Below are 72,089 nucleotides of genomic sequence, written 5' to 3' on the forward strand. Positions count from 1 at the left end.
GAAAATGACATCTTATACTTTGTGTTTGAGTACATGGTATGAAGAACAGAAGAAGATTTCTTGTTATATCTTTTGTTGACTTTTCAACTCTTATATAATAATATAATTTTATTTATTTATCTCTTTGTAGGAATGCAGTCTTTATCAACTTATGAAAGATAGACTGAAGCTTTTTTCAGAAACTGATATTAGAAATTGGTGCTTCCAAGTTTTTCAAGGTCTTGCTTATATGCATCAACGTGGTTTCTTCCATCGTGATCTTAAGCCTGGTGAGATTTTTTCATTCTTTTTTTTGGGAAAATGACATAAAAGCCCTTAAGTTTTCACAAAAATGTTGGTTTTACCCTTGGACGTGTTTTAGGTCCAGTAAGTCCGAAGTTTTGTTTAATTTGTTCATTTTTATCCTTGTAGCCGGTTTCCAGGTAACCTACCGGTTACCTAATGCCAGTAAAGCCCTTGAATTGTCAAAATGTTCAGATTTACCCTTAAGTTTTTCAAAAATGTTCGGATTTACCCTTACTGTGATTTTTATTTTGATTATTATTATTATTATTATTACGTATTTTTAATACATTTTAATATATAAAAATATTTTATACATACATTTTTAAATGTATACAAATATTTTTATTAATATAAATATATTTTTAATAATATATATACTTGTATTTGGTATTTATATACATTTGAATTACCATGTATTCCATTAAAAACGTATTTATATATTAAAAAAGTATTTATTTATACAAATATTTTTATTAATATAAATATATTTTTAATAATATATATACTTGTATTTGGTATTTATATACATTTGAATTACCATGTTTTCCATTAAAAATGTATTTATATATTAAAAAAGTATTTATTTATACAAATATTTTTATTAATATAAATATATTTTTAATAATATATAAACTTGTATTTTGGTATTTATATACATTTGAATTACCATGTATTCCATTAAAAATGTATTTATATATTAAAAAAGTATTTATTTGTATATAGTAGGTATAAATATATATTTATTTCATATAAAAATATATTTATATTAGTAAAAATATTTACATACATTTAAAAATGTATGTATAAAATATTTTTATACATTTAAAAATGTATTAAAAATAATAATAATAATAATAATAATAATAATAATAATAAATGTAAGGGTAAATCCGAACATTTTTGAAAATTCAAGGGCTTTACTGGGATTAGGTAACCGGTAGGTTACCTGGAAACCGGCTATAAGGGTAAAAATGAACAAATTAAACAAAACTTCGGGCTTTACTGGACCTAAAACACGTTCAAGGGTAAAACCGACATTTTTGTGAAAACTTAAGTGCTTTTATGTCATTTTCCTTTTTTTTTTTTTTTTTTTTTTTAAAGTTTAGCTAAAATTACAATAGTGCCCCTGAATTGAAAGTTAATTTTTTTTATGTTGTAGAAAACTTTCTTGTTTCTAAGGATGTAATAAAGATAGCTGATTTTGGTCTTGCTCGTGAGATTGTCTCCCAACCACCATACACCGAGTATGTTTCAACCCGCTGGTGAGTCGAGAGGGTATTTTGGTCTTTTTGCATCAAACATGGAATTTGGTTTTTAGTTTTCACATTTTGCTGAAATGTGGATGTTACAGGTATCGTGCCCCTGAGGTTCTTCTTCAGTCACCAACATATGGTTCTGCAGTTGGTGAGTAAAAACTTTATATAAAATACGAAAGTTTAAATTTTATAAAAGTTTTCATAAAACTTATATAAAAAATACATTCTTGGAAATCATAATAATAGATATGTGGGCGATGGGAGCAATCATGGCTGAACTATTTACTCTCAGACCACTTTTCCCAGGTTCAAGGTCTGTGGTGTCCACTTCTCTCATATTAAATAAAATTATTTTTTTTGCATAATGAGTTTATGAAATTTATAAAAAATGTAAAATTTTCAGTGAAGCAGATGAGATTTATAAAATTTGCAAAGTGATAGGAAGCCCAACAGAAAGCTCATGGGCTGAAGGGCTTGAGCTTGCAACTACTGTCAATTATCAATTTCCAGAGGTTAGTTACTTTTTTTTTTAATACTTTTTATATTTTTTTTAATAAAAAAGTTAACTTTTTTATTTTTGTTAGCAGCTTGCAGGCGTAAATCTCTCTGCACTCGTACCATCTGCAAGCAAAGATGGAGTCAATCTGATTTCAGTAAGATTTGTTCCCATATTTTTTTTAAATTTTAAATTTTTAAAAAAATGTGAATTAAAATTTATTTTTCCCTTATTGTTATGCTATTCAGTCACTATGTTCTTGGGATCCATGTAAGAGGCCAACAGCCATGGAAGCTCTTCAGCATCCTTTCTTTCAGGTAAAAACTCCCATTTTTTTAAAAAAAAAAATATCAAGAAAAATTATATTATTATTATTATGGGCAAAATTGTAATTTCTTAAAAATCTGCAGAATTGTTACTATGTTCCTCCTTCTCTTCGCCCTAAATCCACCATTGCTAAAACACCTCCATCTGGTTTGTTCTCCCCTCGCAACTCACAATTCTTGAAGTTTAATGAGATTTTATTACTTTTGAGTAAATAAAAGAAGGGCAAATTTGTAATTAGTCAAGTATTTTTTTTTTGCAGCTGGCTTAACTACAAAAAGAGCTGTGGAACAGAAATGTGCCAAGAAATATCCTCTACCCAATTCAAAGCCAAATATCACTCCATCCGCCAAAATGCATTCATCTCTAAATTCAGGTAATAATAATAATATATTATTTAATTAATCTAATTTGTTTTTGTACATATTTTTTTTATGTTGTGATTAATTTAAAAGAAAAAACAGGTGTGCAACGAAGACTGGAATTGAATCGACAAGATGGAGTAAATGAAAAGACAAATAAGATCTCATCTTCCACCAAGCAACAACCAAAATATCAGCCACCCATTAAAAACAATATTAATAATCCAAGTAAGAAACCTATTTATTTACTTACATCTTTTTGCTATATAAGATTAATTAATTGATAATAATTTCAGGAGTAGGGGGGGTATATATGGGAAAAGGAAGAGTTGGTGAAACAGGTGAAAAATTTGGAAATATGACGATTGGAAGTGGAAGAGGGAAACCTTCACCACCAGCAATGAAGGCTGGAATGGCAAATGGTAGTAGATCCGATTTGTTTTCTGGAAGGTCACAGGGGTATAGTAGCAAGGTGGCAGGATAGCCATATTGACATATTTACCCCTTTGGTCTTGTAATGTGTTTGGGGTTCAAAGGTCATCTCTGGAAATAAGTGGTTTGGTTTTTATGTTTTAGAACTGTCGTGTCGTGTGTCTTGTTGGTTCTGTATTTTCTATATGAAATTATGTTTGAATATGGTTTCAAAACAAGAGAATTTAAAGGTTTAGAAAATATTATTATATGAAGGGAATAATAATAATTAATCTTCACTCTTTACCAAATAAGTGAAGAAAGAGATTTATATGTTTGTCTACATTTCCTCCTATACAATGTTCTAATAATTTTCATGGTCTCTCTTACTATTTTGCCACTATATTTGGTCAACCATCCTTTGCTCCTCACAACAGACCTGTGTTTGCTGTGTATACATGTCAGACATGAATTTGACAAACACGAACACTATATGAATTATAAAATGTGTCTTTGGCATCAAACATAGACATGAATTTGACAGAAACGAACACAATGAATTGTAAAATGTGTCTATGGCATCAAACATGTAATTAATTAATCCAATATGATATATGACATGACATAAATAAACCTGTATTTTAAACATAAACTTACATGAATTTAATGTCTATATTTTTTTACTTACAAATTTAATTTGTGTCTATATGTGTTTAAATTGATAAATTTGTGTTTTGACACACATACAAATTTAATTTATGTCTATATGTGTTTAAATTGATAAATTTGTGTTTTGACACACGTAAAACACGAACCATGAATTTAAAATTTGTGTTGATAGACACGAATTTTTAAATCCCATACATAAAACTTGTGTTTGTCATATCAATTGTGATGTGTATCAAATTATTGGGTCTATCTCATTATAAAACTTGTGCATCAACTACTTACATAGTTGTGGGTTGACTTGCTTGACATCTCCAATCTATACCAATCTCTTTTCTAGTATTTTTTTTTTTAATGATCGACATAACCTCTAATATATTATTAAATATCATTTTTGATATCATATCCAGCGATGTTCTATGCAGGTCTAATGTAACATAATCTTAATACCACCTTCCACCTTCCTCTTAGGCTTCACGGAGAAGGGCTGGGTGCAAACGAGTCAAACTACTCATGAGTTACTCGTTCAAAACTTGACTCGAGATCGATTTTAAACAAGCTGAGCTCGAGCTTAATATTAGACTTGTTTATTAAATGAGCTCAAATTGATGGGGTTGGTAGTAACCATTTTCAACCCACACATCTTTTCTCTCAACTTGTACTACATGCATTAGTACCTGTATATTAGGATTTAAGTTATTGTTTTACGATTTCAGCTATCGATTTAGTAAATGTTTTAATAGTAAAAAAAAAAAATACTTTGTAGGTGGGTGGTTTAAAAAAGATAGATTCCTTATATTACTGTTTGATGGTTGGTAAAGATGGAAGTGAAAGGATATAAAAATGTTCATGTGGCGCATAAGTGGCAAGAGGGATGGAAAAGATGCACTCCTCCCACCACTAAACGACTACGACTGCTATTAGTTAGTTTAGACTAATCTTTTGTATTTATAATTGATTGTGGTAAGTCTGTTTGAACTAATCATTAGGCTTTAGTCGGTTTTAGCATTTGGTTAGCTTGTAGTATGTTTGACTTAAATATATATATTTTTTGAATTTAATAAAATAAAATAGACTTGCATGGATATCCAATGCTTCATGGATTCACTTGATATTATCCATATTGGGTCAATCGTTCGGTTGGAAACTAATACACTGAAGTGCAACTTCTTTAAACGTATGTAAAGAACAGCTATCAATGTTAGTTCATATATATATATATATATATATATATATATATATATATATATATATATATATATATATATATATATATATATATATATATATATATATATATATATATATATATATATATATATATATAAAATGTGCATATATGTGAATTTGAATATTCACAAATGTACGTATATACAGAGTGTACATTTATAGTTTTCATCATATATTTTTTACCTACAACTAGATTAACGTTATTTGTTAAGTTATTTTTGGACAAATCAATGTTTCTTAATACACTTGAATTGTTGATTTTTGTTATTCATATTTAACTGAGAAGCAAACAAAATAATCTAAAAACCGATTTACGTAAACCTTATTTGGTGTGGTATTGTGTTTATTTATACATTAGTTTTTTATTTATAAAGTTCTATATAATCTCAATTAGTCTTAAATATAAATACACAGTGTACCTAGTCTTGAAATAAGAATGGTTTAGATCAAATAATTCAAATGTTAATTAATAATAGAAAAGTAAAAGGTGGTTTTGTGTAAACAAAATTAAACTAACTTTAACGCTTAATTAAACAACGAAACTAAAGAACTAATTGGAAACAATAAATAAGAAGTACTTCCACTAGAATACGAATCCACCATGTTTTTATGTTTTATTTATTAGAAGTATAATGAATTAATGAATTGATTACCGAATTGTATATGACTTGTTATCTTGATCGGATTTCCTTGTACTAATAATTAATGAACAATTAACACAATGATCATGCAATTAGTAAACACATAATTACTTAACTATATTCGACCTATGAACGATATGATCTAGTGATTTCGTGTCAATGATCATGACAATCAATCTAAGCATAGCATGAATACCTAATGCTCTCTAACACAATCAAAGTCACCGATTAATATTATCTAACCCTAGGCTTATGATTAAAGTCCTAGTCATACAAACCTAATCATCATAGATTCATATGATTCAAGTACATCAAGATAAAATAATCATCTAATCGTAATAATACTTAGTAATAAACAATAAAATCATAACTTTAACATGCTAGGTAAAGCAATCAATCTAACACAAGTAATAACCAAATTCAATTAATCCTATTAAAGAAATCAAAGCATATCAACAAGGGTTCATCAATATCTAGTGAAAGATAAGTTTTATACCATATTCAGTAAACTAAAGCAGAAAAACATCACCAGAAGAATGCAAGACGTGATCATCAAGCAAAGCCGAAGTGCAATATTGATATAATGGCGCTTGAATCTTCAAATCCTTGCTCCAATTGAATCTCTAACTTTAAAATCGACCCTTGGAGGGTTCTTCCTCACGAATAATCACAACTATAAGGTCTCCACCTCCTGGACATGACCTAATGTACGAAATATATACTTGCCAAATTCTGGCCACCACAACGTGGTTAAGAGGCACCACGTCGCGGTCTTCATGGATATCCAGTATTCTCCAAGTCAGCTTAACGATCTCGAAGTTTCCATTTACCACGTCGTGGTAGTTGGATTTCACATTTTCGCACAAACACAAAAGTCGTCCAAAATTTTGTCTAATTTTCAGATCATTTTGAATTGCCTTAATTGGAGTTATGATTCATGCGATATGGACAAAAATACTGACGAGAGGGCAAACTATCCAACAACATCCTTTCTTTGTTTTTTCTTTTAGCTTCGTGTTCCTCATTTTGCATTCTAGCTTCCATTTTAATTGTAATTGAACATTATCAAACATATTAAATATCATATCTAAAAATATAACATTTTAATCAAATATATTAATATAATGGCCTAAAGTATATAATTACATAAGATCATCTCAAAATATCCCTCAATTATCTTTTGGCTGTTCTGAAGCAAACTAGATTGTTATGATGCTATATCAAAACTTTGCCCACCAACATCACATAGAATAATCCAATTTGAATTCGCAAATTATGTCTCACCTCAATGCATATATTTATGTCTAGACCCTAATTACTTCCCATGTCCTAAATACTCACAATCCTCATAAACTTTCCCCACTTATTTTGAACAACATTCATTTTGCATCCCTCTCAATACATCCTCATAAAACTTTCTTAACCTCAAGGTAATTTGCCTTATTCTTCACTTTTCAAGATCTTCATATTTTGCAAACTTTTATTTACTCAACAACTTTTGACAACTTTTTTTTTCTTTTCTTTTTGCACAACTATTTTCACCTTTTTTTTTTTTTTTTTTTTTTTTTTTCATATCTCATTTTTTTTCTCTCAAACTAAAACCTAAAAGAAAAACATATGCTTACGAAAGGGAACTTAATCTCAACCCTTATTAGGTAAAGGTATTAGTCTAAATTGAAATGATCACATAAGCTTTCCTGGATACATGTCAAGTACACGATGCAAAACATATTATGTCCCTCAAACTACACAAATTCATGTTTTTGTCTCATGATTTCACTAGAACTAGAAAGCCACAAATATATTATAACATATTTGTTATAGAAAACCTTTAAATTCACATCAAATTATCCCACACAATACTAACAAACTTAGTTATAACACAAGCATGATTTTAAATAGTCTTTATTTTTCAAATTTAGATATATTTTTTTCAAGTCTATGTTTTGTCAGTTTTATTAAATCTAGCATATATATTTTTATTTTAATCTAGCATGCTATTTTCCTTTAATTCGATCCCCTACCCCACACTTACATTATACAAATCCATCATTGTATAAAGACAATTAAAACATATAAAATAAAAGAGGGAGAAAACGAACTAACTCGCCTTGGTTATGTAGTCGCGATATCGGATGACTGTTATTTATCGATACTAAACTTGACTTCGTCTATAGGAACACTTCTGAACATCCTTGTTGAAATTGGTGGACTCTTGGAAACAAAATAAGAAGTGTACATCTAAACTTCTCAACTCGAAAATCTGCCTGGGGCGTTGCCGGGTCGTGGAAAGTTGTTGGATAGGGTGTGGTCACTATAAAATCTAGAACTTGTGTGAAAATCATTGACACGACGTGCAGTAAGAATTGGCACGTTGCGGTCTTCAAATGTCAGGAACTTAGTCGCGATGCAATAAAATGTCGAGTCTCGAGGTAGCTAGAATCATGCAACGTCTTCATGAAAATCTAAAATTTTCATCGCTAAATAAATCGACCAATCTGAAAGTAGCTAATTTGTCGACCGGTCCCTCGTATCTATTTATTCCCATATATAGCATTAATAGCATGAAAGACTCCTTGGTTTTATCTCCATATCGATTGTATACCCTACACTTGTTTGTGTGTCACGCTTCTTGCCTTCTTCTCGTAATACTCCACCTACTCATGAACTTTTGCCCATCATCAATTTCTAAGCTGAATATCTCTTCCAATAAAAATAAGAATCATCAAAAGCACTTTTATTCAAAATAAAATTAAAAATGAAAACTAAAAGGAAAAGAAAATGAAAACTAATTTAAAAGTCGGGTTACCTCCCGATAAGCGCTTAATTTCGTGCGAGTATTGAGCTGGACTCTCAACTTAATAAAATTCTAATAAAATCGATGCCAGTCCATCCGTTGCAATTAATTTTCTTTTGGTCCGATTTGTAAGATTTGAATTTTTGTTTTGAAAATCCACTGGCCAAGCTTGAATCCATAAAATCCAAGAATGTTGACAAGGGTTGGAATTGGTTGGACACTCATCAGAAATGGATCGTACATTAGAACTTTCTATAAGTTGGAATTGTCACCCCATGCTTTAAAACACAAACCGGAAAAGCAGCGGTCGATGTCGTGGTAACGATCACACCACAATGTGGTTCCTGCTTTCCAACTTGTTCTTAGTACCGGTCTTTAGCTAGCAACCTCTCTACCTCCTCCAAATCTTTTTCTGGATCGAATAGATCATCAGTTGCTTGCAACTCACGCTCAAGAATAGCAACGATCATATACATTTAAATAAAAACTAAAAACGAAACTATAAACAAAATTTAATCAACAAATAAATAATACAAAATAAACGCATCCGTTCCCCGACATCGATGCCAAAAACTTGATGTGTTTATTTAAATACTTGTTTTCTATTTATAAAGTCATGTCTAATCTCAACTAGTTTTAAACAAAAATAGGCAATGTACTTAGTCGTGAAGTAACATAGTTTAAGATAAGAAAGAGTGTCGCACACAAGGAACGAGAATGATTTAGATCAAATAATTCAAATGTTAATTAAATTAACAACAAAAAAGTAATGTTGGTTTTGTGTAAACTAAATTAAACTAACTTTAACGCTTAATTAATTAACAAACTAAAGAACTACATGGAAACACTTAATAAGAAATACTTCCACTAGAATACAAATCCCCCAAGTTTTTATGTTTGATTTATTAGAAGTGCAATGGATTAAGGAATTTATTACAAAATTGTAATATGGCTAGTTATCTTGATTGTATTCCCTAGCACTAATAGTTAATGAACAATTAACACAATGATCATGCAATTAGTGAACACATAATTAATTAAATATATTCGAACTATAACGATATGATCTAGTGATTTCGTGCCAATGATCATGACAATCAATCTAAGCATAGCATGGATACATATTGCTCTCTAACACAATCAAAGTCACCGATTAATATTATCTAACCCTAGGCTTATGATCAAAGTCCCAGTCATACAAAACTAATGATCATAGATTCATATGATTCAAGTATATCAAGATAGAATGATCATCTAATCATAATAATACTCAGTAATAAACAATAAAAATCATAACTTTAACATTCTAGGTAAAACAATCAAATGAACACAAGTAAAAACCAAATTCAATTAATCCTACTAATGAAATCAAAGCATATCAACAATGGTCATTAATATCTAGTGAAAATAAAGGTTTTTACACCATTTTCAATAAATTAAAGTAGAATAACATCACCAAAAAAAATGCAAGATGCGATCATCAAGCAAACCCGAAGTTAAATCTTGATATAATATTGCTTGAATCTTTAAATCCTTGCTCCAATTGAATCTCTAACTTTAAAATCGACTCTTGGAGGGCTTTTCCTCGTAAATAATAGCAACCGTAAGGTCTCCACCTCCTAAAAGCGACCTAATGTCCGGAATATATATACTTGCATAATTTTGGCCACCACGACGTGGTTAAGAGGTAGGACGTTGCGGTATTCATGGATATCCTGTATTCTCCAAGTCAGCTCAATGATCACGAAGTTTTCATTTACCATGTCGTGGTGGTGATCACCATGTGGTGGTGGTTGGATTTCACATTTTGGAACAAACACAAAAGTCGTCCGAAATTTTGTATAATTTTCAGATTATTTTGAATTGCCTTAATCGGAGTTACGATTCATGAGATATGACCAAAATACTGATGAGGGGTCAAGCTATCCAATAACATATTTTCTTTGTTTTTTTCAACTCTATTTTCCTCATTCTGCATTCCAGCTATAAATGAACGTTTTCAAGCATATTAAGTATCATATATATTCAAATATAACATTTTAATCAAATATATTAAGACAATGGCCTAAAATATATAGTTAAATAATGATATATCAACGATTTAGTTAATATTTTAGAAGTAAAAGAATTGATTAAGGGCATGTTTGAGTTAGCTTTTTTAACACAAAAGTGATTATTAAGAAAAATGCTTATTAGCTTATGGCTTTTAGGAAAAGCTGATTTTAAAAAGTGTTTGGATAAGAAAAACTGTTTTTAGAAGTAAAATGGCTTAAAAAGCTAAAAAGCTAGGATTTCCAGCTTTTTGAAAGTTTTACTTTTTTCTATCCAAAAAGCTGTTTTAAAAAACGCTTTTTAAATACAAAAACACTTTTTTAGCTTATTAGCTTTTTGAAAAGCTAAAAAACTAATAAGCTATTTTAAAAAGTTATCCCAAACACCCACTAAATCGAATTCAATAAACGGCTACAGATTAACATTGATAACCTAGTCTGTCTAACAGTATGAAAATGAGCCCCAACTATAAATATACATATATACAAATTACAAAAAACGAATGCCATTTTTTTTATTATGGTGCAACTTGTTTAGACGATGCACTCAAGATGGTATGGTCGTCTTGGTTTTGAAAAAATTTGGTGGAAAAAAATCTCAAGTTCTCATGCAAATATTGATTCCCAAAAGACCTTTAAATTTTGGTAAATTTAGTCTTTTTTTTATATACACCACATACCAACTAACTTATTGTAACGGTTTATATTTTTACTGTTGGTAACCTACAACAACATGTTATAATGGTAAAATGTGAGTAATTTCATCAAGTTTGATGTTATATGATATACAAAAAAAGAATATAAATGTAAACAAAATCAATAGTTTGTTATGCCATGAATCATTTTTTTAGTTTCAATTTTGTCTGATAATTTAATAAATGGTAGATATCCCTTTATCAAAACTTGAATGAAAGAGCACAAATGTATGGTTCACAATACCTACACGACTATAGCAACTTCTCAATTAAATGGATACAACTTCTTAACAATCTATGTCGACATTTTTTTTTTGGAAACGGCAAATGATTCTGCGGTAACCTACTCGCATATTTCAACGAGCACCCTGAGTTCGAGCTTATTTACAAGACAAACCTAGCCTCGACAGGGGTTTCTAAGGAAAATTTCCCCAAATGAGGCACAAGTTTAAGAGGCACCGATTTTTGGGTTTTGTAGGGATTGCTTCTTGACAATCTACGTCGCCAATTTTTTTTTTGGAATCGACAATGATTCTACTCGCATATTTCAACGAGCACCGCGAGTTCAAGCTCATTTACAAGACAAACCCAACCATCATAGGGGTCTAAAAGAAAATTTCCCCACATTTGGCACAAGTTTAAGAAGCACCCATTTTTGGGTTTCATAGGGATTGAACTCCACACATCTAACCTTATGTGGGTATTAATTATTAAACCCGGTACCTCTTCCTAGCTAGGCTGGAAGTCATTGATATGTCGACAATTAAATGGATATAGAATTTGTCCCCTTCTTTCACCGAAAGATGGCTTCCAAACTCGTTCATCCATCTCTTAGTTTCTTTAATTTCTACCCAACCACGCATAAAGAAATCAAAAGTAAACTATCTTGTTAATTTTGAGATGAGCTTGACTTTCCTGATGAATACTTATCAAACAAATCATCTGATTTGTATATTTTTATTATTGAGTCTAAAGATAATTATTTTGTATAATACATATCATGAAATAATATTAGAGGAAGTTATCCCGTTTTATAATCCATCCTGCTTTTCATTCTTTTGTTTGAAAGCATAAGATTGATACCTTTAAAATATTTAAATAAGATGACTTACTTGAACATCGATTGCATCCTCAATCCTCTCGATGACGGTTTCCATCGTAGGGCGTTCCTTGAAATTGTAGCTAATGCATTGGAATGCAAGTTCTTTAAATATATGAAAACACCGACTATCAATTTGATCTCTAATAAGGGGATCAATTAATTCCTCAAGTCCGTTGTTATAATAGCGTCGTACAAGATTTATGAGAGGTTGTGGGTTACCATCTCCAAAACTCCTTCGATGGTAAGCCAACATCCCACTCAAGATTTCGAACAATACCACGCCAAACGAGTACACATCTGACTCTTTATGGAGGATTCCGCTTTCTTGGTAAATGGGATCCAAGTAAAAAACAGTACCAGCAGCTTTTGTATAGATTTCCGTACCTTGTGTATCTCTAGGGGATTGTTTCGATAAACCAAAATCACAAATTTTGGCTTCCATATTTTCATCAAGCAATATGTTTCCACTCTTGATGTCTCTGTGAATGACTCTAATTTCTTCACCTAGACTTGAGTGGATGTAGTTGAGTCCTCTTGCTACCCCTAAACAAATCTTGAGGCGTTGTGACCATGTTAGACGACCCCTCTTCTTTGAGTCTTGGAGATGATGATCAAGGCTATGATTGCTTGCATACTCGTAAACTAAGATCATCTCATTGTCTTCATCACAGTAACCAACAAAAGAGATGATGTTGTCATGATGAAAACTGGAAATGAACTTTAGCTCGGTAAGGAATTCATCTTTTCCTTGGTGACTTTTGAGATCAAGGCGTTTGATAGCCACTACGCAATTTTTCCAGAGTTCAGAGAGCTGTCCTCTATAGACCACACCAAATCCACCATCTCCAATCTGAGTTTCAGCACTAAAGTCTCTGGTTGCCAATTTGATTTCCTCCAGTGGAATTAGAAAACTTTCTAGGTTTTGACATTGGTGGCTTGGTGTAGCAATGGTGGAAGGTACTCCAAGGTTCTGTTAAGATAAATCCGTTACTAAGATGTTACATTTATTGTTTATATTTTTTTAAATAGGCGTCAACGTGATGCAAGAATAGAAATTCATTTCACACTTTTCATTTTTAAATAACAAAATAACAACTTACTTGAATATATTGTGCTTCTTCAATCCTCTTGATGATCCTGTTCATAGTAGGGCGATCTCTTAACTTCAAACTAATGCATTGATATGCAAGTTCCTTGAATGCATGGAAAGAGTGAGTATTAATTTGATCTCTTATATGAGGATCAATTAAGTTTTCCAATCCGTCATGATAGTAACGTCGTACCAAATTTATGAGTGTTTGTGGCTCATCTTCACCAATGGTCCTTTGATCAGAAGCCAACATACCACCCAACATCTCAAATAATACCACCCCAAATGAGTAAATGTCTGATTCTGTGCTAACGATGCCACTTTCATTGTAAATTGGATCCATGTAAAATGGGGTACCCACAGCAGGTTCATAGACTTCTCGCTGATTTCCGTCGACTAATATTGCCAAAACAAAACAACAAAATTTTGCTTCAAGATTTCCATCTAACAATATGTTTGAACTTGAGACACCTCTATGTATTACTTTGTTCTGCTCCCCTAAACCCGAGTGAAGGTACTTGAGTCCTCTTGCTGCTCCTAGGCAAATCTTAAGGCGTTGTTCCCATGTTAAGCATCGGATTTTATTAGGGTCTTTTAGATGTTGATCAAGACTTCCATTGATAGCATATTCAGAAACTATAATCCTCTCATTGCCCTCATCACAATAGCCAATAAAAGGGATGATATTTTCATGGTTGAAGCTTGACATCATCTCAACTTCATTTCGGAACTCTTGCTCTCTTCGTGAACGAGTGGGATATATGCATTTGAATGCAGCTGTGCGATTCTGCCAATGTTCAGAGAGTTGACCTTTGTAGACCACACCAGATCCACCGACTCCTACACAAGTTTCTTGACTCTTGTATCCTGTGGCCAAGTTGACCTCCTTCAGTGGGATTAGACACCTCTCCAGGTTTTCATATCGGTTCATTCCTATGGTAATGCTTAAAGCAGCTCCATGTTTCTGTGACTATATATACACACAAAAGAGTTTGCTTAGAAGCGCCAAACTATTATAGGCTTATAGCATTCAACTACAAAAATCCCTAAGAAATGAAATTTACTATTTAATGTTTATGTGGTTGACAATCAACTTAGCAAGTAAGAATTCATTTGAACTAAGTGGCCATAGATATGAGGCATTTATATCCCGTTCAAGGAAACAATACCTCTCGTCAAACTTAGTAACCGGAGAAATAGAATTAAGAGAAATTAAATTGCTTCCTACTTTTTATGTCTACAAATATTTCTACCCAATAGAATTATGACAAGTGTCAACATTCTAAATTTTTTTAACTCACTCATTAAAGCTATCTACCCTAATAAATGAAAATGTTATTGCCACTTGTCATTCTCTCATTTATTTGGCCACATGTCATTTTGTCATAATTTTGAAATATATTTATTTTCCACTTGTCAATTACTTCATTATTCATTTCCACTATATCATTAATTTAGTTTTCATAAATTAAACCTACTATAATAACTATTAATTTCAAATTTCAAATTTCAAATTTGAAATTTCAATTTCAATTTCAAATAAATTTACACTTTAAACATTTGTATTTAACATTTTATTATAATAAATCGTTTAGTACACAGGTCTAACAATTAAACACATAATTTTAATTAATTTATTTTTTGCATGTTTTTTATTTTCATAATTTTCACTTATTTCATATTTCAAATTCAAATAAACTCTTCATTTAATCGCTCCTGTTTAACATTATGTTTTAATTAACCCGTATAATATACGGGTTTCACAACTAGTATTATGAATATATCAAATAAAATTAAATTGAATGGTGATTTTTCATAATTTTAGTGGGTAGAATTAATTGTAAGCATAAAAGGTAGGGATGTCAAAAAGTCCCGTGGGGGCCCCGTCCCGTTTGGGAGATTTTTTTAAAAAAAATCGAGGGCGGGGACGGGGGCGGGGGCAAGGTTAACCCCCGTTTTAATTTCGGGGGCGGGGCGGGGGTAGGCAATCCCGTCCCCGAATCCCCATGGGGACCCCGTTAATAAATTACACATCTATTTACATATATTAATTATATAAATATAATAAACTATAACATGATTTTGAGTTTCCAAAATTCATCAAAAAACATGTTTTTAAGCTGTTAGTATAATTTTTTAAAATGCCATAAATTTTTTATTTTTAACATGTAAAATTTTGCTATAAATAATTATTTGTTACCTAAAAATAGCTTATTTTAGCCTAAATAACAACTTCTTTTAGCCCAAAAAAAAGTAGCCCAAAATCAATCGGGGGCGGGGGAACGGGGGCAGGGGTGGGGGTAATAAAGGGGATTCAGGGGTGGGGGCGGGGGTAGGAACATTGAACATTCCGGGGGCGGGGACGGGGGCGGGGAGACGGGGAAATTTCGGGGGCGGGGCGGGATATGCACTCCCCACCCCGTTTGCCCCCGTTGACATCCCTAATAAAAGGTAGGCGGTAATTTAATTTGTCATTAATTAATTAAAAAGACTTACTTGGATATCCAATGCTTCCTTGATCCTCTCGATGATGGTATCCATCTTAGGTCGATCCTTTGATTTGAAACTAATGCATTGATATGCAATTTTCTTAAACGTATTGAAAGAACGACTATCAATTTGACTTCTTATAAATGGATCAATTATCTGGTCCAACCCATCCTCATAGTGGCGCCGGACCAAATTCATGAGAGTTTGTGGCTTACGATCTTCAATGCTCCTTCTATCATTAGCCAGCATCCCACTCAGTGTTTCAAAAAGCAGCACGCCAAACGAGTATACGTCTGATTCTTTCGTGAGGTTTCCAATTTCAAAATAATTGGGGTCCATGTAAAAGCTGTTACCGACATAAGTTGTATGTACGGTAATTAGCCTTGATCTAAAACCAAAATCACATATTTTGGCTTCCAAATTATCATCCAACAATATGTTTGTTGCTTTGATGTTTTTGTGTATTATTCTTCGGCTCTCTCCAGCACCCGAGTGCAGGTACTCGAGCCCTTTTGCTGCCCCTATGCAGATCTTTAGGCGTTGTTCCCATGTTAGGCAACGTCTTTTATTGGGGTCTTGGAGATGATCTTGAAGGCTTCCATTAATAGCGTATCCAAAAGCTATAATCATCTCGTTATCTTCAACACAGTAGCCAATGAAAGGGATGATATTTTCATGGTTGAAGCTCGAAATCATCTCAAGGTCATTACGGAATCCATCATGTCCTTTGAAATTACTTGGATATAAGCGTCTGAAGGCAGCTGTTTGGTTTTGCCAGCGTTTAGAAAGTTGTCCTCTATAGACACTAGCAAATTCACCACGTCCGATCCGAGTTTCTGAACTAAAGTCTTGGGTGGCCAAGCGGATCTCCTTCAGTGGAATAAGTGACTTTGCTAGGTTTACACGTGAAGAAGACATTCTCTTCTGATAATGGTGAGTATGTTTATTGATTATGGTTTGAGAATATAAGAAGAAACGAGTTGCTTAGAGATAATTATATCCGCCCCTTGCGCGTCTTCATTTATATTGGTCTTTGGCGTAAAAAAAAATATATAAATAGTTGATTTATAGCTGGAATCAAGTTCATATGCTATCAATAGTTAGACTTCTTTTAATATGACAATATACATCCACCTAACCTCGAAAATAACAGGAAACCCACCTAATATGACAATAGTTGACTAGAAATCAGAGGCGTGCAATACCCTACCATGTTTCAATCTATGGAAAGGTCTACTATTTTGACCATTTCAATTTTTTTTTTTTTTGAGAAAATTACAAAAATGGTCTAACATAATAGCCACTATAATCTCACTTCATTAAAATGGACAAACTTGTTCCTTGTGTTATTTGGATATTATAAGGATCGTGATAGAGCCTATTAACTACAGTAAATTACCTTTTTACCCTTATTTCTTTATTTTTCATATATTTTTTTTACTAAAATGTACTATAGTTACATAAATGACCCTTCTCACCCACATCCACCCCACCCCACCGTGTATAGTTCAAATATTCGGCAACCACCATCATCACCGACACTCTAGCAACCACCATCATCTTGACCGGCTTAACTCATCTATTTATTGTTTATTATCATCTTGACCGGCTTAACTCGTCTGTTTATTGTTAATTATCAAATCTAAATCAAGCCCTTCTAATTCGAATTTTCAACATCTCTTTCTCTCTTGTAATCATGTCGACGATTAGAAACGGCAGGGTACGGGAAAGGGAAAAGGTAACATGGAACATGGCGACGATGGGGAGGATACATGAAGATGAATGCAGAGAGGGAGAACAAGTGTTAGATAAGACTTTCGGGTACCAGAGGAATTTTGAGTCAATATATGAGTTGGGGAAGGAGATCAGAAGAGGGCATTTTGGCCATACTTATTAGGCAAAAGGATAAAGGGATCTTTTACAAGGATTATCCTAGATTCTCCGAGGCAGCTTTTGTCACCATTGATTCTAAATTTGTCGTTGAATATGTTGATAGGATCTATACCCTCTTCTTGTTCATCTCTTGCCAATCTCATAACTCTTGATTTATCATTAAATTTCTTATTTGGCCCGATCCCCATGAACTTTGGTTCATTTTCTCGTTTGCAATCATTACATCTTTTTAACAATAGTCTCGCTTCTTTTCTCCCTTTACAACTTGGAAACCTTTCTCAGTAAGTTGGCTTTGATCTTGGATCCAGTTCATTCAATCATTTCCAAGTGAACTAGCTCATTTAACCAATTTGAGGAGATTACTGGTTAAAAACACTAATTTGGGCGGTAATCTTTCTTCCAACTTCACATCGAATATCGTCCTTCTTGATGTATCAAGCAAAAACTTAATTGACAATCTCCCAGACCTTTCAACATTTCCAAACACTTTTGGTGTCAACTAAAACTTCTCAAACAATCAATTCTATGAAATCCTAAATTGCAATGTCTAAAATGTGGATTCCATCGATATATCTAACAACTATCTCCAAGGTTTAAATGTCAATGTAGAAAACACAACTTCCATATCAAGAAACTTCTTCTTTCGAATCCTAAACTAAAGAAGCTTAGATGATTACAGGACATTCTATCTTCTGAGAAGTCATTTCAAAAGCTAAGGCGCCTTTGATTCACATTCTTTAGTTCTTCACTCAATTCAATAATATGCACTTCTGTTTGTGTCTTTTCGGAGTGTCGTAGATGATGGTGGTTTCTGGACCGTTGGATATGATGGTGGATGTCAGATCTTAGAATTAGAGATGGTGGGGTGGATATGGGTAAGGGGACTGTTTATGTAACCATAGGACATTTTAATAAAAAAATATATGAAAAACAAGTTAAGGGTGAAAATGTAATTTTATTGTAGCTAATGAGCTCTTTTGTTAGATTTAATGACTTAGGGATGAACCTTATAATATTCAAATAACACACTGACCAAGTTTGTCCTGTAACATCCCAATTTTCAAGACCAAAAATTTATTTTTAATTAACTTATAAAGCAATTTACTTAAAAACATCATCGATATCATAACAAACCATAATCCCATAAGTCAAATATCATAAACACATTGTGGAATAATAATAATGTCAGAGTATAATCCCAAGAACATCATAGTGCGTAAATCATTTGTGTGCGATGTGCTGCTACCATGTCGGCTCCTTCCCCCTCGCTGAAGAGGTACCTGAAACAAAATTGAAAACTGTAAGCACAAAGCTTAGTGAGTTCCCCCATCATACCATATACCATACAATTTCTAGCCAGGCATATCTTGGTGCCGGCCTCCCCATTGGTCTATTTCAACCGGATAAGTGCCTAGCATATCTGGGTGCTGGCCTCCCTTTCAGTCTATTCCAACCGGATAACTGCCTAGCATATCTCGGTGTTGGCCTCTCCTTCGGCCTATTTCAACCGGATATCGGGGACTATTTCACCCCTACCACTACCACATAGAATCATAACATACTGACACTTAGAGCATACCAGATAGTGGCATACCAGAAAATTATCACACAGAAAATCATCTAACTACAAGCTCCTACTAGTGGGCCGACATTGTAGCCTTAGACCCACTTCTACTGGAAGGTAACTCACCTTAGTGTCGAGAGGTGTCTGAACTGTCCTCGCTGCCTAGATCAACTCCTCTCGATTCATACACATAACAATCTTCCTTAATTACCATTTCATGGTCAACTCATGTTGAAGTCAAAGTCAAGGTCAACACCTTGGTCAAAGTCAACTCTAGGTCAAAGTCAACATCTGGTTCACTCAACTCGTCGGGTTGACCCATCAACTTGCCGAGTTCTCCTTCATACAAGGGCGAGACTTTCTACCACTGACTTGCCGAGTTCATCCTTGAACTCTTTGAGTCTTTCCTCATACAAGGTCGGGACATTCTACCATTGACTCATCGAGTTCATCCTTGAACTCGTCGAGTCCTTCTTCATGCAAGAAGACACGTCTAGTCCTGGACTCGCCGAGTTCCTTATGAACTCATCGAGTTCGTCTTCATGCAGTTGGGATTTAGTCTTGAACTCGCCGAGTTCCACGATCTTCAGGTCCGTATTTACATCCATCTTGTTGAGTCCTCTTCTAGACTCAACCAGTTCGATCAGAAAAAGAAAAGTTTGGGGAACCATAGCCCGACTCGCCAAGTCCTATGAGCGACACGTCGAGTCCCCCAAAGTCCAAGTCTACCAAGTCGATTTTAGTCGGGCTCAATGCATCCAGAACATAGATCTGACCTCCTAGGATCGATATAGCACGTAAAGTTACAAACTTTACGTGCATGCATGGGTTAACTAGCTCATAAGGACCTAAAATGAAATCTACAAGATGCATGGGATTCTTGTAACAATAAAGTTGGCACCTTTATGCCATGAGAACCCTCCAAGGTTCAAGATCTGAAGTCAACACTCTATATTACTCTCTAAACCCGAAGGTGACTTAGAAATGCCCCAAAAATGACAAGATTCAAGCCCTAAAGGAGATCTAACAAATGGGAAGTCAAGTTTGAAGCTTTTTACCTCAAACAAGCTAGAAATGTAACCAAGACTCTGGATCTACGACCTTCTTCTTGAACCACCAAACCTTTCCTTCCTTTTCTATCTTCAAGTCACAAAACTGGCACCAAAATAGCTGAAGAACACTCAACTGATTAGGGTTTCGAGAATGGGGTCTGAGGGTGATGGAGGCTGGAGTGGAGGCCACTTAATGTGTTTAAATAGGGTGCAAACCCTCAAATTTAGGGTTTCCATCCAGACTGGTCTACTCGTCGAGTCGGGGCTTCGAACACGGCAAGCAGATTCTTCCACCTGCATCCAAATTTAGCCTCCACTCAATGAGTTGGGGCCTCTAACTCGCCGAGTCCCAAAGTAAATGTGCAAAAATTCTTATTTAAAATACATGCCAGGAACCGGGCATTACAAATCTCCCCCGCTTATTTTAGACTTCGTCCTCGAAGTCTACTGCTGCATCTGGAAAAAGCTCGGGGTAGTGCTCTATCATCTCGTCCTTCGGATCCCAAGTCCATTCTGAGCCCTTGAGGTGCTGCCATTGCACCATCACCAACTTGACCCTCTTGCTCCTCAGATCCTTCGACTTCCTGTCGAGGATAGCTACTGGTTGCTTAATGTTGTTCAGGATGTCATCCACCTGAATATCGTCTAGAGGAACCACTGCAGAGTCGTCTACCAGACACTTCCGCAGCTGGGAGACATAAAAGGTACTGTGAATCTGGCTAAGCTTGGCTAGCAGATCTAGCCTATACGCCACCCTTCCCACCTGGGCTTCAACCCTGAAAGGTCCAATGTACCTGGGGCCTAACTTGCCCCGCTTCCTGAATCGGATGACACCTTTCCAAGGTGACACCTTCAGGAGGACCATACTCCCGACCTGGAACTCCAAGTCCGAACGGCGATTCTCGGCATAACTTTTTTGCCGACCCGTCCGGGGTTATCTCTGCTCGGTTCTTTGAGCAGTCTGAAGTCTGCTCTGAACCTGTTGGATCCTCTCTGTCGTCTTGAGTACTACCTCAGTACTCCCCATGACCCTCTATCCAACCTCTCCCCAACATATCGGGGTCTTGCACTTCCTCCCGTATAACATATCGAAGGGAGGACGGTCAATACTCGTAGGATAACTCATCCAATGTAAGATAGGTATCCCAGCTACGACCAAAGTCTAAGACACATGCCCACAACATATCCTCCAAGGTCTAGATGGTTCGCTTGCTCTGACCATCCGTCTGTGGGTGAAAAGCGGTACTGAAATGCAGACGGGTAGCCAACTCGTCGTGAAACTTTTTCCAGAACCTGGAAGTGAACTGCACGTCTCTGCCAAAAATCACAAAGACTGTCACTCCATGTCGAGCTACTACCTCTCAGATGTAGATATCAACCAACTTATCGGCCGAGATGCTCTCTTGGATCGTTATGAAATGGGCACTCTTGGTCATCGATCCACGATGACCCAAATCGAATCTACTCCCCACGCGGTCCTGGGAAGCTTGGTCATGAAATCCATAGTAATATCTTCCCATTTCCACATGGGGATGTCTAACGGTTGCGTCTTGTCGTGAGGCCGCTGGTGCTCCGCCTTGACCTTCCTGCAGGTCAGGCACCTCTCAACGTACCAGGCTACATCCCGCTTCATGCAGGGCCACTAGTAATCAGGACGAAGGTCTTTGTACATCTTCGTCGCCCCGGGATGAATAGAAAAGTTGGATTTGTGTGCCTCCTCCATCAGTACCTGACACATACCTCCATGATACGGAACCCACACCCTACGGTGTAGTATCAACAACCCACGACTATCATAGTCGAAGGAGGAAACCTGCCCCACAATACGCTCGCTCTTCTGATGTTCCTCCTTCATAGCCTCCTGTTAGGCCTCTCGGATCTGCTCTAACAGTGGAGTCACTACTGTCATCTATAAGCAAATGTCTCTGATCGGGGCAGCCTTGCGGCTAAGAGCATCGACCAAAACATTGGCCTTCCCCGGGTGGTAGATGATCTCACAATCGTAATCCTTCACCACATCTAGCCACCGACGCTGCCTCATGTTTAGATTTGGATGATCCATGAGGTACCTCAAACTCTTGTGGTCCGTGTAAATGATACAGCGAACCCTATAGAGGTAGTTTTGCCAAATATTGAGGGTGAAGACAACCGCCCCCAACTCCAAATCGTGCGTTGGGTAGTTCACCTCATGAGGCTTCAGTTGCCTCGAGGCGTAGGCGATAACATGCCCTCTCTGCATCAATACCGTGCCCAACCCAGAGATGGACGCATCACAGTATACCACAAAATCCTATATGCCCTCTGGCAGGGCTAGAATCGGTGCCTCACATAATCCCTGTCTCAATGTCTCGAACACTGCCTGCTGCTCAGGCCCCCGGTGAAAGACCACAACTTTCTTCGTCAACTGGGTCAAGGGTATGACTATCTTGGAGAAGTCCTAAATGAATCTCCGGTAATAGCCTGCCAATCCTAGGAAACTCCGAATCTCAGATGGAGACTTTAGAACCTCCCATCTCATCACGACCTCTACTTTGGTCGGGTCGACCAGAATACCATTCTGGTTGACAAGGTGCCCAAGAAACTGCATCTTGCGCAACTAGAACTCACGCTTGGAGAACTTGTCGTGCAATCTCTCCCTCTTCAGGGTATCCAAAACCTCCCGCAAGTGCTCCTCATGCTGCTCCTGCGTCTTGGATTAAACTAAGATATCATCAATGAAAACTATCACAGACCGATCCAACATCGGTCTGCATACATGGTTTATGAGGTCCATGAACGCGGCTGTAACACCCATAAAATTTGAGCCAATTTAAAACATTTGATTTCATTCAAAAACCTTTAAGTTGATACATCTTGTTTTCAAAATAGTTTAAATATCAGAGTATCTACTAGAACCATATTACATAAATCATAAAACATGAGGAGCACTACGATCACGCCTTCGCCTTGCCACGATCTCCTGAATTACCTGAAACAATACACTGAACTGTAAGCCTGAAAGCTTAGTGAGTTACCCCTAAAATACCAACCACACATAAACATACTCATAACATACCACAAATATAACAGCCATGCACATCGGGTCTACTGTGTGACTGGTCCGCCTGCACCGGGCCTTCAGTCCACCTAGTCCACCCTCCGAGTCTATCCATATACATCGAGTCTACAATGTGATTGGTCCGCCCGCACCGGGCCTTCAATCTACCTGGTCCACTCTCTGAGTCCACAGTATGATTGGTCCGCCCACACCGGGCCTTCAGTCGGCCTGGTCCACTCTCTAAGCCTCGACATGTCTGGTCCGCCCTCTTGGGGCCTTCAGCCTATCTGGACCGCTCACTGGGCTTTCAGAATATCCTGTCCGCCCTGGGTATGTTGGCCTACAGCACAAAGCAGGACCTGCCTCAACCCAACCCCCGTCAAACAACCATGTGCACATAAAACAATTAATCACATAACAAATCCTTAACAAGACAAACAGTCTAACAGATCGCATAGCATATCAACATCCTAACTAGGATTCCGACCTAACCGGTTACTAGCATGACATTACCCCATATACGGGTACCGACCTTAACCAGGTCGCTAACATAACATTACCCTAAATACCGAGTACCGACCTTAACCAGGTCACTAACATAACACCATCCTAAATACCAGGATGCACATCTAGCAAAACAATAATATAACAAACAATACCCGGATTCCCATCCGATAAAGGGCCGACCTTGGTGCCGTAGACCTTGTCGATATAGTGAGGATAACTCACCTGCAATTGCCAACCGAAGAGATAAGACCAAGCTGCTCCGACCACTGACACGAACTACACTACAGAACACTACCAAAGAACCAATTCCAAAAATACCAAAATTACCAAAATACCCTTGGAAGTCAAACTGGTCAACTCTTGGTCAAAGTCAAAGTCCTCAGTTAAAGTCAACCTTCCTGGTTGACTCTACTCACTAAGTCAACCCATCGACTCGTCGTGTTCTTATACTCAGCAAACTCCCATAACACGACTTAACTCGTCGAGTCGCCCCAAGACTCGTCGTGTTCAACGATCTCGGAATTCCATCCTGTCCAACTCACTGAGTCGCCAACCGACTCACTAATCCAAAGCTTTAACCAAAAGAGGTTGGGTTCTGCGACCAGACTCGCCGAGTCCAAGGCAATCTTCAACAGACTCGCCGAGTTGTTCTTCCAACTCGCCGAGTCCATGCACATGTTCATACACCTCGTCGAGTACACCCATGTGACTCGCCGAGTCTCTCTAGTTCTCAATCCGTACAGAGGCTTTTCGAGCCATGCAGGGGCTCCAATCCATAGATCCACCCTTCTACAATCTAATCCTCACATAAAGTTGCAAACTGTACGTGAAATCAAGGAGATATAGGCCCAAGACACACTAGGGCTTGGGTTTTAGACAAAGGGGCTTCACCAACAACTCAATGACTGAAACTTTATGACATTTTGGACCATCACAAGTCTAGATCTGAAGTAGCAACCTCAGATCTAAGCCTCTAACTCGAAATAGCTCTCAATCATACCAAAAATGCCCCAAATCTCAAATGATAATAGATCTAGATACAAAAGATAGAAGGTAACAGCTTATTACCTCCAAGATGTGCCCAAACTGAAGTAGATCCTAGATCTACACAAGCCCCTTGATGCTAGCCTCTAATTTCTCAAGCTCCTTCCACCAAATTCCTCTTCCAAGCTTCAATCTCCTCAACAATGGAGTCTCACACAAAAATTAGGGTTTTTGGAACTCTCAGGGGGATTAGGCTTCGTCCTCGAAGACTACTACAATATTCGCTTCAGAACAAACCCCTTGCACTGCAGACTCCGATTTCTCAATCAACTGATGCTCTTACAAACCCTACTTCCACATCTCTCTTAAAATGGGTTATTCTCACGTGGCATCCTTGCCACTATTCCAAGCCGAACATCGGCCTTTCAACTCAATAGCACTACATATTAACCACGTATTACCCGATGATACCATCCCTTCAAATCAGGAGCACACCTTCACGCCCTGCGAACGGTAGATACCACAACACCCACTGAGCTCCGCCAAGACACTAATCCATTTTCCTTCGCCCAAGATTGGCGATAACCCTCATAACTTGCAACCTAGAATGAATCCTGTTCCACCCTCTAGTTGTATCCCTAATGCGATGACAGGATACCGCATCCCTCGGCTCCCATAACCCATCAACCAAACATATTACGTAACCACTCGTACCTGGCCCAAACAGCCTTGGACTGGAATACCAAACACACCAGGTCCAATCAATCATAGGGTCCGGTCATCCTCATGATGGAATACCTCAGATGGGAAATACCTCCACATACATAACACAAACCTACAACCATACTTGGAACTAAGGACCTTGTCCTTACGTCACCCTCGAACCCTTCGGTTCGACACAACGGAATGCAACCCACTCACACCTCCCTATCACGATCTCTAGGTCCTTGACCTTTGACTGTAATATCCTTATACAGTCCTCAGCACCGGTCCAGACTACTTCCGAGTCTGTTAACCTGTTGTCTCACCTTCCTCTGTCCCAATCTCCGATATGAAACCACTATCCTCTTCCTCTTCCAAGGAGACTAAAAACATGCCTGCGCACCATCCAACATTGCCACAACCTCAAAGGGCATCCAACTCGTATGTGCTTCCATATATCTGGTACAACCCCAGTGCTTACTACCAATAACTAAAGCAATTTCGATCATCCATTTATTCTGCCGCCTTCCTTTCAGAGGACCGACACTCCTTCCAGAGCTACATACTTTTCCTTTCTAGGAAGTCTACTCAACAACCCTTATGTACACCCATAAATTTTACGCCAAATTTAAACTTTTCAATCATAAATAAAAATCAAATAGTATTGTTTACAAAAACGTTTTCAAATCAATATCCATCAGAGTGTCCCAAAATCATATCATAAAGATGAGGAGTGCTACGGTCATGCCTTCGCCTTGCCATGAACTCTTGAAGTACCTGAAACAATAAACTGAAAACTGTAAGCCCGAGGGCTTAGTGAGCTACCCCCAAAATACCAATACCACACTGACAATGCCATATCAGTAGCAACCAATCAATCAATCAATCAATCCACATGCATACTGGGCCATCGACCTGACTGGGCCGCCCTACTATCTGAATCTATCCCGAGCCTTCGGCATGACTGGTCCGCCACATGGGCCTACAGTCTCCCTGGACCGCTCATAGGGTATGTTGGCCTCAGCACAAAGCATGACCGCCTCAACCCAACTAACAAGCAAATAACCATGTGCACATAACTATCATATACTGGCATATACAATCGTCAAAGCATATCTATCTCATTGATCATAAATCATAGAATTCTCCCATAACTAGAGTACCGACCTAACAGGTCACTAACATACCAATCCTTACGGATCATAAGAGCATAACATATTGTCTACCCTGATTCCGATCAAATAGATCATAACCACATGTAGCATACCATAATAATAACAACTAAAGGGTCGGCCTTGGTTTCGTAGACCCTATCGATATAGTGAGTATAACTCACCTTGCAGATGTCGGCTCGGAAGATAAACTCCAACTCTCGGATCACTTGACACAGGCTCCACCGCCTATGATCATAGTACAATATACTCATAAGTCCTTAACCTTATAAGGTACTCCATAAGCCACTAACCAACCCCTGGTCAAGGTCAAAGTCCTCAGTCAAGGTCAACAGTCCATGTTGACCCCAACTCGCCGAGTTCCTTGAAGCACATTCCAACTCGCCGAGTCATCGGGTGACTCGTCGAGTTGCTTCGATTCTCGTTCAAACTTTAAGGCCACCCGTCGATTCCCCTCCTTGTAACTCGATGGATACACACGCATACATATCCTAGGGAAAACTCATCTGACTCGCCGAGTTGTTCTTCAACTCGTCGAGTCTTATGGTAATCTTCATCGGACTCGCCGAGTTGTTCATCCAACTCGTCGAGTTCACGACCATCTTTATGTGACTCGCTGAGTCAACCTTGTGACTCGTCGAGTCCATTCAGTCCTTTTCCCATACAGACTTATTTTGAGTCATGCAACGGCTCCAAATCACAGATCCAAGCTCCAAGGGCATGCTTTTCACGTAAAGTTGCAAACTTTACGTGCATGCATAGCTACAAAGGTTCCAAATGCCAAATCTAAGATCTTAATGGGGCTTCATGCCCAAGAGGGACCTCAATCACGACCAATACAACAACTTTATGCTTCTAAAACTTAAGGAGGGTCCAAATCTGAAGATACAACTTCAGATCTAGCCCATAGCCCACCTTATCAACCTCCAAAATCCATGGAAACCCCCAAAACTCAACAAAAAGGAAAAAGGGAAGTAAGGATGGAAACTTGATACCTCCAAGGGATGCTAGCTGAGGTAATTTCCTTTTCCCCCACCTTCCTTGCTTCAATTCCTTTGCATTTCTAGCTTTTCTCTCTTAGCCAACCTTCTTTCCAAGCTTAAGACACACCAAAATGGAATACCACACAAATTAGGGTTTTAAGGAGCTCTCTAGAACTGTAAAGAGGCCCAAGGGAGGCTAAGGCTCCTTTAAATACGGGTGCAAACCCCGGGATTTAGGGTTTCATCTTCCAGCTCCTACTCGCCGAGTCCTAAAATGGACTCGTCCAGTAGGTCACTTAACACGCGATCCCACCCCGCTGCTACTCGACGAGTAGGTCACTTAACTCGTCGAGTAGAGCTTAACCCAATAAATCTTATTTAAACAATACCTGAGAATCGGGGCGTTACACCTTACCGCACCTATAAGTGCCATCGAGCTAAACTCCACTCTACACTAACCATGCAGAGAAACTGCTATTCTCGAACTCCCATATACTCCGAATCCGATCCACATAACGAACTAGGCCCACGCACGGCCTCCAGCCAACTCCATCATCATGATCAATACTTCGGGCAACACAATATCGATTACTATTGCATGGCGACATATTTACTCATTCTCCTCATATCGATCCACTAACACATACAGAGTCTTCAGCATGACTGGACCGCCTTTCCAGACATTCAGCCTATCTGGACCACTCTCAGAACCTTCAGCATGTCTGGGCGACCCTCCTGGGCCTTCTGCCTGTCTGGACCGTTCCCCGAGCCTTCGGTCTGACTGGTACGCCTTTCGGTCTTCAGTCTATCCGGATCGCTCAAAACTGTCGTATGTCGCCCTGAACCATCCTTCTCGGGAATCTCTCCCATGCAGTCTGTTCTAGCCCTATAGGGGTTTTGAACTCCCATTTCGTTCCCGGAATCCTTTCCATGGCCTAAACCCAAGCCTCACATCAGCCAACTACCTTCCCTGAGACCATGGTCTGTTCCCTGCCCCACTTGTCTATCACTTGTTCCAATCATGCCACACTCTCGGCTAACAACAACGATAAATCTAAACAGCTAACCAACCCTGGATACTTGCTGTTTTACGGGAAATTTTCCAATTCTTCCCACCTGGTGTACCAACTACTAACTTCCACTAACAAACTGGCATCACTCGACCGACCTTACTTGAATAAGTTTCTCCCTCTTCTCCCGGAACTAAATCCCTCCGGAGTGAGCAATCTCCACAGAACACTCTCTCGACATCGCACATCCCGAATTCCAAGGAAGTTCGAATTCCAACTGAACATTTCTAGCATCGCAGTTGCTATTCCTAGCAAAGAGATCGTATATCCTATCTTCAGATCACCTATCCTCTTGGATGCTAACCGACTACAACCCCTAACTTCTAAGATCCTCAATCATACCATGAATCATGCAAAAAAGGCGAACAGATTTACAATACCACATAATCAACAAGATAACAAGATATCAAAATGGAAACATACCTGCAGCTGCATCCGGCTCTGCCCTGACCTCCTCTGCTGTAAGCTGGAAAGCGCGTCCCTGAGCCCTTGGAGGTGGCCGGTGCTGGAGCCTGCACCGGTCTTGCAACAAGCTGTGGACAGTTGACCCTTAAGTATCCAACCTGATGACAATGATAACAGATCCTCATATCTTGAGCCGGGACCGACTGACGACAATCCCTCGCATAATGCCCCTCTTTCCCACTATCGTGACACGCACCACCGGACCTACAAACTCCAACACGACCCTTCCCACACTTCTCACAAGTGCGACTACTCTGACCTCCAAACCTAGAGTCAACAGTGTTGGACCGTTTCGGCGCCGGCAACGACTGCACCAGGGCTTGCCTCTGCTCTCGTAATTGCAACTCCATCTCTAACTCCTGCCGCCTGGCGGCCTCCTGTAGCTCTAACAAGGTATCACACCTCTACGTGGACACAAACTGCCTGATGTCCCTCTTGAGCATACTCAGATATCGGGATATCCGAGCCTGCTCCGAAGCAAACTACGGGCAAAACATCGCCCTCTCAGTGAACATCCTGGTGATCTCCGTCACCGACTCTGAATCCTGCTTCAGCTCCAGGAACTCCTGAGCCAACCTCTCTCTCTCTCTCTCAACCCATGGAACATAACGAGTGCTGAACATCTCCTGGAACAAATCCCAAGTAACCGCAGCCCACTGCGCATCCGAATAAGATCCCGTAGTCAACCTCCACCAATCCTTCGTACCGAGCCTCAAAAGGTTTAGAAAACACCTCACCCTCTGATCAGCAGGGCATGAATACATGAAAAAACAAACTTCCACGTCTGACAACCATCTCATAGCAACGATCGGATCTTGAACTCCATCGAAAGACGGGAGCTTCGTATTATCAAAGTCTCAATACTGAAAACCTCGACCAGTTCCTCCCCTTGCCGCTGTTACAGCTGCTGTAGCTGCCGCGGCAGCCGCCTCGGCAAGAGCTGCATAGCGCTCATCAAAGTACTCAATCATGGCGGTCTTGATCGACCCAAACATCTCCGGCAACTCAGCCCAGAACATAGCATCAACCTCATCATGCAGGATCTCACGAATCCTGTCATCCAACTCATCCGTACTCATCTGACCAATGACCTCGGGTGGTACTGATCCTTCCTGATCACCCTCTCCTGATCCTGATCTCGAACCGGATCCTGCCTTGAGACGTCTCGTAATCGCCATACTAAAAATATGCCACAAGATATTAGGCATTCCTCATAATAACCCCGAGAACTAGCTCCTGACATAACCCTAGGGGTTGTGACTTCCTTGATACGCATATGGGTCCTGTGCTTTTAGTAGTACGAGCCCATACTGCCTTCCACACCTACCCATATTTGCATCAAGTATCACCACAACACCCTAACAATAGCATATACATAACGAACACTCGATCCCCACTCCCAGAGGAGCACCACTATCCCATAACCGACCTACCGGTCTCACGTAACCCTCTCATCCATGAAACTTCCACCAACCCTGCAGCAGTAGTGTATGCTAGTCATACATAATGCTGGACCCTATAGACTTTCGAATATCCAATCCTATCCTAAGCTCCCAATCATACAAGAACCGAACATAAGGCCAAATCAAACATTCTCAGGCTATAAGATCTTAATTATGTATAACCATGATGTACACACTAAATAACTATAGTAATGATGTCAATTTCATACAAGGAAACCCTAGGCTAGCAGGCATCATATAATTAGGCAATTCTATCATGCAATTCTTGAAGACCCCTAGCCTAGTACTAGCATGTTGTTCTAACATATCACATAATCAATAACTTCTATGGTATTTTGGGGTCTACTTACTTGCTCTGGCTGATCGTACCCTCTACATCGTCCTTTACTTATATCGAAAAACCTTTTGAAAACCATTTTGAAAATCCCTCCTTGATTTGAGACTGGATTCACACGAATGTTCCTCTAATTCACTCAAACCAAGGCTCTGATACCAACTTGTAACACCCATAAAATTTGAGCCAATTTAAAACATTTGATTTCATTCAAAAACCATTAAGTTGATACATCTTGTTTTCAAAATAGTTTAAACATCAGAGTATCTCCCAGAACCATATTACATAAATAATAAAACATGAGGAGCGGTACGATCATGCCTTCTCCTTGCCACGATCTCCTGAAGTACCTGAAACAATACACTGAACTGTAAGCCCATAAGCTTAGTGATTTACCCCCAATATACCAACCACACATAAACATACTCATAACATATCACAAATAGAACAACCATGCACATCTGGTCTACTGTGTGACTGGTCCGCCCGCACCGGGGCTTCAGTCCACTTGGTCCACCCTCCGAGTCTAGCCATGTACATCGAGTCTACAGTGTGATTGGTCTGCCCGCACCAGGCATTCAATCTACCTGGTATACTCTCTGAGTCTACAGTATGACTGGTCCGCCCACACCGGGCCTTCAGTCGGCCTGGTCCACTCTCCGAGCCTCGGCACGTCTGGTCTGCCTTCTTGGGGCCTTCAACCTATCCGGACCGCTTGCTGGGCCTTCGGAATATCCGGTCCGCCCTGGGTATGTTGGCCTACAGCGCAAAGCAGGACCCGCGTCAACCCAACCCCCGTCAAACAACCATGTGCACATAAAACAATTAATCACATAACAAATCCTTAACCAGACAAACAGTCTAACAAATCACATAGCATATCAACATCCTAACCAGGATTCCGACCTAACCAGTTACTAGCATGACAATACCCCATATACCGGGTACCAACCTTAACCAGGTCACTAACATAACATTACCCTAAATACCGAGTACCGACCTTAACCAGGTCACTAACATAACACCATCCTAAATACCAGGATGCACATCTAGCAAAGCAATAACATAACAAACAATACCCGGATTTCCATCCGATAAAGGGCCAGCCTTGGTGCCGTAGACCCTATCGATATAGTGGGGATAACTCACCTGCAATTGCCGACCGAAGAGATAAGACCAAGCTGCTCCGACCACTAACACGAACTTCACCACAGAACACGACCAAAGAACCAATTCCAAAAATACCAAAATTACCAAAATACCCTTGGAAGTCAAACTGGTCAACTCTTGGTCAAAGTCAAAGTCCTCAGTTAAAGTCAACCTCCCTGGTTGACTCTGCTCACTAAGTCAACCCATCGACCCGTCGAGTTCTTATACTCAGAAAACTCCCATAACACGACTTAACTCGTCGAGTCGCCCCAAGACTCGTCGTGTTCAACGATCTAAGAATTCCATCCTGTCCAACTCACTGAGTCGCCAACCGACTCACTAATCCAAAGCTTTAACCAAAAGAGGTTGGGTTCTGCGACCAGACTCGCTGAGTCCAAGGCAATCTTCAACAGACTCGCCGAGTCCATGCACATGTTCATACACCTCGTCGAGTACACCCATGTGACTCGCCGAGTCTCTCTAGTTCTCAATCCGTACAGAGGCTTTTCGAGCCATGCAGGGGCTCCAATCCATAGATCCACCCTTCTACAATCTAATCCTCACATAAAGTTGCAAACTTTACGTGAAATCAAGGAGATATAGGCCCAAGACACACTAGGGCTTGGGTTTTAGACAAAGGGGATTCACCAACAACTCAATGACTGAAAATTTATGACATTTTGGACCATCACAAGTCTAGATCTGAAGTAGCAACCTCAGATCTAAGCCTCTAACTCGAAATAGCTCTCAATCATACCAAAAATGCCCCAAATCTCAAATGATAATAGATCTAGATGCAAAAGAGGGAAGGTAACAGCTTATTACCTCCAAGATGTGCCCAAACTGAAGTAAATCGCAGATCTACACAATCCCCTTGATGTTAGCCTCTAATTTCTCAAGCTCCTTCCACCAAATTCCTCTTCCAAGCTTTAATCTCCTCAACAATGGAGTCTCACACGAAAATTAGGGTTTCTGGAACTCTCAGTGGGATTAGGAGGCTGGGAGAAGGACATAAAGTTCTCTAAATGGGGTTCAACCCTTGGGATTAGGATTTTCTCTCTTCAGCACCAACTCGTCGAGTCCAAGCCGCCAACTCGACAAGTTGGCCACTTAAACCGCGACAGAATCCCGCTCCGACTCGGCGAGTAAGCATGCCTACTCGTCGAGTCCCTTTCCTTAATTTACACTTTAAGTCCTTCAATAGCACCTCTGGAATTTGGGGTGTTACAGCGGCAAGAGCATTAGTGAGCCCGGAGGGCATGACCACGAACTCGTTGTGGCCATAGCGAGTCCGAAAAGCAGTCTTCTATACTTCCTTGTCTCTAACTCTCATCTGATGGTAGCCTGACCATAAATCTATCTTGGAAAACCAAGATGCCCCCTGAAGCTGGTCGAATAGATCATCAATCCTTGGGAGTGGGTAACGGTTCTTCACCGTTACCTTGTTCAGCTCCTGGTAGTCTATACACATTCGATGTGACCCGTCCGTCTTCTTCACAAACAGGATCGACGCTTCCCAGGTTGAACTGCTCGGTCTAATGAATCCCTTGTCTAACAGCTCCAACAGTTGTGCATACAACTCCTGCCTCTCGGGAGGAGCCAACCGATATGGTGCCTTGGCTATCAGAGCCGCACCAGGGAACAGGTCGATCCTGAACTCTACGTGTCTCTCCGGAGGTATCCCATGCAGATCCTCCGGGAATATATCTGCGTACTCTCGCACCACTGGTACGTCACTCACCGCCGCCCTACCCGTCTCCCGGGTATCGATAACATAGGCGACATACCCTGCGCAATCCTGCTGAAGGTAGCGCCTATCCCTCGCTTCTGAGCATAAAGCTGGTCGACGCTATGGCCTCTCGCCTTGAATCACCAGCTCTCCCCCACTTGGGGTCCTGACCCGTACCAACTGTTGTGTGCAGTCTATCACAACCCCATTAAGGCTCAACCAGTCCATTACGATGATGACCTTGTTCCCACACAATTGTATGGGAACTAAGTCTACCAGGTAGCGCTCCTCGAACAGCCTCAAAACACAATCTATGAAAACCTTTAAAGCTCGAACTGACCGGTTATCAGCAATCTCGACCTATAAAGGGCAATCCAACATGCCCGAAGACTCAGGGAACCTCTTGCTAAGTGCAAAGGAGACAAATGATCGGGTAGCACCCGAATCGAACAACACCTGAACTGGAATACAGTTTACATGGAATGATCCTAAACAAAACACATAACATGGCACATAAATATCATAATCAACATATAATAAAAGCTACGGAGAAGAAATCATACCCGTCACCACATCGGGTGCGGTGCGTGCCTCCTCGGTAGTCAACTGGAATGCTCGACTCCTCACCACCAGAGCCTCTGTCTTGCCCTGCCGGTCATCAGTGATCCGCAGGGTCGCTAGAGCTGGCGCCACCACTGGCACTGCTGCTGCTGTCAATCTCGGGCAATCGGCCTTCTTGTGGCCCTTAGTGAATTAGTTTTGATCTAACGCTCCACTTTTGGTTCTTGGGTTCTCGGGAAACTATGAGTTCTCAACCGATCTCACCCCTATATATATGTATATATATATATATATATATATATATACACTAAAATGTCCTATAGTTACATAAATGGCCCCTCTTAGCTACATCCACCCCACCATCTCTAGTTCAAATATTTGATAACCACCATCATCTTGGACACTCTGGCAACCACCATCATCTTGACTGGCTTAACTCGGCTGCTTACTGTTAATTATCAAATCTAAATCAAGCCCTTCTAATTTGAATTTTCTGCATCTCTTTGTCTCTCGTAATCATGTCAGCGAAGTCGATCATATCGACGATTATGAAACAACAAGGGTATGGGAAAGGGAAACGGGAACATAGCGATGAAAGGGAGGATACATGAAGATGAATGCAGAGAGGGAGAAAAAGTGTTGATAAGAGTTTTGGGTACTAGAGGAACTTTGAGTCAAAGTATGAGGTGGGGAAGGAGATCGGAAGAGGGCACTTTAGCAATAATTGTTGGGCAAAGGGATGGTGCCTCTAACATAGCGAAGAATTTGTTTAACAGATTGAAAATGATCAACAGTTGGGGCTTGGAGAAATTGAGAAACTTGATTAACCGCATAAGACATATCGGGTCACATGATTGTCAAATATTGAAGAGCCCCGACTAAAGATCGATAGAGAGTTGGATCCTTAAAAGGCATACCATATGTTTTAAAGGATGCATTGGGAAGTAGAGGCGTGTTGACGGGTTTAGAATCATAAAGATCAGCCCTTGTGAGGATGTCGCTAGCATACTTTGATTGAGTGAGAAAAAGATCGTTGTCCAGGTAAGCAACTTCAAGGCCCAAGAAATAACTAAGATCACCAAGGTCTTTGATGGAAAACTCATGAGACATTTGTAACAATAAGATCATCCATATATATGAGTAAGTACATGATGCATGAGACATTTGTGAACACAAAGAGGGAAGTGTTAGCACGACTGCAACTAAAGCCATATGAAAGAAGAAAAGTGCTCAAGTGTTGGAACCAACTTCATGGAGATTGTTTTAATCCTTAATGTGACAACCCGAAATTTCCATCCAGTTCAGTCTAACACTTCTTGAAAGTCAAACTCATTTTTGTTATCTTTTAGCACAATTAGAAGTTTATTTGAGCATTCTGAGCCTTGAACACTTAAGGAATAAGTGTCGGGGTTTATCGGCTGAAGTTTTAGCTCAAAGAAATGACCCTAAGCACTCATGCAAGGAGTTCACGGCCAACACATCGGAGTTTACGGCCGTAAACTCCATGTGGGCCGTAAACTCTTGCTTATATGATGAAGAAGTGGTCATTTGTTCATTCCTCCCTTCCATTTGGCCCAAATCCTCTCAAGTATCGTCCCGATCTTCAAAAATCATCTTCAAGTTTCACCAAGAACACCAAGAACACACACTAGTGTTCTTGGCCAAAACCAACCATTCAAGCTCCTAGATCGTAAGTACTCTTGATTTAACTCATTGTACACCAGGTTTATCATACTTAGAGATTAGAAAACATAAGAAATCATGGGATTCAAGGAGTTTACGGCCAAGGCATGTTCTTGGGCCGTAAACCCCTTTTAAGGGTGCAAATGACACCCTAACACTTTAGTGAGCCTTGGATATTAGCATAGAAACTTACACCATTGAGTTAAGGACTTTGTTTCACGAAATGGTACTCCTTACCATGAGTTTACGGCCGTAAACTCATGGGGGAGTGGTCCCAGGGCCGTAAATAGCATACAAGGTCATTTTAGGACCTTAAACCCACCCAAACACTTGTTTAAAACTTTGGAGCCCTTAACCACTTAATCCCTTAGAGTTTTAAGCCCCTTTTGGTGACCAATTGAGAGTTTACGGCCAGGAGAAACTCCCCTGGGCCGTAAACTCCAGCAAGCATGGTCATTAGACCATAAACTCCCGTATGAGGCCTTGCACTCCTTTGTTGCAACCCGATAGCCTCCTAGCACTTGACCAAAGTGTTTTCCTCGCATTAGGAAGTTTATACATGTTTAATTAGTGTTATAATCACTAATTGTTTATATACATATGCCTTTATATGTAATTGGGATCATTGTGTGTGTTTATGTCTTCACTTGACACCAAGCACTTGTCCGACACTTCCTTCCGATCCGCTCACTGCAGGTGAGTTCATACCCCTTGAATTAACCTTTTAAATGTTTCTAAATGATTTTAAATGCTTTATGGGGGGGGGGGGGAATACAGGTTGAATCATGCTAGTTATTATATCAATCACATGTGATTAATAACTAACATGCAAATGGATTTACTATACGTTAACTGTTTTACCAAACAGATTTCTTCAAATGTTTATCTTAAACGTTTTTATGTGTTTAAAACTCTTTATTAAACTGTTTATTATACACTGTATGTTTCATTTCAAACCCTTTTACAATTGTGTTTCAAACAAAGGTTTCTTTATACTTAAACTGTTTTATCAAACAAATACTTTCAAACCGTTTTATAAATTGACATCAAGTCGATCTTTTCTTAGATATAAATCTTTTTCAAAGGTTTTACAAAACTTCTTTTATGCTTTTATATTATCAAATGCATGCCCATATATGTATAGTTATATAAGTAATGCTTGAAGGACTTAGGAAGGCTAGCTCGCCTTATTTCCTTTTCCTTGTTGGGATGTGGCTTTAGGTTATCGGTTATCCGTCCGAAGGTCGTTCAACTATTAGTTATATATCATGTATACATATATAGACATAAAAGTACCTTCAGTCAGTTTAGTACCTTTGGGTAGTAAAGGTATACCTTCATTATACTTGTACCTTACTATTAACTATTATATGTATAGTTAGGAGATACTACTTACCATTCCAAGTACAAGGAATCATCACAAGAGTCAGTTCATTTATGAGTCTATACTAATATATTACATGTTACATGAGTACGTTTACATAGATTCGCTTACATTAGTACGTTTGCATAGATTCACTTACATGGATACACTTACTTGAATACCATTACATAGATACTTTGTTAAAAGCATGCCTGTATATGTATAGTTATATAAGTAATGTTTAAAGGACTTAGGAAGGCTAACCCGCTTTATTTCCTTTTCATCGTTGGGATGTGGTCTGGTAGGGTATCGGGTATCTGTCTGGAGGTCGTCTAAATATTATTTGTATACCATGTGTACATATACGGACATAATAGTTCTGTTCAGTCGGTTCAGTACCTTTGGGTAGCAAAGGTATACGTTCATATATCCCTAGTAAGCTATTATAGGTATAGTTTGGGCTTATATATGATTTGGCAATAAATATGGATTTCGACCTAGCGATTCGTTGCGGAAGTCACCTTTAGTTCCAAATGTAGAATAGGGACTACCAATCATATTATTACTTACTTACAACGGGTCTCGTGAGAAGACTACTTACTTACTAGACGGGACTAACCATTCCGGCACTCAGCTATTAGCAACAGAGGTAATGAACATCTACGGATGTCTTCCTTTTCATCGTTGGAATGTGGTCTGGTAGGGTATCGGGTATCTGTCTGGAGGTCGTCTAAATATTATTTGTATACCATGTGTACATATACGGACATAATAGTTCTGTTCAGTCGGTTCAGTACCTTTGGGTAGCAAAGGTATACGTTCATATATCCCTAGTAAGCTATTATAGGTATAGTTTGGGCTTATATATGATTTGGCAATAAATATGGATTTCGACCTAGCGATTCGTTGCGGAAGTCACCTTTAGTTCCAAATGTAGAATAGGGACTACCAATCATATTATTACTTACTTACAATGGGTCTCGTGAGAAGACTACTTACTTACTAGACGGGACTAACCATTCCGGCACTCAGCTATTAGCAACAGAGGTAATGAACATCTACGGATGTCTTCGGTTGATACCATTATAGGTATACTTTAAGAGACTAACTATTCCTACACCCAAATGTTAGCAACAGAGGTAAATGTACATCTACGGATGTCTTTAGTTTACACTGTTAGTTATCCTAGTACAAAAGGATAATAATTGAGTTATTTATATTATTATTACCTTTATCTTGTGAGTCATTCACATAACCTATGAGGTGAATTATATTTGAGTATCCTAGTACCAAAGGATATAATGTCTTATATTAATAATAATAGTACAGTCGGGTCTTGGTAGAGGGCTACTTTCAAAACAGTCGAGTCTTGGTAGAAGGCTACTTTCAAAACAGTTAGGTCTTGTTAGAAGATTTCATCTATACTAATAGGAATCATAGGGATTTCTAGGGTTTTTCAAACGCTTTCAATTACTTACAAACATTTCCACACTTATACGAACTTTCTTTCAAAACAATGTCAAGTCTTTCATTACAAGTTTTACAAATCAAAGACACATTAATACTTATGAATTCACCAGCTTTTTGGTTGATACTCGCTTTCAAAATAACTTGTATTCTTAGGTCAAAAATAGAAAGGTACGACGACCAGGTTTTGTGAAGACGGAGCTGTCCAGACTCGTCTTATATTTTGATTATTCATTTTATTGTTGTATATTATGAAAGAACACACTTATAATTAAAATTATACTATTAATGCAATGGATGATGTTGCTTGTTTACTACTTACATTGTTGTCATACATTACATGACGTCCTCCGCCCCAGAACGTTTCCGTCGTTCTCAGTTTTGGGGGTGTGACAGATTGGTATCAGAGCATTGTTTATAGTGAATTAAGTATATCAACCCATAAAAGATATACTAACTATAAATACAATGGGATTAAAAATACTCTGAGCAAGAGTTTATACTTTAAATAATAAAATATTTGATTAAGTATACGTGCCTGCATTCATACTAAAATCCGTGTCACAATGACAAGAATAAAAGTATTACGATTGTTGAATATCACAGGTAAGCTCGGGGATGTATAGTCAGTCTTGGGAGTGGCATAGCCTGATCAACTATGCTGGTCCGAGGAGTGATTAGCATATGCCCGAGAATGGTTGTGATATGGCAACAAGTCTAAAAACTTACCAACACTACTACAACGAGAACATTATAACATAACATAAGTCTAAAATACCATAGGGGTGTTTTGTGTTACTATAATTACTTACTTGAGAACTAAAAAGGATCTTCATTACTAAGTTTATAGTTGCTAAGTGGATACACTAAGGCTATATGTAACTAGGATGTTATAGACTTAGAATCGGTGAAATTTTTACTTTACCCCTATTCCTTGTGAATTTGGAGTTAAGGTCACTTATTCGAAGGCCTATCCTGTGTTGATTACATATAACTGGTATGCACTTTACAAATAGTGATGTAACTAATGAAGATTTTCTTATAATTATCTAGTTAATTAGTCTAATAACTACTTCTTGGCCCCAATTCTCGCGAAGATAACATGGCTGGACTCCATCCCCACGGCAACCCGTATCTGCCGAACGAAGTCATTGCTGGATGGTTTGGAGTAGAACCAGAGAATGATCATCCGATCCCTTTGAATGATCACCATGATGAAGACCTTTTGGATGGTGCTAACTCCGAACCCGAAGTTGAGAACCTGCCCCAGGTAGCTCCCATTCCGAATTCTAACCCTCGTCCGGCTTTTCATGGTCCGACGCCTCCTTGGGTAGAATGCTTGGCAACATGGAGCGAAGATCAAGATCAGCCTATGACGTTTAATGGAGACCGAAGCTTCTACAACGTAAACGAAGGGAGCTCACCAGACAAAGTTCTAACAATCATGATCTGTAGAGTTGCCCGAAACAAAATTCAGGGCATGATGACTCTCCAACGTATCGTAGTGGTTGATACCAACGCAGGAACGCATACCATTCACACCGATTACCTTGAACACACTCACGAGAGATCTGAGAGAAACCATGAAACCCTGTTGCAAGCCCTAGGTGAAACTCGAGCCGAAGTCATAGAGCTCCGAGTACGTCAGAGGGTGTACGAAAGACACCTACTTGATATGGAACGTCAACTAGCTGGACTAAGGGTTCACCATAGGGGTGACCGTCGCCATCAGGAGATACTTTACTTTCCTTCTCTGTTTTAAAGAACCGTGTTCCTGCCTATGTTCTATGTAGCACTTTCCTATGTGACTACCTATTATTGTAAGTACTTTTAGTTAGACCTTTATGCTATCAAGGACTTTTTCTACTTTAGATGTGATGTAAGACCCTCTGCAAGGTCAATGTTCCCAAACTTGTTACATCTTAAACGTCAATGATATTGACAGTCGCCTAACTTCTGTGTCACTCTTTTGTTAAAATGCTTTCATCATACCTTCGTTGGAGTCTATCTGAAACATGATTTAGTCAAGTCATTGGACTATAGTAATTTAACTCCGGAGACATTTCCAAGTCTCTTTCAGTGGTTTGATCATGTTATTCACCAACCAACGATACCTCGGCTTGAACAACAAATGTCTTGAGACCATTCTACGAACTTACTTCTACTCCTTACTAAGGACTGCATCATAGGGATGTAGGTCAAACTTTCGTAAACATACTTCCATTCCGTACTAGGACTGCATCATAGGGATGTATGCCAAACCTTCGAGATCATACTCTTACTTTTTCACTGAATGACCGACGTACATCCGGGGTCAATAGTAGCCTTTACTAGGAAATCTTAGTTCATCAAAAAAGATTCGTAAGAAGATTATTATTATGACTTTCCTCGCTTATACATTCCCAAGTTATACATAACGAAGACCTGGTAGACAATAGAATGTGAGATTTCTAACTTAGTTTCTTTTCCTCGTTGAGATGTGGCACTAGAGTAGAATCACACATTTTATTATCCTCCCCGTCTTGGTTATATCATAACTAGTATATGCTAAGTTTTCATGTATAATAACTCCTCTCTTGGCCTGAATCAAAATGATAAAAGAACCGTCCAGAAAGTTTAACGACTACTCAGTAACAGAATGAAAAGACCAAGCTTCTCACCTTTGGGAGCTTTGGTCTTATTCTTGAAGAAGACAGAATTCAGAGGGTGCGATCATACCAGCACTAATGCACCGGATCCCATTAGAACTCCGCAGTTAAGCGTGCATGGGCGAAAGTAGTACTAATATGGGTGACATTTGGGAAGTCCTTGTGGTGCAGACCTCAACAGGACTTCCATTAGAAATCATCACTCTCTGCCTCGCATAGATGAATTAGTTGACCAACCGCAAGGAACGATGTACCTTTCAGAAATGAACCTAAGATCTGAATATCACCAGTTACGAGTGTTAGTGAAGGGTGTCCCGAGGACAATCTTCCAAACTTGATGCAGACACTGCGAGTCCATAGTGATACCCCTCGGATACGACGAATACGCCCATAGTATTCATGAACGTAATGAATAGAGTACACCATTCTTGCTTGGATCAGTTCGTCATTGTCCTTGTAAATGACTTATTTATCTACTCTCGTAGTAAGAAATGGCAAGGAAACATCCACAACTTAACCAACCCCGCGAACTTAGTAACGTACATTTCTCCCTTCACGTCTCAAACTTGAAAACGTACCTTTCGGTCAGGACTCTCGTAATGCCACTCGAAGAGATCGAGATCAACCAGAGCCCCGCCTTCGTGGAAGAACATTAGTGACCATCGACCGAGAGGTCAAGCGAACGAAGCAACGCCGACTCCCATTAGTGAAGGTTCGTTGGGATACCAACCGAGGACCCGAATTCACTTATGAGCGCGAGAATCAATCGATTAGGAAGTTTCCTCACCTCCTTGCTCGATTATTCATGCCTACTCCTTTACCTAAATTCTAATTTCGAGACGAAATTCCCTCTAACAGAGGGATGATGTGACAACCCAAAATTTCCATCCAGTTTAGTCTAACACTTCTTTGAAAGTCAAACTCATTGTAGTTATCTTTTAGCACAATTAGAAGTTTATTTGAGCATTCTGAGCCTTGAACACTTAGGAATAAGTGTCGGGGTTTATCAGCTGAAGTTTTAGCTCAAAGAAATGACCCTAAGCACTCATGCAAGGAGTTCACGGCCAACACATGGGAGTTTACGGCCGTAAACTCCATGTGGGCCGTAAACTCTTGCTTATATGATGAAGAAGTGGTCATTTGTTCATTTCTCCCTTCCATTTGGCCCAAATCCTCTCAAGTATCATCCCAATCTTCGTCCCGATCTTCAAAACTCATCTTCAAGTTTCACCAAGAACACCAAAAACACACACTAGTGTTCTTGGCCAAAACCGACCATTCAAGCTCCTAGATCGTAAGTACTCTTGATCCAACTCTTTGTACACTAGGTTTATCATACTTAGAGCTTAGAAAACATAATAAATCATGGGATTCAAGGAGTTTACGGCCAAGGCATGTTCTTGGGCCGTAAACCCCTTTTAAGGGTGAAAATGACACCCTAACACTTTAGTGAGCCTTGGATATTAGCATAGAACCTTACACCATTTAGTTAAGGACTTCATTTCACGAAATGGTACTCCTTACCATGAGTTTACGACCGTAAACTCATGGGGGAGTGGTCCCAGAGCCGTAAACACCATACAAGGTCATTTTAGGACCTTAAACCCACCCAAACACTTGTTTAAAACTTTGGAGCACTTAACCACTTAAGCCCTTAGAGTTTTAAGCCCCTTTTGGTGACCAATTGAGAGTTTACAGCCAGGAGTAAACTCCCCTGGGCTGTAAACTCCAGCAAACATGGTCATTGGACCATAAACTCCCGTATGAGGCCTTGCACTCCTTTGTTGCAACCCGATAGCCTCCTAGCACTTGACCAAAGTGTTTTCCTCGCGTTAGGATGTTTATACATGTTTAATTAGTGTTATAATCACTAATTGTTTATATACATATGCCTTCATATGTAATTAGGATCATTGTGTGTGTCTAAGTCTTCACTTGACACCAAGACTTATCCGACACTTCCTTCCGATCCGCTCACTGTAGGTGAGTTCATACCCCTTGAATTTACCTTTAAAATTTTTCTAAATGATTTTAAATGCTTTATGGGGGGGGGGGGGGAATACGGGTTGAATCATGCTAGTTATTATATCAATCACATGTGATTAATAACTAACATGCAAATGGATTTACTATACGTTAACTGTTTTACCAAACAGATTTCTTCAAATGTTTATCTTAAATGTTTTTATGTGTTTAAAACTCTTTATTAAACTGTTTATTATACAATGTATGTTTCATTTCAAACTCTTTTACAATTATGTTTCAAACAAAGGTTTCTTTATACTTAAACTGTTTTATCAAACAAATACTTTCAAACCGTTTTATAAATTGACATCAAGTCGATCTTTTCTTAGATATAAATCTTTTTCAAAGGTTTTACAAAACTTCTTTTATGCTTTTATATTATCAAATGCATGCCCATATATGTATAGTTATATAAGTAATACTTGAAGGACTTAGGAAGGCTAGCTCGCCTTATTTCCTTTTCCTCGTTGGGATGTGGCTTTAGGGTATCGGTTATCCGTCCGAAGGTCGTTCAACTATTAGTTATATATCATGTATACATAAAGTACCTTCAGTCAGTTTAGTACCTTTAGGTAGCAAAGGTATACCTTCATTATACTTGTAGCTTACTAGTAACTATTATATGTATAGTTAGGAGATACTACTTACCATTCCAAGTACAAGGAATCATCACAAGAGTCAGTTCATTCATGAGTCTATACTAATATATTACATGTTACATGAGTACGTTTATGTAGATTCGCTTACATGAGTACGTTTACATAGATACGCTTACATGAGTACGTTTACATGAATACACTTACATGGATACACTTACTTGAATACCTTTACATAGATACTTTGTTAAAAGCATGCCTGTAGATGTATAGTTATATAAGTAATGTTTAAAGGACTTAGGAAGGCTAACCCGCTTTATTTCCTTTTCATCGTTAGGATGTGGTCTGGTAGGGTATCGGGTATCCGTCCGAAGGTCGTCTAAATATTACATGAGTACGTTTACATAGATACGCTTACATGAGTACGTTTACATGAATACACTTACATGGATACACTTACTTGAATACCTTTACATAGATACTTTGTTAAAAGCATGCCTGTAGATGTATAGTTATATAAGTAATGTTTAAAGGACTTAGGAAGGCTAACCCGCTTTATTTCCTTTTCATCGTTAGGATGTGGTCTGGTAGGGTATCGGGTATCCGTCCGAAGGTCGTCTAAATATTAGTTGTATATCATGTGTACATATACGGACATAATAGTTATGTTCAGTCAGTTCAGTACCTTTGGGTAGCAAAGGTATACGTTCATATATCCCTAGTAAGCTATTATAGGTATAGTTTGGGCTTCTATATGATTTGGTAATAAATATGCATTTCGACCTAGCGATTCGTTGCGGAAATCACTTTTAGTTCCAAATGTAGCATAGGGACTACCAATCATATTATTACTTACTTACAGCGGGTCTCGTGAGAAGACTACTTACTTACTAGACGAGACTAACCATTCCGGCACCCAGCTGTTAGCAACAGAGGTAATGAACATCTACGGATGTCTTCGGTTGATACCATTATAGGTATACTTTAAGGGACTAACTATTCCTACACACAGCTGTTAGAAACAGAGGTAAATGTACATCTACGGATGTCTTCAGTTAACAATGTTAGTTATCCTAGTACAAAAGGATAATACTTGAGTTATTTATATTATTATTACCTTTATCTTGTGAGTCATTCGCATAACCTATGAGGTGAACTATATTTGAGTATCCTAGTACCAAAGGATATAATGTCTTGTATTAATAATAATAGTAGTATAGTCGGGTCTTGGTAGAGGGCTACTTTCAAAACAGTCGAGTCTTATACGAACTTTCTTTCAAAACAATGCCAAGTCTTTCATTACAAGTTTTACAAATCAAAGACACATTACTACTTATGAATTCACCAGCTTTTTGGCTGATACTCGCTTTCAAAATAACTTGTATTCTCAGGTCACAAATAGAAAGGTACGACGACCAGGTTTTGTGAAGACGGAGCCGTCCAGACTCGTCTTATATTTTGATTATTCATTTTATTGTTGTATATTATGAAAGAACACACTTGTAATTAAAATTATACTATTAATTCAATGGATGATGTTGTTGCTTGTTTACTACTTTACATTGTTGTGATACATTACATGACGTCCTCCGCCCCAGAATGTTTCCGCCGTTCTCAGTTTTGGGGGTGTGACAGATAAAGCGCCTTGGATAACTTGCACACATGGTTCGGAAATTGAGAATCGGAGAATCCTGGAGGTTGTTCCATAAAGACTGTCTCATCTAAGTTGCCATTTAAGAAGACATTTTTGAGATGAAGTTGATGCAACTTCCAGCTATTCAAGACTACAAGAGAGAGAACAATTCGGACAATAATTGCTTTAACAACCAGACCAAACTGTGAGAGTAATTTAGAACCAGAATTTGAGTGTATCCTTGGACGACTAGTCGAGCCTTGTATCTTTCAATGGTCCTATCGGAATGATATTTGATGAGATACACCCATTTAGAGCCAACAACATTGGTAGAAGTTGGGCATGGTACTAATGTCCAGGTTTGATTTTGCTGTAAGGCTTGAAGTTCCTCATGCATGCCAACCATCCATTTAGGATCTTTAGTTGCTATTTTAAAACCCTATGGCTCAGTTGTAGATGTTAGTGCAATATAAAGAGAGTGAGTAGTAAGATCAGCGAGATCGACTCGATGTTTGGGCTTGAAAATACTAGCCTTTGACCACGTGACCATTTAATGAATCGGAGTCGAAGAACCAGGTGGTGGTGAGGTGGCAGAAGCGGGTTGGTCTGGTTGCGGAGACTCTTGCATAGTGCATGATGAAGGCACAATTGGTGTTTCCTGTTCCATAGCTGGGGAATGCCTATGTGGTGGGTTAATTGTAACAGTAGGCGGCTTACATAAAGAACAAATGGTTGGAGCGGTATGCTTGCTACTATCGTCTTTTGTATTTTTTTTAACACAGGAGAAGGTAATGGAAATTTTCAAGCATCTTGGAGAAAGGTAGTGAGTTCCAAAGAAATTATGTTCATGTCATAAGAGAAACCAGGAAACGGAAAAACCATTTCATTAAAGCGAGCATGACGAGTGACAAAAAACTTGTGAGGTAGTAGGGTCGAGACAACGATATCCTTTATGTTGCGAACTATACCCAATAAAAATACATGGAATGCTCTTTGGTGCAAGTTTGTGTTGATATTAATATTGTAAATAAGGGAATACTTGGAAACCAAATGTTTTAAAATTCTCATATTGCGGATCTTTATTGAAAAGCAACCGGAAAGGAGAATTTTTATGTAACACTGGAGTTGGTAAATGATTAATAATGAATGTGGCCGAAGTGAATGCATCGACCCAGTAACTAGCCGGCACATGAGCGTTAAATAACATAGCTAGACCGGTTTCAACAATATGTCTAGGTTTGCGTTCCGTACGACCATTTTGTTGCGATGTGTATGGACAAGAAAAACGACGAAATGTGCCATTGTCTTCAAAAAGTTTACAAACTATGTGATTCACAAATTCCGTGAAACCATCACTTTGAAAAACTTTAATCTTTCGTGAGCATTGTATTTGAACAAATTTAATAAATGTAGGTAGTACCATATAGAAAATTTTCTTAGTTTCAAGTGGATAGAGCCACGTAAACCTAGAGTAGTCTTTTATAAAAGAAACATAATATTTATAACCCTCATTAGAGCAAATAGGGGCCGGGCCCCATAAATCACAATGAATTAAGTATAAAGGATGAGATGAATGTTTATGATTAAGATTAAAAGATAATCACTACCCTTTAGCAAGTTGAAAGGGAGTGAAAACAATAGGTTTTGGTAACAATGAAGTAATAGACAAAAATCCTAACTTATTCATAGTAGAAATACCATCAAAGGACACATGGCCTAGACGAGCATGCCATAACTAATAAGAGGCTCTTTTTGAAGCTCTACTGGTGGCAAAAAAGGCGTGGGGTTCATCCTTGAGCACATAAAGTCCATTTTCACAGATCCTAATATTGAAAAAATGTTGAGAAAATAGAAAATCAACCGGATGATTAGTGATTAACTTGCTCACAAAAAAGTAATTTCTTGGTAAAGTTGGAATGACAAGCATATTGCGTAAAGGAATAAGATGTGAAATTCTAACTTCCCAAAAATACGATCCAAAATTTTCATTTTAAATTAAATAAATATAAATCCATTTGTATCAAAAAAAATCATAGTATCACTGATGAAAAAAGCTAATGTATTAATAGTCAAAACATGTCACAATAAAACAATCTCAGAGTGTGAATCCTAAAGATCTTATATGTGGAAATCCTGGTGTGATGCGTTGCAGTCATGTCGGTGTTGGATTAGTGTCTAAGTCCGTAACTATATTTGATATGTACTTGACCCGGTTGTGCATGGTCCTTTTGGGTTGCCTTCTCCAAAGCAACTTGACAAGGTAATTTAAGGAGAGAGAGAGAGAGAATATTATGGTTTATTAATATATTATAAAAATAATATATTAAAGGAGAAATCATATTTATTTAATTAGTATTGGTCATAAATTAATTAACAATTAATTTGGTGACTAAAAGAGATCAATTAAATAAAGGGGTATAAACTTCCAAATGCATGATAGTTGAGTTTTGGGCTGGAGAACCTAATGGACTAAGGGGGGAACAAAATTATGATGGGGATCCATCATATTTTCGTCCAAAGGCCCTAATCTAGAAGGTTCTATGGGTTGCTTGGTGATTAAGCTGTCCATTAGGGTTTAGGCTGAAACCCTAGCAGCCAGCAGTATAAATAGGAACCCTAGGCCATGGAAATCGGCTACCCTTGATTCTAAGAGAACCCTAGGCTGATTTTAGAACCTCTCTCATCCTCTCTCATATTGCCTTCTTTCTTGTGGGGTTTGTGAACCATTAGAGGAGTTGCAATTGTGACTCTAAGCTCAAGATCTAGAAGATTACAAGGATTCAAGCTACTTGGAAGAGGTAAAACACTTAGATCTGTTTTCTTAATGATAATTTAGAATTATATATGATAGATCTAGTTTTGTAAGTCTTGGAATCAAAGCATGTACAATAGAGAAACCTAGATCCAAGCATTAGGGTTTGTATTAGCACATAGGAATGTTTCTTATGCATAAAACCCATGAGTGGTATCAGAGCCTTGATTTGTTTCAATTGTATGTGATGCTTAACTGTTTTGCTTGCTGAAAGTCGAGTTTTTTGCCTCTGCCCGACTCAACTCGGCGAGTCACTATCTGGACTCGATGAGTTGGCCCCTACTCGGCGAGTTCAGAGCTGACTCGGCGAGTTTGAGCGTCAGACAAAGGGCACTTCGGAATTTAGTTGCTTTTTTGACTTGGATTTGATGCCTAAATCGTTTTTTGAAGTTAAAATCCGAATTATCTTAATAAAATGATTATCCTTGCCAAAACAATAGATAATTTCAAATCTTTTGAATATTGGTTATTTATATGATAAATATGGATTATTTAAAATTATTTGGTAATTATCTTATGACTAAAATTGGATTAGGTCAAATATAGATAATTATGAAATTAATTGTTTAATTTAAATTATTTGTCATTTGATCCCTTATGTTTTGAAAAGTTCAAAACTTGCCCTCAAGTTCTGAAATTTGAATTTGTGATTAAAAGTTTAATTCTGAATAATTTAAATTTCAAACCCTTAGAATTTTACAAGTTTAAAATTCAACCCTACACTATTATATATTATTACAAGCTTAATATATATATATATATATATATATATATATATATATATATATATATATATATATATATATATATATGTATGTATGTATAACTTAAACTGCTAGTTTTACCGTTAGTAGGCCTCATTCACGAAGCCAGTCTATAAGGTGGGTATAAGGTTGCTGCCTATAAAATGACACTTAATGGGTGTACACTCACACCCACCGCTTGCTTGACTGGTGGAGGGTCGTTAGCCGAACGGGTAGGATAGGGCAACCCTCTCCTCATTAAAAGTATAATGTAAGATACAAAGTAACTACATGTTTTACAAAATTCCCAATCTTAGTTACTTTAGGGTAAAATGTGAAAATGATGCTAATCCATGGAATTGCACTTTGTACCCTTGTCAAACGTTGGTGGAGCGCGTGTGGTTAAACGACACATCAATTTGGGGATGACATTGGTAGTGAAGGGTGACTCGATGTTTGTCATAGATCAATGGAGCGTGTGTGGTTTACCGGCACATTGATTAAGTGATAGAGACATTGAGTGCACCATGTTGATTCGCATGGTTATTCACAATTTGTTTGCGATCCTCGGTATCCCAGTCGCAAATTTGAAATGCATATCTAGATTTAAACATGCCATTGAAAAGTTCAATGAATCTCAAAGATCTAGGAGTTTTCAATGCATTTAAAACCTAAATCTCTTTTTCTTTTTTCATGGTGAGAATTAGTGAATCGTCATTCACTTACCTTCAAATTATTTACTTTTAGAGTACGGCATCCCTTTCTAAGTTGTAAATAATGTTGTTGGATCCTAGCCCTAATTTCTCATTTGGGTGTTTAATTAGGGATTCATTTCTAATCAAACTTTGTTCTTTTCTTTTTTAGATGTCTGCAAACAACAACAACAACGCTTCTGGGTCATTCTCGTTGATGAACTTGTGTCAGAAAGTGACATTTGATGGTTCAAACTTCAACGAGTGGATGAGGTATATTCGCATGATCACACGCTACAAGGACAAAGAATATGTCCTCGATGAAAAGCTTGAAAATATCATCCCAGAGGTTGGTACTCCTGAAAAGTTCGCCGCCTTTGAGGCCCACGAGCGTGATGCCATAAAAGTTCACTGCATCATGCTGGCCACCATGAACCTCGAACTCCAAAAGTCCTATGAGGACATGTATCCGTATGAAATGCATCAGGATTTGCTGGACCGGTATCACTAGAGCGCGAGGCAAGAGCGCCATGGGATCATTACTAACATGATCACTGATAAGATGGGGAGTGGAGAATCCCTAACCTCTCATTTGCAGAAAATGCAGAGGTATGTTGATCGTCTTCTCAAACTTAATGTTAAGTTTGATGAGGATTTGGCTATCGACATAATCCTCCACTCCTTGCCATCCTGTTACAACCAGTTCAGAATGACCTACCACATGAACAAAGAGGACGTCTCCTTGAGAAAGCTCCAAGGACTTTTGAGGACTACTGAGAGCAATCTCAAAGACAAATCTGTTGCATCTTCCCCTGCTGTGGCCGATCCTGTGATGGCAATTGGTCAAGGAAAGGTTAAAAAGAGGAAGGCTCCATGTAAGAGCCACCAAAAGGGAAAGCCCCGAGATGGTTCATCCTCAAGTGGGACCAAAGCTGGCCCTGCTAAACCCTCCTCTGATCCTAAAGTAGCAGAGTGCTTCTACTGCCCCCAAAAGGGCCACTGGAAACGAAGCTACCCTCAGTATCTGCAGGATATGAAGGATGGGAAGATTAAGCCCACCTTTGCAGGTATGTATTCTATTAAATCTAGTAACTCATCATTTGCTACTTCATGGGTTCTTGATACAGGGTGTGGTTACCACATTTGTTCTGATATGCAGGGCCTAAAAAGAAGTAGGGAGGTGGAACATGGAAAGATGAACCTGATTATGGGAAACAGAAGATCGTCGCCTGTGACCAAAGTCAGTGTTTATTCTTTGGTGTTGAGTAATGGGTTAGGGATAGATTTAAACAATTGCTGTTATTTGCCAGATATGGCAAGAAACATTATTTCATTTCATGGGTTGTTTAGACAAGGTTTCAAATATTCATTTGATAATAGTAATGGTTCTATTAATGTTTATTTGAATGGTGTCTTTTACTTCAATGCATTACCTTGTAATGGGATTTATGAATCTGTGATGGTTGTTGATAATTTAGGAAATAATGTTTTAAATATTGATTCGTCTACTAGTCTAGACAAAGCATACTTGTGGCATTGTCGCCTTGGCCATGTCAACAAGAAACGCATAGCCCAACTCCAAAAGGATGGAGTGTTGGAGTAATTTGACCTTAGGGACAATGACACGTGTGAATCTTGTTTACTTGGGAATGTTGGGTTTTGAGCAATCTAACACTTCCTAAGTGTGCATGCAACCCTAATAAACCTTGGATCTATGTTTGTCTAAATACATGCAAAATAATAATTTTTCCAAGGTTCATAACCTATCTAACATGGCATGGGATACTTTTAAACATAAAAGAATTAGATGAGATTACATACCTTTTGATGATGCGTTTGATTCCTAAGGAGTTTGAGGGCCAAGCACCAATAGTGTGAATGCCTCAAATGGAATCACAAATCACCACAAACTCTTGGAAAACTTTGAGAGAGTGTATACACACTATAATTTCGGCCACACACAAAGTCTCACACAACTAGTTCCACTAGTAGCTATTTCATGCAACATAAGTATGCTTATATAGTGTACATGATTAGGGTGAAACCCTAATAACCCATGACCTTTCCTTTTCCAAGGATCCATGGGTTAAAAGCTCCATGGATCATCCATGGACTTCCATACAAGCCTAACCTGTTAACAAATGAGTGTTAGCCCACACCATATAAAACCAATAGCCCACAATCTAATTAGTCTTCCTTTTAATCTCTAAATTAATTCATAATTAATTTAAGACTAAGACTAATTAAATAACATGACTTCATATTAATATATTATAACTTATAATATATTAATAATCATATGTGTATAACTCTCATAAAATTATCCATAAATAGTTTGGATGAAATGCAACCCAAATGGACCATGCCGGGTCGGGTCAAGTATATACCAAATAAGTTATGGACTTAGACACCTTATCCAACAGACTCCCACTTGGATAAGTCTAATAACTATATTTGCGTATGTTACTTCAGGAACCAACCAGCAATCGTAGCTCTCAAAAACTCTGTTGAACTATGAAGCGCCATTTTAGATAAGTGATCGTATAATCCTCTGTTCTCATGATATCAGCCGGACAAATACATGGAACAACGTCGTACTTATTGTCCAGCAGTTTGTTTCTCGATTTTCGATTTGTTTGACAAAGAACTTAATCGAACACATCAATTTAGTTCTGACCGGCCGGTACATAGGTCACAACAAAATAATCGAGGGGCCCAGATATCGCTTCTATTTCTAGAAGGAACAGATAAACTTCGACTCATATGCTTCTTCTACTACTTGTTGAATTGTACACAAAGGCATGTTTTATAACATCAAGTTACTGATGCGTTTACGTGCAATCAATGCACAACCAACTCATAGGTAACAACTCATATCTCTAGGTTTGAAGATTTATATGATATTACCGTCTCACGATCACTCGAGATAAATTCCATGAAGTGATACAAGTGAGCGTGGGTTTATTCCAATACTCATAACTTATGAGCACTCATGAATGTTGTAGCAACCATTGCTATGAATAAACCCATTTAGCCATCTACAAACTCGATTCATGACAGTCTTGATTCATACCTACTTCCAACATATGAACGACTGCGGAGTGTTTAAATAACTTAGTCATTCGGAAAGAATAACCTAGCTATTTTGGAAGTCAAAACATGCAAAGTGAAACACAATAATAATCGAATCCAATATGGTCTCAGAACCCTTTTGAATATAAATAGGACCACCTTTTATTTATCACCATATTGATTACACATTATTCATTGTATAATGTTTCAAACAATCAACTTAAGACTTGAATAAAAACAACAGTCGTCCCATGCTCCTAGCATGTACACTTTGTTTTTCTAAACAATAGTTATGTCATACTCCAAGTATGCACACTATCTTTGTCGATGATCCTTACATTGTGATGTAGATCAATTGAACATGATTCCAATGATACTCATTTCACAATCCCAAATCCTTATTGTAAATGTGAGAATCCCTGATTCCTATCATTTACCAAAAAATCTGTTAGATTTTAAACTTTTATGCAATGTTCCTCTTGATTATTCACAAAGTCACCAAAACCTTGTCACCATTCATTACAAAGTATTCCAACAAAGGTCAAATTCTATGGAACGGAAGTATCATATTCAAAGTACATTGCTTTGAACATCCTTCTTGCATTAAGGTTTTCTAATCTTACATAGATTGAATAACTTCCACCTATGGAGACATTTCCATAGTCCCATTTTGACTATCACTTCCGAACAAGAGTTACTTCTTTTCAGAATATGTCAATATGGTCCTTTTCGACAACTTACATCATACTTCCAACTTTCCTTGAACAACCAATCTTTGGCGAACCTCAGATTGTCCTCGACAATTGCTTAATAACTTTAGTCATATCCAGTTCTAGACATTTCCCTTCTCAATGCCTTAAGCATTTGGAAAATTTAGAAAAGATGAATATTATAGCACATGCAATCGATCCTATATCCGAAGCATATGGGACACGATTAATGATGTTTGACATAAAGACATGATACTAGACAAGTCTTTTGCTACAATATTTTTTATTTGCCATGTTTTCAAAATTTAACTATGAAGAGGGATGCCGTAATCATAATCAAAATTTGAAAATGCAATATATATAGAATTTCTTTAAGTTGAACCATTCCAACATAAAATTCATATATATATATATATATTCTTGACTAAAGATGATTAAAATCTTAATCTAAGCTTTAGAATTAATCATAATCAAATTTTGAAAACGCAATATATATTGAATTTCTTCAAGTTGAACCATTCCAACATAAAATTCATATATATATTCTTGACTAAAGATGATTAAAATCTCAATCTAAGCTTTAGAATTGAAATGAAGTATAATTTCCTCTCCCTTAATTATAGCAAAACAACTTTTCAACCCCTACAACTTCACGAATTGAAACTTTGTTTTCTATAATTAACATTGCTAACTTGCAACACTAAACGTAATAATCATGCTCCCACTAACATGATGATTATCAACATAACACTTATGCTCCCACTAGCTCTGACATATTTCTAGAAATCTGTTGGACTTCTGAAATTTAGATTCATACACCCTTTCTTAGATAGCTCACATGTGTGACTAAACAATTTTCAGAACTATGAAAAGGGATGCCGTAACCATAGTCTCAATTGCTTAGGCATTTGTCATTTCTCACAAGTCCATGTTAGTGTGCCGGTTAACCACACGCGCTCCACTAACGACTTTTGAAAATGCACATAACACAATTGATATCTACGTAAAATCTACTTAGTGAAAGCGTTTCCTCACCATCATTTTCATGAATCGGAGAGAAACCTTATGACACTTAGATTTTATAGTGTATGAGTTCCTATCCATGTGAATTTTTCAAAACCATAATCACAAGATAAGGTTAGTGACAAATTCAGCCTTACATGGATTAAACTTATTCAATCTTAGTTTCTTGTCACCTTGGTAGCACAAGGCCCACCAATGCTTCCAAGTTGAACTCTGATAACTCACATGCAAATTCAACTTATTTGAAGTAGGTAAAGAAATGTCAACACGATAGGTTGCAAACCCTAAGTCGTGTGCTAGTGATAAATTACAGGCTTTACTCTTGATTAAATCTTGAAACTCTTTCAGGATCTTTAAGGCTCCCACTGTCCCCTTGACATATAAGTTTCCCCAGTCAAGAACCATTCCTTGACAAAACAAATATTCAAGGGACAGTGCGGATTCTTATCAAGACTAACACTTCACCCAATTGGTCTTAGTTGGTCTTTGTCTCATCCAAGACATCACAACTTACCAATCTCAAATGTACAAGAGTAGAAAACATTTTACTCTTACATTTGACTAGTGTTAATAAATATTCCTTTATGTCACTCAAAGTTACAATCTTGGAGTATGACTCTAAGATTTGTTTTGGAACGAAGTATGACTCATCTTCTTGATTTTAACCAATCCAACAATTCATGACCTCTCTTCTTAGCTATAACAATGCACTAAGACGTCCTTAGAGTATGAATTTGTGATATGGTTTCATAATCATTAAGATGATCATGAAATACGATACTAAAGTACTCTCCCATCCTTTCAGATTTGAGAAACTTTTATCTTTCTTCCTAATTTGATTCTTCTCATTTGTTTTGTCATACATTGTAACCTTTCCAATGTTACAGAATTATACTTAACCTCATAAGTATAATCATATTTACTAATCTTTAGTAAATCATGACAAATCAATCTTTGTGGTGGACCTTGACCAACGCACACCCAGTGTACCTAATTCCTTAGTCCTTCAATTGACTCACATATACATGTGATCAAAGAATTAGTCTTAATTTTCAAAGATGAAAATCCTCATTCATCATACAATACAACTTGTATGATTCCAAGTTTCTGTCCAGTTGAAACTTGGGTGATGAAAAACTTTCTTCATTCGGTAAATTCAGACACTACCACAAATGAAGGAATCAAATCCACTTTCCAATATTGCTATTACTGGAAACATATAAGCAACAATTTTCCACAGATGCCATTGTAAGGATATTTTTAAAATAAATAAAATTAAAACCCTTTTTTTTCTTTTATTTTAAAACTTTGTGGAAAAACTTATCCTTACAATCCACATGAAAACCTTGTTGTTATCTATTCAAAAGCAATATATTATAACTCTTAAGCAACAGCTCAAAATTCTGATTACCGAACCATGCGATCGAAACCAATTTTCGCAATCAGAATCAACATATACTTCTTTTAAGCTTCCTATCCTTTCTTTGATTCTTAAAAACATCAACATGTGACCCATTCACATTATGTAATAAGAATCTCCAAATAGGAACTTAATAGAGTTAGTCAGTGGACTTTAACTGAAGTGGAGTCAAACTTCTTGACTTGATCAATTTTATGATCTTTCAGGTAAATATGACAGCTTCGCAATCAGTGTCCCTCCCTTTGGCAATAAAACATATAGACCCTTTGGTAATGGCACATGAGACTATCTCAAACTTAGCCTTTCTCTTTACCATTTGGTCAACCGAGTTGACTATGGCCGATCCCTTTCCATTGGGAAGAGAAATGCTTTTCTAGATATCCAATGCTACCATTGTCAATGTCCATGTAGACTTGGGAAGTTGTTCTTTTAATCAAATTTGCTTTACTGGTGTTCCAAATCATTGCTGATTCCACAACACCAAGCAATTAGATAACATCATTAAGGGTCATGTCATAGTCTGTCTCATAGTAGTCCAAAAGAGACTCACTATGTTACTAAGAAAGTTATTGAACATCCAACTTTCACGAGACTTTAACACCGAACTCTCCCGGCTTGTCAATATGTGACTTTATCTCCAAGATGTGAGCACACATAGACTATGCTTGCCAATAGGGATTGAGTGACTTTAAGCTTTTCAAGAACTTGTGGGTGAGGGAGAATAATTGGAGGAGGTGGAGGAAGTGAAGCATGATGTTGAGGGACACCATCTTCAAGAGATTTGGGAAGATCATAGTTGTCTGAACCAGACATCTATAATGGGAGAAAATCAAGTTAGTTGCTTCAAAGTCCTTAATATAACACCCAATATGAAATATTAAGGCTAGGACCCAACACAATATTTTATAATTTAGAAGAGGGATGCCGTAATCCAAGCTATAAAATATTTGAAAGTAGGCGAATGACGATTCACCAATTTCCACCATGAAAAACGAAATAATTTATTAGGTTTTAATTGGATTTGAAATTCCTAGATCTTTTGAGATTCATTGAACTTTTCAATGGCATGTTTCAATCTCGAGTGTGCCCTCTCAAATTTTGTGACTGGGATGCCGAGGATCACAAAACAAGGTGTGAATAACCATACCAATTCACTTGGTACCCTTAATATTATCACCCAATCAATGTGCAGGTTAACCACACACGCTCCATTGATCTATGACAAACATTAAGTCACCCTTCGTGATCCTTACTAGTCCAAGTTAGTGTGCCGGTTAACCACACACGCTCCACCAACGACTTGGTAAGGTACAAAGTGTGAATTCCATGGGCTAGCACCAAATTCACATTTTTCCTAAAGTAACTAAGATTGGGAATTAAATAAAACATTTAGTTACTTTATAATAATCATTATACTTTTAATGAGAATTTAAAGTCATTGTCCTACCCGTTCGGCTAACGACCCTCCACCGATCAAGCAAGCGGTGGGTGAGAGTGGACACCCATTAAGTCGTCATTTTATAGGCAACAACCTTATACCCACCTTATAGACCGGCTTCGTGAATGAGGCCTACTAACGGTAAAACGACTTGTTCTTATACATATATATAATAATTAACCATTAATCTTATAATAGTATAAGGGTAGAATTTTAACTTTTAAAACTTCTAGGGTATGGAATTAAAGTTTATTAAAGTGTGTGAAACTTTTCCAAATTCCAAAACTTGAGGGCAAGTTTTGAAACTATTCAAAACTAATTAATTCCATGATTTATGTGTTGAAAGTAGTTTTAATCCAAAAACTCTTCAAGTTCCATAATTTGAGGACAAGTTATGGAAGACTTTAAACTAATACAAGAATTACTTTTCTTTATTTTATAACTTATGGAATTAATTAAGGTTACACTTTATTTATATATGTATTAATGAAGTGACTCTTGAACCTCCATAACTTAAGGACAAGACTCTTCATCTTTTGTAACCATCCAAAACTTTTCATTTCATAACTTATGAATTTAAGGTTCATAAAAATGAAGACTCTTCATTTTCATGTAACTTATGTGTTTTAAGTGTGTGTTAAAGGAAAGTGACCTTTGGATATCCATAACTTGAGGACAAATTATGGACTCCATTAAAACACATAAATGATCAAGAATTAATTCTAAACAATTCAGCAAATAATTCCTATCATCTTCTAAATTCATAAGAACATGAACATGATCATCAAAATTTCAAGAATTATATGAACACATAAAATCATGGAATTTTGATTATAACTTTGAAATTGGTCCACCATCATCATTACCACATCAAAAACAGGTTTTATGAGTCCAAAACAGTTTAAGGTAACGATTCTAGACCAATTCCAGCACCAAAACTCGAAGATATGTTGTCTGGGGGTCCAACTCGTCGAGTGCATGAACCAACTCGCTGAGTTGGATGGGTTTTGCCTTGGACTCGTCGAGTCCCTTCATGGACTCGGCGAGTCAGCTGTGCAGACAGCATAAAATCTTCGTTTTTCAGCAATTTGCATCAAGTATTCAAATAAGCAAGCCTAGGCTCTGATACCACTGTTGGGTTTTGAGCAATCTAACACTTCCTAAGTGTGCATGCAACCCTAATAAACCTTGGATCTATGTTTGTCTAAATACATGCAAAATAATAATTTTTCCAAGGTTCATAACCTATCTAACATGGCATGGGATACTTTTAAACATAAAAGAATTAGATGAGATTACATACCTTTTGATGATGCGTTTGATTCCTAAGGAGTTTGAGGGCCAAGCACCAATAGTGTGAATGCCTCAAATGGAATCACAAATCACCACAAACTCTTGGAAAACTTTGAGAGAGTGTATACACACTATAATTTCGGCCACACACAAAGTCTCACACAACTAGTTCCACTAGTAGCTATTTCATGCAACATAAGTATGCTTATATAGTGTACATGATTAGGGTGAAACCCTAATAACCCATGACCTTTCCTTTTCCAAGGATCCATGGGTTAAAAGCTCCATGGATCATCCATGGACTTCCATACAAGCCTAACCTGTTAACAAATGAGTGTTAGCCCACACCATATAAAACCAATAGCCCACAATCTAATTAGTCTTCCTTTTAATCTCTAAATTAATTCATAATTAATTTAAGACTAAGACTAATTAAATAACATGACTTCATATTAATATATTATAACTTATAATATATTAATAATCATATGTGTATAACTCTCATAAAATTATCCATAAATAGTTTGGATGAAATGCAACCCAAATGGACCATGCCGGGTCGGGTCAAGTATATACCAAATAAGTTATGGACTTAGACACCTTATCCAACAGGGAAGATGACCAAGTCACCCTTTACTGACACTTGTGAAAGGGGTGAGGGTCTATTGGATCTCATACACACCGATGTGTGCTTAGATCCACCACAAGGAATGCTTGCCGCTTCTACGTGACTTTTACGGATGATTATAGCAGATATGGATATATCTACTTAATCAAGCAAAAGTCAGAAACCTTTGAAAAGTTCAAAGAGTTTAAGAATGAAGTGGAGAATCAGCTGGGCAGGACAATCAAGATGCTTCGGTCAGACCGAGGAGGAGAGTACCTAAGTCTTGAGTTTCACGAATATCTAAAAGAATGCAGAATTGTTTTGCAATTGATGCTTCCGAGGACGCCACAATTGAATGGTGTGGCCGAGAGACGTAATCGGACCTTGTTGGATATGGTTCGTTCTATGATGAGTCGGACTTCATTGCCCTTAGCTTTCTGGGGGTATGCCTTAGATACTACCGCCCACATCCTTAACTTAGTTCCTACCAAGAAGGTTACCTAGACTCCTCAAAAGATGTGGACAAGGAAGGCTCCCTCATTGGCACATATCAAGGTTTGGGGTTGCGAGGCTTTCGTAAGACCAGTGACTTATGACAAGCTACAACCTCGTTGTGAGAAGTGTTATTTCATCGGCTATCCGCATAAGTCTTTTGGCTATCTTTTCTATAGACCGAGTAACAATGTTGTCTTCGTTGCTAGAAGAGGAGTTTTCCGAGAAAGGGAATTGATAAGCCAAGAAGATAGTGGGAGGCAAATTGAACTTGAAGAGATTCAAGATTATGGCGATGAAGGAACCTCTGAAACTGGCACTCAACCTGAGGAGGAAACTCCTGTTGAACCTGTTGATGAGTCCTTACCTCTTCGACGTTCCACTAGGGCTAGTGTTCCAACCCAGTTATATGGATTTCATATTACTAACGAAGGGGATACATTTATTAGTGATAGTACACTAGTAAATTTGGGCGAAACTAGAAGCTACAAAGAAGCCATGGCAGGCTCGGAGTCTGCAAAATGGAAAGAGGCGATGGACAGCGAGATTCAGTCCATGTACGACAACCAAGTTTGGAATTTGGTTGATAATGTACCGGGTCGCAAGACAGTCGGGTGCAAGTGGATCTTCAAGAAGAAGACAGACATGGATGGGGAAGTGCATACTTATAAAGCGCGGTTGGTTGCGAAGGGCATGAATCAAACTCCCGGAGTTGACTATGATGAGACGTTCTCACCAGTTGCGAAGATAAAGTCTACTAGGGTTTTGTTGATGCGAAACATCCAAATAGAGTATGAAAGCTTGAGAAATCCATTTATGTATTGAAACAAGCGTCTTGCAGATGGAATCTTTGTTTTGACGAGAAATTTAAAGAGTTTGGCTTTCTGCGAAGCGAAGATGAATCTTGTGTATATGTCAAGGCCAGTGGGAGTATATTGAGCTTCCTCATATTATATGTCGACGACATACTGCTCATAGGAAACGATGTCCCAACCTTGCAGGAGGTCAATTCCTGGCTTGGGAAATGTTTCGCTATAAAGGACCTCGAAGAGGCTGCTTATATTCTGGGAATAAGAATAGTAGGAAACAGGGAAAAGGGACTGATAGGACTCAGTTAGGATACATACTTGGATAAGGTACTAAAGCGTTTTAGTATGGAAAATTCCAAGAAAGGGGAGTTGCCAATCCAAAGCAATACCAAGCTGAGTAAGACTCAAAGCCTGAGTACAGAGGCAGAGATAGCTGATATGAGTCGAGTACCTTACGCTTCCGCAATAGGCTCTATCATGTATGCTATGACTTGTACTCGCCCTGATGTGGCCTTCGCTTTGAGCATGGTCAGCAGATATCAAGGGAACCTTGGTAGAGCTCATTGGATTGCAGTTAAGAATATTCTTAAGTACCTTCGGAGGACTAAGGAATGGTTTCTAGTCCTTGGTGGGAGTGATGACTTAAGGGTACGAGGGTACAGTGACGCTAGTTTTCAGACGGATCGGGATAATTACCGATCGCAGTCGGGCTAGGTCTTTACCCTAAATGGAGGAGCAGTGACTTGGAAAAGTTCCAAGCAGGAGACCGTAGCTGATTCAACGTGCGAATCAGAGTATATTGTGGCAAGCGAAGCGTAAAAGGAGGCTATATGGTTGAAGAACTTCATTGGAGACCTTGGAGTTATGCCATCCATAAAGGAGCCGATGGAAATTTTCTGTGATAATGAAGGAGCGGTTACCTTAACAAAGGAACCAAGAGATCATGGTAGATCTCGACATATCGATAGAAAATACCATTTTATTAGACATCGGTTAGAAGAGGGACTCCTCGTAGTGAAGAGGGTATCATCAGAAGAAAACCCAGCAGATCCCCTTACGAAGGGACTGAGTAGGGTCAAACACTTGCAGCACGCTAGGAGCATTGGGCTGAAGGATGATATAAGTTTGGATTAGATAGGAAACGTGTAATAGATAGTTTGTACTTAACATTTGATGAATAAATAAAGTTGTGTTATTTATGAGTAAAGCTACTCTCTTGTGTTGGTTATTTATCTATTGTTTCAATTTTGTATGTTTTGACTTCCGGAATGATAGGATTATTCAAACAGTCCACATTCAGTCATATTTTGGAAGGAGATATGAATGAAGTCTGTCATGAATTGTTTGTAGATTGTCCGAAAGGTTTTGGGCATAGCAAAGGTTTGCTGCAAAGTTCATGAGTGCTTATGAATATGATTTGAGCATTGGAATAAACCCGAGTTTGCTGGTATCACTCCGTGGTGTTTTACCTTAAGTGATCGCAAAGCGATAATATAATATAGTCTTAAAACTTAGAGATATGGTTGTTGTTTGCTAGTTGGTTATGCATTGATGATGTGTAAACGAATCAGTAACTTGATGTTATAAAACAAATTATTGTGTATAATTCAATTAGTAAACAATGGATGCATATGAGTCGAAGTTGATCTGTTCCTTTTATTCTATGAGAATAAAAGTGATATCTTGGCCAGTTGATGATTTGGTTTGACTTATGTGCCGGTCCCGGTCAGAATGAAGTTGATGTGTTCAACTAAGTTCTGTGTCAAAAAAATCAGAAATCGAGGAACAAATGCTGGACAATAAGCATTGTCAGCATGATATCCAGAACAGAGGATTATACGATCCCTTATCTGAAGGACAAGTTGATTAGAGTTGACAGTGAAGTATAAGAGCTACGATTGCTAATCGGATTCTGAAGTCGTACGTGAGATATAGTTACTAGACTTATCCAAGTGGGAGACTGTTGGATTAGTGTCTAAGCCCGTAACTATATTTGGTATGTACTTGACCCGGTTGTGCATGGTCCTTTTGGGTTGCCTTCTCCAAAGCAACTTGACAAGGTAATTTAAGGAGAGAGAGAGAGAGAGAGAGAGAGAGAGAGAATATTATGGTTTATTAATATATTATAAGAATAATATATTAAAGGAGAAATCATATTTATTTAATTAGTATTGGTCATAAATTAATTAGGAATTAATTTGGTGACTAAAAGAGATTAATTAAATAAAGGGGTATAAACTGTCAAATGCATGATAATTGAGTTTTGGGCTGGAGAACCTAATGGACTAAGGGGGGAACGAAATTATGATGGGGATCCATCATATTTTCGTCCAAAGGCCCTAATCTAGAAGGTTCTATGGGCTGCTTGGTGATTAAGCTGTCCATTAGGGTTTAGGCTGAAACCCCAGCAGCCAGCAGTATAAATAGGACCCTTAGGCTATGGAAATCGGCTACCATTGATTCTAAGAGAACCCTAGGCCGATTTCAGCACCTTTCTCATCCTCTCTCATATTGCCTTCTTTCTTGTGGGGTTTGTGAACCATTAGAGGAGTTGCAATTGTGACTCTAAGCTCAAGATCTAGAAGATTACAAGGATTCAAGCTACTTGGAAGAGGTAAAACACTTAGATTTGTTTTCTTAATGATAATTTCGAATTATATATGATAGATCTAGTTTTGTAAGTCTTGGAATCAAAGCATGTACAATAGAGAAACCTAGATCCAAGCATTAGGGTTTGTATGAGCATATAGGAATGTTTCTTATGCATAAAACCCATCGGCCGACTCCTTTCACTTCGAAGAGGAAGTACCTGAAACCAAAATTGAAAATAGTAAGCACAAAGCTTAGTGAGTCCCTCCATCATACCACATATCATATAATAACATACTACCTAGCATATCTAGGTGCTGGCCTACCCCTTCGGTTTCTTTCAACTGGTAATTGCCTAGCATACTTTGGTGCTGGCCTACCCCTTCGGTCTCTTTCGACCAGTATCTGCCTAGCAGACATGGGTGTTGGCCTACCCCTTCAGTCTCTTTCAACCGGTAACCAGGGACTATTTCACCCCTACTAATACCACATAATATCATAGTGAATATACATAAATCACATACTGCCTAGCATATCTGGGTGCTGGCCTACCCCTTCAGTCATTTCGACCGATTTCAGGGTCTATCCTACCTTTCCTACCACTATCGCATAGTAACATAACATACGCGCATATAAATCATAACAGATAGTGGCATACCAGAAAATTATCACAAAGGAAATCATCTCAACTATAATCAAATACTAGTGGGATGACATTGGTGCTTTAGACCCGCTCTTACCGGAAGGTAACTCACCTTGATAACTGGGAATAGTTGCAAAAACTCCTGCTCTGAAATCAACCCCTCTCAGACTCCTACACATAAACATTTCCTTTAATTATTCTTCCGTACTCATAACCCCTTACGGGTCAACTTGGGTCAAAGTAAAAGTCAAAGGTCAACACTCTGGTCAAAGTTAACCTCTTGGGTTGACTCAACTCGTCAAGTTGGCCTATCAACTCGTCGAGTTCCATGAACCATATATCCTGAAACCGTGATTCAACTCATCGAGTTTCTCCTATCCATAGAATCGGGACTTCTTCAGTCAAATCGTCGAGTTCCTACTTGAACTCGTCAAGTTTGTTCTTTTTCAGACTCATGACTTTTCGATCCAACTCATCGAGTTCCTCCTTGAACTCGTCAAGTTTGTCCTTTTTCAGACTCAAGACTTTTCGATCCAACTTGTCGAGTTCCTCTATGGACTCGACGAGTCCCTCGGTCTGTTGAGCCATCTTAATAGATGAAGCTCTTATCCTTCAGATCCAAGCTCCATACTGTTGGAATAGTGTCTAAGGCTGCAACTATATTAGGCAAGTATTTTGCCCCGGTTGTGCATGGTCCTTTTGGGTTGCCTTCACCATAGCAAGTTGATAGGATGATTTATTAAGAGAGAGTAAATATTATTAATATATTATGAGAATAATATAAAGAATAATAATATTGTTATTTGATTAATATAAGTCATAGAATTAATTGGAATTAATTTGGTGACTTAAAGAGATTAATTAAATAAAAGGGTATAAACTGTCAATTGTTTGATAGTTAAACTTTAGACTGTAAATCCATATAGATATGGATTGGACGGATTCTAGAAGCTAGGATTGCTTCAAATCATCCAAGGAGTTATCTAAGGAATGGATTTGGATAGCCTTAAGAGAAGATTATCCAATTAGGGTTTAGGTTGTAACCCTTAAGGAGTCTACAAGTATAAATAGACCCTATGGCATAAGGAATTCGGTACTTCACCTAAAGTAAAGAAGCCCTGGCCGAATTCCTCCCCTCTCCTCTCTCCCAAATCATCCTCCTTGCTATTTGGTGTTTGTAAGCCATTAGAGGAGTGACAATTGTGACTCTAGAAGCTCCAAGACAACAAGATCAACAAGGAATTCAAAGGTATGATTCTAGATCTGTTTCAATGTTGTTATTTAACCTAAATAGTCATTAGAAGTCTTGGATTCAAAACATGTTTAATTAGAAAGCCTAGATCCAAGCATTAGGGTTTTGCATGCGCACATAGGAAAGTTCTTATGGCTAAAACCCATCAGTGGTATCAGAGCCCAACTTGGTTTTCATTAAATTATTGCTTAATTGTCTGAAACTAAACTGCAAAATTCGTTTTTTGTGTTTCTGAGTCATGGACTCGGCGAGTTCCAAAGTGGACTCTGCGAGTTGGCCTGACTCGGCGAGTCCCTTTGTGCACTCGGCGAGTCCAAGCGTCAGAAATGGCCAGATTCGGGATTTCTTCATGATTATCTTATGGAAACTTACCTTAATCATATTAGATCAACCCTAATCCGATTTTTTTGATATATATGACTATAATCTTGATCTAATTAAAGATATTTATCAACTAATAAAATATTTAATTTCCTTATATGATAATTAATTAATTATTTTGATTATTTTGGTAATTATCTTAAAAGAAATCTTGAATAAATCAAATATAGATAATTAGAAAATTAATTGTTAATTGAAATTATTTGTTATTTGATCTTCCATGTTTTAAATGTTTAAAACGTGTCCTCAAGTTTTGAAATTTATATTTTGTGATTAAAAGTTTTAATTTAGACAACTTAAATTTCAAACCCTAGATTTTAAAAGGTTTAAAATACAACCCTATACTAATATAATATTACAAGAATAATATATATATATATATATATATATATATATATATATATATATATATATATATATATATATATATATATGTATAACTAAGATGCTAGTCTTACCGTTAGTAGGCCTCATTCACGAAGGTTGCGGCCTATAAAATGGCGCTTAATGGGTGTACACTCACACCCACCGCTTGCTTGATCGGTGGAGTGTCGTTAGCTGAACGGGTAGGATAGGGCAACCTCATCCTCTCATTAAAAGTATAATAAGTAATACAAAGTAACTACATATTTTAAAATTTCCCAATCTTAGTTACTTTAGGAAAAGTGAATTGATGCAATCCCATGAAATTACACTTTGCACCCTTGCTGAGAAGTTAGTGGAGCGTGTGTGGTTTACCGGCACATCGAATAGGTGATCGTTACAATGAAGGCACCATGTGAATTTGCATGGTAATTCACACCCGCTTTGTGATCCTCGGTATCCCAGTCACAAACAAGAGGGGCATATCGAGATTTAAACATGCCATTGAATAGTTTCAATGAATCTCATCCGAACCTAGGAATTCTCAATATATTTAGGACTAATAGTTAAGTTTTTGAAATGGAGAATTAGTGAATCGTCATTCACTTACCTTCAATTTATTTGCATGTTAGATTACGGCATCCCTTTTCTAATATGTAAATGTTATTGTTGAATCCTAGCCCTAATTTTTCTTATTGGGTGATAATTAGGGATTCTTATTCTAATCTATCTTTGTTCTTTCTTCTTTTTGTAGATGTCGAACGCAAACAACGCTGCTGCGAGTTCTTTCACGTTGATGAGCCTTTGCCAAAAGGTCACCTTCGATGGAACGAACTTTAGCGAATGGATAAGATACATTCGCACCATTGCTCGCTATGATGATAAGGAGTATGTCCTCGATGAGAAGCTCGAGAAGATCAACCCTGAAATCGCTACTCCGGCTGAAATTACCACTTTTGAAACTCATGAGCGAGATGCAACGAAGGTACATTGCATCATGATAGCCACCATGAACTCCGAATCCCAAAAGTCCTACGAGGACATGTACCCATACGAGATGCATCAAGACTTATTGGAGAGATACCACCAGAACGCGAGACAAGAGCGTTATGAGATTTTCACTAACATGATTTCCGCTAAGATGGGTCATGGAGAATCTCTTACTGTGCACCTGCAAAAGATGCAAAGGTATGTCGACCGCCTTCGCAAGTTAAATGTTGACTTTGGGGAAGACTTGGCGATCGACATGGTGCTTCACTCTTTGCCTCCGATGTACAATCAATTTAGGATGACCTACCACATGAACAAAGAGGAGGTCACCCTAAGCAAACTCCAAGGTCTCTTGAGGGTCGCTGAGAGCAACTTCAAAGACAAATTTGTTGCACCAACTCCCAATCCACCCGCTGCTCCTGTCTTGGCTATTGGTCAAGGAAAGGGAAAGAAGAGGAAGGCTTCGTCTAAGAACCATCGCAAGGTTAAAGCCCGAGATGGTGCCTCTTCCAGTGGGACCAAAGTTGATCCCACTAAGCCATGCCCTAACCCTAAGGAGGCAGAGTGCCACCACTGCCACAAGATAGGACATTGGAAGAGAAGTTGCCCAGAGTACCTGCAAGCCATCAAGGAAGGAAAGATCAAGCCATCTTTCACAGGTATATACACAATTAAATCTAACGATTCTAATCATGCTATTTCTTGGGTTCTTGATACCGGTTGTGGTTACCACATTTGTTCTAATGTGCAGAGACTAAGAAGAAGTAGGGATGTGGAGCAAGGAAGAATCAATCTAATCATGGGGAACATAAGATCGTCGCATGTGACCAAGATTGGAGTGTATTCTTTAGTATTTAGGAATAATTTATGTTTAGATTTGAACAATTGTTGCTATTTGCCAGAAATAGCTAGAAACATCATTTCATTTCATGGTTTATATAGACAAGGTTTTAGATTTTCTTTTAATAATGAGAATGGTTCTATTTTGGCTTATCTAAATGGTGTCTTTTACTTTGAAGCTATACCATGTAATGGAATTTATGAAACTGTTATGATTGTTGATAACTTAGGAAATGATGTTTTGAATATAGATTCTTCCACTAGTATGGATAAAGCATTCTTGTGGCATTGTCGTCTTGGACATGTCAACAAGAAACGCATAGCCCAACTCCAAAAGGATGGAGTGTTGGAGTCATTCGACCTTAGGGAAGATGACACATGCGAGTCTTGTTTACTTGGAAAGATGACTAAATCACCCTTCACAAGTACGTGTGAAAGGGGTGAGGGTCTATTGGACCTAATACATACCGATGTATGTGGACCGTTTAGATCAACCACGAAGGATGGGAACCGCTTCTACGTGACCTTTACCGATGATTATAGTAGATATGGGTATATCTATCTAATCAAGCAAAAGTCAGAAACCTTTGAAAAGTTCAAAGAGTTCAAGAATGAAGTGGAGAATCAATTGGGCAGGAAAATCAAGATGCTTCGATCCGATCGAGGAGGAGAGTACCTAACTCTTGAATTCCACGATTATCTCAAGGAGTGTGGAATAGTTTCGCAATTGAAACCTCCTAGGACACCGCAGTTGAATGGTGTGGCAGAAAGGCATAATCGAACCTTATTGGATATGGTTCGCTCTATGATGAGTCGTGCTTCACTACCTATCTCTTTTTGGGGGTATGCCTTAGAGACTGCCGCCCATATCCTTAACCGAGTCCCTACTAAGAAGGTTGCCAAAACACCTCACGAGATGTGGACAGGGAAAGCTCCCTCGTTGGCACATATCAAGGTTTGGGGTTGCGAGGCTTTCGTAAGACGAGATACTCACGACAAGCTCGAACCCCGAAGTGAGCGATGTATTTTCATCAGCTACCCACAGACATCCTTTGGATATCTCTTCTATAGACCGAAGGACAATGTTGTCTTTGTTGCGAGGAGACGAGTTTTCCAAGAGCGAGAACTCATAGGCCAAGGAGACAGTGGGAGGCAAATCGAACTTGAAGAGATTCAAGAGTCGATAGATGAAGGAACCTCTACCGCTGGCACTCAACCCGAGGAGGAAACTTCGGTTGAACCGATTGACGAGTCCTTACCTCTTAGACGTCCCGATAGAGTTAGAGTTCATCCCGAGTTTTATGGTTTTCATATTACTACCGAAGGGGACACGTATATTAATGACGGTACACTAATAAATCTTGATGAACCTAATAGCTATAAGGAAGCCATGGTAGGCTCGGAGTCTGCAAAATGGAAAGAGGCAATGGATAGCGAGATCCAATCCATGTATGATAACCAAGTTTGGAATTTGGTTGATTATGTGCCCGGACGTAAGACCGTTGGGTGCAAATGGATCTTCAAGAAGAAGACCAACGTGGATGGAAACGTACACACATATAAAGCGCGATTGGTTGCAAAGGGCTTTACTCAAACTCCCGGAGTTGACTATGATGAGACCTTCTCACCAGTTGCGAAGATAAAATCTATTAGGGTGATGCTAGCTATTGCCGCATTTCATGATTATGAGATTTGGCAAATGGATGTCAAGACCGTTTTCCTTAACGGAAAGTTGGCTGAGGATGTTTACATGGCTCAGCCAGAGGGGTTTGTGGATCCGAAGCATCTAAATAGAGTGTGTAAGCTTGAGAAGTCCATTTATGGACTTAAGCATAGGGTTGTTCACTATTTGGATAAAACCGAATTGTCTAATTGGACAATTTGGATTGGACTATTTGGTTCGGATATTCGGATTTTTGGATTGGTTTTCAACAAAACCGAATTATTATTTTGGATTTCGGATTGGTTTTGGTTTATAAAATAAGAACCGAATAAACATTTATTATTTATTTATTTATAATATATATCTATAGTTATCTATTGATTTTGTAATTTATTTTTTAATATTGGTTCAAAACATTTCACCCGATAAAAAAACATCAATATGTATTATCTCTTAAAAGTTTAATCTATAAAATATTTAACTATAATATATCTACTTAGTGGTTGTTTGTACATAAATTACAAATCACAACTAAATAAATTTTTTCGTTTATTGTGTAAAATTGGGTAATATTATAATTATATGTCGTTTTAAAATATTTCGGTTTTTGAAAACCGAATTATAAAAACCGATCCAACCGAATTGTAATTGGATCGGATCGGATCGGATTTGAATTTAGTTTGGTCTATTCGGATCCATGTTTTGAAAACCGAAATCAATTTGGATTCACTTGATTGGATCGGATCAAACCGATCCATCCAAACGAACACCCCTACTTAAGCAAGCGTCTCGCAGATGGAATCTTTGCTTCGATGAGAAAGTCAAAGAGTTTGGATTTGTACGAAGCGAAGACGAATCGTGTGTATATGTCAAAGCCAGTGGGAGTATAGTAAGCTTCCTCGTTCTATATGTTGATGACATATTACTCATAGGAAACGACGTCCCGACTCTGCAGGAGGTTAAGTCCTGGCTCAGGAAGTGCTTCGCTATAAAGGACCTCAGAGAGGCTTCTTATATTTTGGGAATAAGGATAGTAAGAGAAAGAAGTAAGAGACTAATTGGACTTAGTCAGAATACTTACTTAGAGAAGGTACTAAAACGTTTTAGTATGGAGAACTCAAAGAAGGGAGAATTACCAATACAAAGTAATGCCAAGTTGAGTAAGACTCAAAGTCCGAGTACCGAAGCTGAGATAGCAGAAATGAGCCGAGTACCATATGCTTCCGCAGTTGGCTCAATCATGTACGCTATGACTTGTACTCGCCCTGATGTAGCCTTCGCTTTGAGCATGGTTAGCAGATATCAAGGGAATCCTGGCAGAGCACATTGGATTGCGGTGAAGAATATCCTTAAGTACCTTCGGAGGACAAAGGAATGGTTCTTAGTCCTTGGAGGGAGTGATGACTTGAAGGTGCGAGGGTATAGTGACGCCAGTTTTCAGACCGACAGGGACAACTACCGTTCGCAGTCGGGCTGGGTCTTTACCCTGAATGGAGGAGCAGTGACATGGAAGAGTTCCAAGCAGGAAACCGTAGCTGATTCAACGTGCAAATCAGAGTACATTGCAGCGAGCGAAGCGTCGAAGGAGGCAATATGGCTAAAAAACTTCATCGGTGATCTTGGAGTTGTACCTGCCATAAAGGAGCCCATGGAGATTTTCTGTGATAACGAAGGAGCGGTTGCCTTGACCAAGGAACCGAGGGATCATGGTAGATCAAGACATATCGACAGAAAATATCACTTCATTAGACATCGCGTAGAAGAAGGACAACTCGTAGTGAAGAGGATATCATCAGAAGATAACCCAGCAGATCCGCTTACGAAGGGACTGAGCAGGGTTAAGCACTTGCAGCATGCTAGGAGTATTGGGCTGAAGGATGATATTAGCATAGATTAGATAGTATTAGAAACATGTAATAGATAAATGTAATTAACATTTGATGATTAAATAAAGGAGTTTTATTTATGAGTAATGTTACTGTCTTATGTTAATTGTTTAACTATTGTTTCACTTTGCATGTTTTGACTTCCAGAATAATTGAGTTTATTAGGAATAATCGAATTGTTCAAATTGTCCACAATCGTTCATATGTTGGAAGTAGATATGAATGAAGATTGTCATGAATTGGTGTGTAGATTGTCTAAATGGTGTTAAACATAGCAAAGGGTTGCTGCAACGTTCATGAGTGCTTATGAACTAGTTTTGAGCATTGGAACAAACCCGCGCTTGCTGGAATCACCTTATGGAATATGATATAAAAGGGTGATCGCAAGACGATAA

General features: G+C 38.2%; 2 protein-coding genes and 1 pseudogene across 7 annotated transcripts in view; 2 read left to right on the forward strand and 1 right to left on the reverse strand.

Annotated features, from left to right (window-relative positions):
• LOC111882328 (cyclin-dependent kinase F-4) overlaps positions 1-3,477 on the forward strand; it is a 6,377-nt gene extending 2,900 nt beyond the window's left edge. The window contains exons 7-18 of one of the 4 annotated variants that reach the window (XM_023878690.3): positions 1-36; positions 131-269; positions 1,445-1,547; positions 1,637-1,689; positions 1,788-1,854; positions 1,945-2,053; positions 2,126-2,194; positions 2,286-2,354; positions 2,448-2,511; positions 2,624-2,737; positions 2,817-2,951; positions 3,020-3,477. The exon at positions 1-36 is cut by the window's left edge and continues 54 nt beyond it. In XM_023878690.3, the coding sequence (XP_023734458.2) occupies positions 1-36; positions 131-269; positions 1,445-1,547; positions 1,637-1,689; positions 1,788-1,854; positions 1,945-2,053; positions 2,126-2,194; positions 2,286-2,354; positions 2,448-2,511; positions 2,624-2,737; positions 2,817-2,951; positions 3,020-3,207 (1,146 nt within the window). In that variant the 3' untranslated portion in view covers positions 3,208-3,477. The remainder of the gene's footprint in view (positions 37-130; positions 270-1,444; positions 1,548-1,636; positions 1,690-1,787; positions 1,855-1,944; positions 2,054-2,125; positions 2,195-2,285; positions 2,355-2,447; positions 2,512-2,623; positions 2,738-2,816; positions 2,952-3,019) is intronic. The other 3 variants (XM_023878692.3, XM_023878693.3, XM_023878694.3) reach the window with 3 other exon arrangements.
• A 4,085-nt stretch (positions 3,478-7,562) lies between these two features.
• LOC111882334 (uncharacterized) lies at positions 7,563-16,945 on the reverse strand. 3 transcript variants are annotated; one of them, XM_023878698.2, is made up of 4 exons: positions 15,903-16,945; positions 13,417-14,376; positions 12,327-13,286; positions 7,563-8,880 (listed from the first exon to the last, which is right to left on the reverse strand). In XM_023878698.2, the coding sequence occupies exons 1-4, from the start codon at positions 16,812-16,814 to the stop codon at positions 8,860-8,862; spliced, it is 2,853 nt and encodes a 950-aa protein (XP_023734466.1). In that variant the 5' UTR covers positions 16,815-16,945; the 3' UTR covers positions 7,563-8,859. The 3 variants fall into 3 exon arrangements, with proteins under 3 accessions (XP_023734466.1, XP_023734465.1, XP_052620294.1); XM_023878697.2 differs by lacking the exon at positions 7,563-8,880 and adding an exon at positions 9,847-10,451; XM_052764334.1 differs by lacking the exon at positions 7,563-8,880 and adding an exon at positions 10,466-12,061.
• A 24,833-nt stretch (positions 16,946-41,778) lies between these two features.
• On the forward strand, positions 41,779-41,896 carry LOC111882337 (5S ribosomal RNA; annotated as a pseudogene).
• The last annotated feature ends 30,193 nt before the right edge of the window (positions 41,897-72,089 follow it).

The sequence above is a fragment of the Lactuca sativa genome, chromosome 5 (assembly GCF_002870075.4).
Source record: "Lactuca sativa cultivar Salinas chromosome 5, Lsat_Salinas_v11, whole genome shotgun sequence".
NCBI lineage: Eukaryota > Viridiplantae > Streptophyta > Magnoliopsida > Asterales > Asteraceae > Lactuca > Lactuca sativa.

Coding starts and splice junctions, on each gene's coding strand:
- LOC111882334 (XM_023878697.2), bottom strand. CDS start 16,814: ATGTCTTCTTCACGTGTAAACCTAGCAAAGTCACTTATTCCACTGAAG. Junction 14,377..15,902: donor AGGAAGCATTGGATATCCAA/GTAAGTCTTTTT, acceptor GTGTATATATAG/TCACAGAAACATGGAGCTGC. Junction 13,287..13,416: donor AAGAAGCACAATATATTCAA/GTAAGTTGTTAT, acceptor TTATCTTAACAG/AACCTTGGAGTACCTTCCAC.